The 72089-nt window shown below is 45.8% G+C and overlaps 1 pseudogene across 1 annotated transcript; it reads left to right on the forward strand.

Moving 5' to 3' along the window:
- The first annotated feature begins 16247 nt into the window (after positions 1 to 16247).
- LOC309841315 (conserved oligomeric Golgi complex subunit 2 pseudogene) lies at positions 16248 to 23209 on the forward strand (annotated as a pseudogene). The gene is made up of 5 exons: positions 16248 to 16325; positions 17963 to 18067; positions 20322 to 20430; positions 21246 to 21425; positions 23078 to 23209. The product of its transcript is annotated as a conserved oligomeric Golgi complex subunit 2 pseudogene (transcript).
- Positions 23210 to 72089: the final 48880 nt, after the last annotated feature.

The raw sequence follows: 72089 nt of genomic DNA on the forward strand, positions 1-72089 counted from the left end.
TTGCACAGCCAGTGGCTAGAATACCTACCCCATCATACCCTGTGCTAGAAGGCCACTAGAACCATTTCAACTATGTTAGTTTTTCTTGGAAGCCAACAAGTGTTTGCCCAGTTAAGAGCGCGGTAAGTAACAATCAGTCACGTTATGTTATAATGATTGTCGATATCTTTAAAAGCCTTGTCAAGTTCCTTTTTGAGTAACCCTCACCCCACCCTTAGAGAAATTTATCTGTGGTTCACCTCTTTGAAGTACCTCATTGTTGTTCCACATTGACCATAGCCGAAAAACAAACAAACAAACAAAAAGCTTTTTATTAACAAAGTGTTCAGAAGGGGGCGCCACTGTAAACAATGAGAGTTTTCGCTGCCGGGACAATTTTGTTGCAGAAACAGCTGAAAGCAATCAGGTCAGACAGAGCCAAGGGCTGGAGGGATTTTTAAAATGACAAAAACCGAACCAAATCTAACCAAAACAAAAATCAAAACCAATGGCCAAGATTTCAAGTTTGCTACTAAAGGTATGACATTCTCCTAAGACATGCGAGTGACTTGATCACTTTATTTATATATTTATATTTGAAGAAGAAGGAACTATTTGATGCAGCAAATCCACGTTGGTTAAAAATTACCAGATATGGGGGCTCCTGGGTGGCTCAGTGGTTTAGGCCTCTGCCTTCGGCTCAGGTCATGATTTCAGGGTCCTGGAATGGAGCCCCACATCGGGCTCTCTGCTCAGCGGGGAGCCTGCTTCCCCCCTCTCTCTCTGCCTCCCTCTCTACCTACTTGTGATCTGTCTGTCAAATGGGTAAATAAGATCTTTAAATAAAGAATTACTAGATGTGAAATACATTGAGGGTATGGGAAGGAAAATGATTTCACCTGATCGGACTAGGAAGTGGTTGAAGCCTGAATTAAAGTGCCACAAAAAGAGTAGAGACCTGGGAAATATATGGGGTAAAAATGCCTAGAAAAACAGCAATAATAACTGGCTGCTCTTTATTGATCCAGATCCTGCGGTAGGCAAAGAAGAGCTGGTTTTAGCCAGAGGATGATCTCCGTTTGTCTTCATGATCTGGCATTTCCTGCAAGCCAGGCATGGGGCTCTGCACTAGAGCTGCAAATGCTGGGGGCCCTCATTGTCCCTTTTCTCTTCTCAGGGGGACAACGGGCATGTCCATGGTGCAGTGTGACAGGCTTTACCACAGGGAGATAATAGACTGCCAAGGGTAGGTGGGAGCTGGGAAAAGCCACTTAGGAACAGATTTTCAAGGGAGGTGATAGACAAGGGCAAAGCGAAGAATGAGGATGAGTGTGTCAAGTTTCAGAGTGCCAGGAGGCAGCACAGTGCATTCGGGAAACTACAGCAAGTTCATGACAACAGACAGCTGATCTGGCAGTGTCACCTGTGGATGGAGGCTGAGCCCCGGGGTTAACACTGGGGGTGAGATCGTTTGTATACTATGGCGAGGAGGTTAGTTACTACACTGTGGGGGCACAGGGAGCTACCGGAGGATTTCAAATATCAGAATCGTAACCATAATAGAGTATTTCATTGCATCCTAGCTTTCATCAAGTGTAAGATGCACTGTAGTTTATGTTCGACTAAGAAAGAGAAATGCTGTCAGTTAAAGTAGGATATGTCATCAAGTGCAAGGTGAGTGCCACCTTAAGAGATATTAAAATGGGGGGGGGCAAATCTTAGAACAAGTAAATTGTGGTAGTAGAGTAATTAAGAAAGATCTAACACTTGGATCAACTAAAGAAGTGATTATTGCTTACCATGTGCCCCAAACTATATTAAGTCCTAGAACAAGAGACGTGCTCATCTTGAAGCCTTGCAGCTGTTAGACCCAAGGTACAGAGGGCAGTAGCCAACGACCAGCAGGCTCCAAGTGCCATGTGCAGACTCTAAGAGCAACTGCCTTTGAAAGAGAAAACGGTTGACAGTGGGCTTTCTGAGGTAGAGAATTACTAGCTGGGAAAGTAGTAAAATTGACACAGAATCGGAATTGATGCCCCTACATGACAGAGTTGGTGAAACTTCCCTTCTCAGAGATCTTGAGGCACCTCAGAAATGAATTTTTCATTTTGGACAGAACATTCAGGATAAATATGATCTGTTTGAATTCCTGGTTTCTCATTAGGACAGTTTCTTAGGCTTCACTGGCAGAAGAAAAGGGTTTTGATAATCCAGGGTAAATCCTGACAAAAGCAAAGCACGGTATCTATGAAAAACTAACCCCTCAGAGGAGAACAACAGATAAAGGGCCAGGCCTACCTGACCCTGCAGGATAGGTAAGGTTAGTCTGGCAACAGGGGTATTTGGGAACTGCCCATCTCCTGCTAGAAGAGCTAGAGAAGACCCCTTCCGGAGAGACCACCAAGAGAGGAGAGCAGTAGGTGCTAATGATGAAGAATATTTTAATCAGGGGCGCCTGGGTGGCTCAGTGGATTAAGCCTCTGCCTTCGGCTCGGGCCATGATCTCAGTGTCCTGGGATTGAGCCCCGCATCGGGCTCTTTGCTCAGCAGGAGCCTGCTTTTCTATCTCTCTCTGCCTGACTCTCCGCCTACTTGTGATTTCTCTCTCTGTCAAATAAATACAGAAAATCTTAAAAAAAAAAAAAAAGAATATTTTAATCAGCAGAGATGGTCAAAATGACAAAGTTCCATGATCAGAGTAAACATATGGGATTTAAAAATAAAAAATAAAAAAATTTTTTTGAAAGGACTTTTCTTTAAAGGAATTTAAACAAAAGACCTTTTTAAGAGACAGTTGGCTGTTTAAACCCAAAGTACAACTCACTGAGAGAATCGCCGCATTATTTATTGGGGTAGAAAGGACCTGGAATGTAGAAAGACCCATTCTGCAGAGGAAAAAATAGAATCACTAACAGGCCTCATGCCTTGCACAGCCAGTGGCTAGAATACCTACCCCATCATACCCTGTGCTAGAAGGCCACTAGAACCATTTCAACTATGTTAGTTTTTCTTGGAAGCCAACAAGTGTTTGCCCAGTTAAGAGCGCGGTAAGTAACAATCAGTCACGTTATGTTATAATGATTGTCGATATCTTTAAAAGCCTTGTCAAGTTCCTTTTTGAGTAACCCTCACCCCACCCTTAGAGAAATTTATCTGTGGTTCACCTCTTTGAAGTACCTCATTGTTGTTCCACATTTACCATAGCCGAAAAACAAACAAACAAACAAAAAGCTTTTTATTAACAAAGTGTTCAGAAGGGGGCGCCACTGTAAACAATGAGAGTTTTCGCTGCCCGGACAATTTTGTTGCAGAAACAGCTGAAAGCAATCAGGTCAGACAGAGCCAAGGGCTGGAGGGATTTTTAAAATGACAAAAACCGAACCAAATCTAACCAAAACAAAAATCAAAACCAATGGCCAAGATTTCAAGTTTGCTACTAAAGGTATGACATTCTCCTAAGACATGCGAGTGACTTGATCACTTTATTTATATATTTATATTTGAAGAAGAAGGAACTATTTGATGCAGCAAATCCACGTTGGTTAAAAATTACCAGATATGGGGGCTCCTGGGTGGCTCAGTGGTTTAGGCCTCTGCCTTCGGCTCAGGTCATGATTTCAGGGTCCTGGAATGGAGCCCCACATCGGGCTCTCTGCTCAGCGGGGAGCCTGCTTCCCCCCTCTCTCTCTGCCTCCCTCTCTACCTACTTGTGATCTGTCTGTCAAATGGGTAAATAAGATCTTTAAATAAAGAATTACTAGATGTGAAATACATTGAGGGTATGGGAAGGAAAATGATTTCACCTGATCGGACTAGGAAGTGGTTGAAGCCTGAATTAAAGTGCCACAAAAAGAGTAGAGACCTGGGAAATATATGGGGTAAAAATGCCTAGAAAAACAGCAATAATAACTGGCTGCTCTTTAATGATCCAGATCCTGCGGTAGGCAAAGAAGAGCTGGTTTTAGCCAGAGGATGATCTCCGTTTGTCTTCATGATCTGGCATTTCCTGCAAGCCAGGCATGGGGCTCTGCACTAGAGCTGCAAATGCTGGGGGCCCTCATTGTCCCTTTTCTCTTCTCAGGGGGACAACGGGCATGTCCATGGTGCAGTGTGACAGGCTTTACCACAGGGAGATAATAGACTGCCAAGGGTAGGTGGGAGCTGGGAAAAGCCACTTAGGAACAGATTTTCAAGGGAGGTGATAGACAAGGGCAAAGCGAAGAATGAGGATGAGTGTGTCAAGTTTCAGAGTGCCAGGAGGCAGCACAGTGCATTCGGGAAACTACAGCAAGTTCATGACAACAGACAGCTGATCTGGCAGTGTCACCTGTGGATGGAGGCTGAGCCCCGGGGTTAACACTGGGGGTGAGATCGTTTGTATACTATGGCGAGGAGGTTAGTTACTACACTGTGGGGGCACAGGGAGCTACCGGAGGATTTCAAATATCAGAATCGTAACCATAATAGAGTATTTCATTGCATCCTAGCTTTCATCAAGTGTAAGATGCACTATAGTTTATGTTCGACTAAGAAAGAGAAATGCTGTCAGTTAAAGTAGGATATGTCATCAAGTGCAAGGTGAGTGCCACCTTAGGAGATATTAAAATGGGGGGGGGGGCAAATCTTAGAACAAGTAAATTGTGGTAGTAGAGTAATTAAGAAAGATCTAACACTTGGATCAACTAAAGAAGTGATTATTGCTTACCATGTGCCCCAAACTATATTAAGTCCTAGAACAAGAGACGTGCTCATCTTGAAGCCTTGCAGCTGTTAGACCCAAGGTACAGAGGGCAGTAGCCAACGACCAGCAGGCTCCAAGTGCCATGTGCAGACTCTAAGAGCAACTGCCTTTGAAAGAGAAAACGGTTGACAGTGGGCTTTCTGAGGTAGAGAATTACTAGCTGGGAAAGTAGTAAAATTGACACAGAATCGGAATTGATGCCCCTACATGACAGAGTTGGTGAAACTTCCCTTCTCAGAGATCTTGAGGCACCTCAGAAATGAATTTTTCATTTTGGACAGAACATTCAGGATAAATATGATCTGTTTGAATTCCTGGTTTCTCATTAGGACAGTTTCTTAGGCTTCACTGGCAGAAGAAAAGGGTTTTGATAATCCAGGGTAAATCCTGACAAAAGCAAAGCACGGTATCTATGAAAAACTAACCCCTCAGAGGAGAACAACAGATAAAGGGCCAGGCCTACCTGACCCTGCAGGATAGGTAAGGTTAGTCTGGCAACAGGGGTATTTGGGAACTGCCCATCTCCTGCTAGAAGAGCTAGAGAAGACCCCTTCCGGAGAGACCACCAAGAGAGGAGAGCAGTAGGTGCTAATGATGAAGAATATTTTAATCAGGGGCGCCTGGGTGGCTCAGTGGATTAAGCCTCTGCCTTCGGCTCGGGCCATGATCTCAGTGTCCTGGGATTGAGCCCCGCATCGGGCTCTTTGCTCAGCAGGAGCCTGCTTTTCTATCTCTCTCTGCCTGACTCTCGGCCTACTTGTGATTTCTCTCTCTGTCAAATAAATACAGAAAATCTTAAAAAAAAAAAAAAAAGAATATTTTAATCAGCAGAGATGGTCAAAATGACAAAGTTCCATGATCAGAGTAAACATATGGGATTTAAAAATAAAAAATAAAAAAATTTTTTTGAAAGGACTTTTCTTTAAAGGAATTTAAACAAAAGACCTTTTTAAGAGACAGTTGGCTGTTTAAACCCAAAGTACAACTCACTGAGAGAATCGCCGCATTATTTATTGGGGTAGAAAGGACCTGGAATGTAGAAAGACCCATTCTGCAGAGGAAAAAATAGAATCACTAACAGGCCTCATGCCTTGCACAGCCAGTGGCTAGAATACCTACCCCATCATACCCTGTGCTAGAAGGCCACTAGAACCATTTCAACTATGTTAGTTTTTCTTGGAAGCCAACAAGTGTTTGCCCAGTTAAGAGCGCGGTAAGTAACAATCAGTCACGTTATGTTATAATGATTGTCGATATCTTTAAAAGCCTTGTCAAGTTCCTTTTTGAGTAACCCTCACCCCACCCTTAGAGAAATTTATCTGTGGTTCACCTCTTTGAAGTACCTCATTGTTGTTCCACATTTACCATAGCCGAAAAACAAACAAACAAACAAAAAGCTTTTTATTAACAAAGTGTTCAGAAGGGGGCGCCACTGTAAACAATGAGAGTTTTCGCTGCCGGGACAATTTTGTTGCAGAAACAGCTGAAAGCAATCAGGTCAGACAGAGCCAAGGGCTGGAGGGATTTTTAAAATGACAAAAACCGAACCAAATCTAACCAAAACAAAAATCAAAACCAATGGCCAAGATTTCAAGTTTGCTACTAAAGGTATGACATTCTCCTAAGACATGCGAGTGACTTGATCACTTTATTTATATATTTATATTTGAAGAAGAAGGAACTATTTGATGCAGCAAATCCACGTTGGTTAAAAATTACCAGATATGGGGGCTCCTGGGTGGCTCAGTGGTTTAGGCCTCTGCCTTCGGCTCAGGTCATGATTTCAGGGTCCTGGAATGGAGCCCCACATCGGGCTCTCTGCTCAGCGGGGAGCCTGCTTCCCCCCTCTCTCTCTGCCTCCCTCTCTACCTACTTGTGATCTGTCTGTCAAATGGGTAAATAAGATCTTTAAATAAAGAATTACTAGATGTGAAATACATTGAGGGTATGGGAAGGAAAATGATTTCACCTGATCGGACTAGGAAGTGGTTGAAGCCTGAATTAAAGTGCCACAAAAAGAGTAGAGACCTGGGAAATATATGGGGTAAAAATGCCTAGAAAAACAGCAATAATAACTGGCTGCTCTTTATTGATCCAGATCCTGCGGTAGGCAAAGAAGAGCTGGTTTTAGCCAGAGGATGATCTCCGTTTGTCTTCATGATCTGGCATTTCCTGCAAGCCAGGCATGGGGCTCTGCACTAGAGCTGCAAATGCTGGGGGCCCTCATTGTCCCTTTTCTCTTCTCAGGGGGACAACGGGCATGTCCATGGTGCAGTGTGACAGGCTTTACCACAGGGAGATAATAGACTGCCAAGGGTAGGTGGGAGCTGGGAAAAGCCACTTAGGAACAGATTTTCAAGGGAGGTGATAGACAAGGGCAAAGCGAAGAATGAGGATGAGTGTGTCAAGTTTCAGAGTGCCAGGAGGCAGCACAGTGCATTCGGGAAACTACAGCAAGTTCATGACAACCGACAGCTGATCTGGCAGCATCACCTGGGGATGGAGGCTGAGCCCCGGGGTTAACACTGGGGGTGAGAAGGTTTGTATACTATGGCGAGGAGGTGAGGTACTACACTGTGGGGGCACAGGGAGCTACCGGAGGATTTGAAATATCAGAATCGTAACCATAATAGAGTATTTCATTGCATCCTAGCTTTCATCAAGTGTAAGATGCACTATAGTTTATGTTCGACTAAGAAAGAGAAATGCTGTCAGTTAAAGTAGGATATGTCATCAAGTGCAAGGTGAGTGCCACCTTAAGAGATATTAAAATGGGGGGTGGGGACAAATCTTAGTACAAGTAAATTGTGGTAGTAGAATAATTAAGAAAGATCCAACACTTGGATCAACTAAAGAAGTGATTATTGCTTAGCATGTGCCCCAAACTATATTAAGTCCTAGAACAAGAGACGTGCTCATCTTGAAGCCTTGCAGCTGTTAGACCCAAGGTACAGAGGGCAGTAGCCAACGACCAGCAGGCTCCAAGTGCCATGTGCAGACTCTAAGAGCAACTGCCTTTGAAAGAGAAAACGGTTGACAGTGGGCTTTCTGAGGTAGAGAATTACTAGCTGGGAAAGTAGTAAAATTGACACAGAATCGGAATTGATGCCCCTACATGACAGAGTTGGTGAAACTTCCCTTCTCAGAGATCTTGAGGCACCTCAGAAATGAATTTTTCATTTTGGACAGAACATTCAGGATAAATATGATCTGTTTGAATTCCTGGTTTCTCATTAGGACAGTTTCTTAGGCTTCACTGGCAGAAGAAAAGGGTTTTGATAATCCAGGGTAAATCCTGACAAAAGCAAAGCACGGTATCTATGAAAAACTAACCCCTCAGAGGAGAACAACAGATAAAGGGCCAGGCCTACCTGACCCTGCAGGATAGGTAAGGTTAGTCTGGCAACAGGGGTATTTGGGAACTGCCCATCTCCTGCTAGAAGAGCTAGAGAAGACCCCTTCTGGAGAGACCACCAAGAGAGGAGAGCAGTAGGTGCTAATGATGAAGAATATTTTAATCAGGGGCGCCTGGGTGGCTCAGTGGATTAAGCCTCTGCCTTCGGCTCGGGCCATGATCTCAGTGTCCTGGGATTGAGCCCCGCATCGGGCTCTTTGCTCAGCAGGAGCCTGCTTTTCTATCTCTCTCTGCCTGACTCTCCGCCTACTTGTGATTTCTCTCTCTGTCAAATAAATACAGAAAATCTTAAAAAAAAAAAAGAATATTTTAATCAGCAGAGATGGTCAAAATGACAAAGTTCCATGATCAGAGTAAACATATGGGATTTAAAAATAAAAAATAAAAAAATTTTTTTGAAAGGACTTTTCTTTAAAGGAATTTAAACAAAAGACCTTTTTAAGAGACAGTTGGCTGTTTAAACCCAAAGTACAACTCACTGAGAGAATCGCCGCATTATTTATTGGGGTAGAAAGGACCTGGAATGTAGAAAGACCCATTCTGCAGAGGAAAAAATAGAATCACTAACAGGCCTCATGCCTTGCACAGCCAGTGGCTAGAATACCTACCCCATCATACCCTGTGCTAGAAGGCCACTAGAACCATTTCAACTATGTTAGTTTTTCTTGGAAGCCAACAAGTGTTTGCCCAGTTAAGAGCGCGGTAAGTAACAATCAGTCACGTTATGTTATAATGATTGTCGATATCTTTAAAAGCCTTGTCAAGTTCCTTTTTGAGTAACCCTCACCCCACCCTTAGAGAAATTTATCTGTGGTTCACCTCTTTGAAGTACCTCATTGTTGTTCCACATTTACCATAGCCGAAAAACAAACAAACAAACAAAAAGCTTTTTATTAACAAAGTGTTCAGAAGGGGGCGCCACTGTAAACAATGAGAGTTTTCGCTGCCGGGACAATATTGTTGCAGAAACAGCTGAAAGCAATCAGGTCAGACAGAGCCAAGGGCTGGAGGGATTTTTAAAATGACAAAAACCGAACCAAATCTAACCAAAACAAAAATCAAAACCAATGGCCAAGATTTCAAGTTTGCTACTAAAGGTATGACATTCTCCTAAGACATGCGAGTGACTTGATCACTTTATTTATATATTTATATTTGAAGAAGAAGGAACTATTTGATGCAGCAAATCCACGTTGGTTAAAAATTACCAGATATGGGGGCTCCTGGGTGGCTCAGTGGTTTAGGCCTCTGCCTTCGGCTCAGGTCATGATTTCAGGGTCCTGGAATGGAGCCCCACATCGGGCTCTCTGCTCAGCGGGGAGCCTGCTTCCCCCCTCTCTCTCTGCCTCCCTCTCTACCTACTTGTGATCTGTCTGTCAAATGGGTAAATAAGATCTTTAAATAAAGAATTACTAGATGTGAAATACATCGAGGGTATGGGAAGGAAAATGATTTCACCTGATCGGACTAGGAAGTGGTTGAAGCCTGAATTAAAGTGCCACAAAAAGAGTAGAGACCTGGGAAATATATGGGGTAAAAATGCCTAGAAAAACAGCAATAATAACTGGCTGCTCTTTATTGATCCAGATCCTGCGGTAGGCAAAGAAGAGCTGGTTTTAGCCAGAGGATGATCTCCGTTTGTCTTCATGATCTGGCATTTCCTGCAAGCCAGGCATGGGGCTCTGCACTAGAGCTGCAAATGCTGGGGGCCCTCATTGTCCCTTTTCTCTTCTCAGGGGGACAACGGGCATGTCCATGGTGCAGTGTGACAGGCTTTACCACAGGGAGATAATAGACTGCCAAGGGTAGGTGGGAGCTGGGAAAAGCCACTTAGGAACAGATTTTCAAGGGAGGTGATAGACAAGGGCAAAGCGAAGAATGAGGATGAGTGTGTCAAGTTTCAGAGTGCCAGGAGGCAGCACAGTGCATTCGGGAAACTACAGCAAGTTCATGACAACAGACATCTGATCTGGCAGTGTCACCTGTGGATGGAGGCTGAGCCCCGGGGTTAACACTGGGGGTGAGATCGTTTGTATACTATGGCGAGGAGGTTAGTTACTACACTGTGGGGGCACAGGGAGCTACCGGAGGATTTCAAATATCAGAATCGTAACCATAATAGAGTATTTCATTGCATCCTAGCTTTCATCAAGTGTAAGATGCACTATAGTTTATGTTCGACTAAGAAAGAGAAATGCTGTCAGTTAAAGTAGGATATGTCATCAAGTGCAAGGTGAGTGCCACCTTAAGAGATATTAAAATGGGGTTGGGGGGACAAATCTTAGAACAAGTAAATTGTGGTAGTAGAATAATTAAGAATGATCCAACACTTGGATCAACTAAAGAAGTGATTATTGCTTACCATGTGCCCCAAACTATATTAAGTCCTAGAACAAAAGACGTGCTCATCTTGAAGCCTTGCAGCTGTTAGACCCAAGGTACAGAGGGCAGTAGCCAACGACCAGCAGGCCCCAAGTGCCATGTGCAGACTCTAAGAGCAACTGCCTTTGAAAGAGAAAACGGTTGAGAGTGGGCTATCTGAGGTAGAGAATTACTAGCTGGGAAAGTAGTAAAATTGACACAGAATCGGAATTGATGCCCCTACATGACAGAGTTGGTGAAACTTCCCTTCTCAGAGATCTTGAGGCACCTCAGAAATGAATTTTTCATTTTGGACAGAACATTCAGGATAAATATGATCTGTTTGAATTCCTGGTTTCTCATTAGGACAGTTTCTTAGGCTTCACTGGCAGAAGAAAAGGGTTTTGATAATCCAGGGTAAATCCTGACAAAAGCAAAGCACGGTATCTATGAAAACCTAACCCCTCAGAGGAGAACAACAGATAAAGGGCCAGGCCTACCTGACCCTGCAGGATAGGTAAGGTTAGTCTGGCAACAGGGGTATTTGGGAACTGCCCATCTCCTGCTAGAAGAGCTAGAGGAGACCCCTTCCGGAGAGACCACAAGAGTGGAGAGCAGTAGGTGCTAATGATGAAGAATATTTTAATCAGGGGCGCCTGGGAGGCTCAGTGGATTAAGCCTCTGCCTTCGGCTCGGGCCATGATCTCAGTGTCCTGGGATTGAGCCCCGCATCGGGCTCTTTGCTCAGCAGGAGCCTGCTTTTCTATCTCTCTCTGCCTGACTCTCCGCCTACTTGTGATTTCTCTCTCTGTTAAATAAATACAGAAAATCTTTAAAAAAAAAAAGAATATTTTAATCAGCAGAGATGGTCAAAATGACAAAGTTCCATGATCAGAGTAAACATATGGAATTTAAAAATAGAAAATAAAAAAATTTTTTTGAAAGGACTTTTCTTTAAAGGAATTTAAACAAAAGACCTTTTTAAGAGACAGTTGGCTGTTTAAACCCAAAGTACAACTCACTGAGAGAATCGCCGCATTATTTATCGGGGTAGAAAGGACCTGGAATGTAGAAAGACCCATTCTGCAGAGGAAAAAATAGAATCACTAACAGGCCTCATGCCTTGCACAGCCAGTGGCTAGAATACCTACCCCATCATACCCTGTGCTAGAAGGCCACTAGAACCATCTCAACTATGTTAGTTTTTCTTGGAAGCCAACAAGTGTTTGCCCAGTTAAGAGCGCGGTAACAATCAGTCAAGTTATGTTATAATGATTGTCGATATCTTTAAAAGCCTTGTCAAGTTCCTTTTTGAGTAAACCTCACCCCACCCTTAGAGAAATTTATCTGTGGTTCACCTCTTTGAAGTACCTCATTGTTGTTCCACATTTACCATAGCCGAAAAACAAACAAACAAAAAAAAAGCTTTTTATTAACAAAGTGTTCAGAAGGGGGCGCCACTGTAAACAATGAGAGTTTTCGCTGCCCGGACAATTTTGTTGCAGAAACAGCTGAAAGCAATCAGGTCAGACAGAGCCAAGGGCTGGAGGGATTTTTAAAATGACAAAAACCGAACCAAATCTAACCAAAACAAAAATCAAAACCAATGGCCAAGATTTCAAGTTTGCTACTAAAGGTATGACATTCTCCTAAGACATGCGAGTGACTTGATCACTTTATTTATATATTTATATTTGAAGAAGAAGGAACTATTTGATGCAGCAAATCCACGTTGGTTAAAATTACCAGATATGGGGGCTCCTGGGTGGCTCAGTGGTTTAGGCCTCTGCCTTCGGCTCAGGTCATGATTTCAGGGTCCTGGAATGGAGCCCCACATCGGGCTCTCTGCTCAGCGGGGAGCCTGCTTCCCCCCTCTCTCTCTGCCTCCCTCTCTACCTACTTGTGATCTGTCTGTCAAATGGGTAAATAAGATCTTTAAATAAAGAATTACTAGATGTGAAATACATCGATGGTATGGGAAGGAAAATGATTTCACCTGATCGGACTAGGAAGTGGTTGAAGCCTGAATTAAAGTGCCACAAAAAGAGTAGAGACCTGGGAAATATATGGGGTAAAAATCCCTAGAAAAACAGCAATAATAACTGGCTGCTCTTTATTGATCCAGATCCTGCGGTAGGCAAAGAAGAGCTGGTTTTAGCCAGAGGATGATCTCCGTTTGTCTTCATGATCTGGCATTTCCTGCAAGCCAGGCATGGGGCTCTGCACTAGAGCTGCAAATGCTGGGGGCCCTCATTGTCCCTTTTCTCTTCTCAGGGGGACAATGGTCATGTCCATGGTGCAGTGTGACAGGCTTTACCACAGGGAGATAATAGACTGCCAAGGGTAGGTGGGAGCTGGGAAAAGCCACTTAGGAACAGATTTTCAAGGGAGGTGATAGACAAGGGCAAAGCGAAGAATGAGGATGAGTGTGTCAAGTTTCAGAGTGCCAGGAGGCAGCACAGTGCATTCGGGAAACTACAGCAAGTTCATGACAACCGACAGCTGATCTGGCAGCATCACCTGGGGATGGAGGCTGAGCCCCGGGGTTAACACTGGGGGTGAGAAGGTTTGTATACTATGGCGAGGAGGTGAGGTACTACACTGTGGGGGCACAGGGAGCTACCGGAGGATTTCAAATATCAGAATCGTAACCATAATAGAGTATTTCATTGCATCCTAGCTTTCATCAAGTGTAAGATGCACTATAGTTTATGTTCGACTAAGAAAGAGAAATGCTGTCAGTTAAAGTAGGATATGTCATCAAGTGCAAGGTGAGTGCCACCTTAAGAGATATTAAAATGGGGGGGGGGACCAATCTTAGAACAAGTAAATTGTGGTAGTAGAATAATTAAGAATGATCCAACACTTGGATCAACTAAAGAAGTGATTATTGCTTACCATGTGCCCCAAACTATATTAAGTCCTAGAACAAGAGACGTGCTCATTTTGATGCCCTTTAGCTGTTAGACCCAAGGTACAGAGGGCAGTAGCCAACGACCAGCAGGCTCCAAGTGCCATGTGCAGACTCTAAGAGCAACTGCCTTTGAAAGAGAAAACGGTTGACAGTGGGCTTTCTGAGGTAGAGAATTACTAGCTGGGAAAGTAGTAAAATTGACACAGAATCGGAATTGATGCTCCTACATGACAGAGTTGGTGAAACTTTTCTTCTCAGAGATCTTGAGGCACCTCAGAAATGAATTTTTCATTTTGGACAGAACATTCAGGATAAGTATGATCTGTTTGAGTTCCTGGTTCTCTCATTAGGACTGTTTCTTAGGCTTCACTGGCACAAGGAAAGGGTTTTGATAATCCAGGGTAAATCCTGACAAAAGCAAAGCACAGTTTCTATGAAATACTAACCACTCAGAGGAGAGCAACATATAAAGGGCCAGGCCTACCTGACCCTGCAGGATAGGTAAGGTTAGTCTGGCAACAGTGGTACAGGGGAAGTGCCCCTTTAGGTTGGCATGGACAAAGCCCTCAATCAACTTTCTGTGCCTTTGCGACAGTTATGAGAAGTTCTGGTAAGTCCCCAATTAATGAAAACAGTCTGCTCTGACGCCTGTTGTCCTCTTCGGCTTTTCTCTAAGAATTCTTTTCATCTGTTAGTTTGGTGGTACTGGTGGTTGTATTTTAACGGTTCATGGTTATAATATTCACCTTCAGAAGTGTTGTAAATGATTTTGTTTTTGCATATGCTAAAAACCTAAAAAAACATGTTCGAATTGAAGAAGACCTATTCTCAGAGTAGACAACCTTAAAATGTCAGGGGAGAGGAAGCATATTTCCAAATTCAACTTATTAATGCCACTTTGGTCATATGTAAGTGGTTTCTAACTTACGAATGACTTGTATTTTAACAGTTTGTAATCTTGTAAAGATCCCCCCCCACCGCATGTAAGCTACGTGTGGTTAGGTTCCTGGGCTGATCTACAAAAACTGTGTAATCCCTAATGGAACTGAAGGATAATATAAATAAAATGTAATACTTAATAAATGTTACATTTGCATGTTCTCTCAGAAAAATCTCTGTTGTGCGAATGGGACTCCCCACCTCTAAGCCATTGGGAATAGGAACTCCACCTGGGTGAACAGTGGTGGGGCAGTTGTGGCATCACTTCTAACAGAAAACTGTGCTGCCCTGTCTCCCCTCCGGCCCCCCCCCCCCCCGTCTGTGTCTGGTGCCCTGACTTACGGCCTCTGTCCATTCTGATGCCCTGTCGTAAACTTGTCAAAAACAACACCATCCTTCCTTGTGTGTCTCCTCTAGCTTGAGTGGCCTCTTGCGTCCCTCCCCTAAGACAGTGCCTGCATCCTAGAGAGAATATAAAGAGAACATAATTTAAGGGAAGACACAGTACATGGTTAGAACCACAAAAAATGCGAAGTAATGGAAATATCAGTGCTGAGAAGCCTAGGGGAGGGGCAGGCAGGAAAGAGTTCGTGAAACAGGTAAAAATCTTGAGTTGTGCCTTGAGGTAGCCAATACTTTCCATGGTTTATGTCTCATTTGAATTTTACAAAATCTTGTTAAAGATACTTTTCCTTGGAATGGAAGGGATTTTCATGGTCCGCTGTTGGATTCCACACCAGCCGCTGTGGGGCTCTCCCACTGCCTCCTTGGTGTGCCTCTTCCTCCCGGGGCCTCATAGTGGTGTTGTTTCCCAAGCCTAGCCTTCCTTTGGCCTCCCACTCTTCTCTCGAACCCCCTCCCTGGAGGCAGATTTGCTCTACTCACACAGGCTCCCGTCCCACCTCACCCCCTGCCATCACCATATACCCTCCCTTTTCCATGGCCTGTTTTTATGGCCACTTTGGTCCTTCTCAGCCACAGGCCTGACCTGCCTTTCTGGTCCCAACTCTGAAGCTGTTCTGTGAGATTCTCAGATCACTGAGGGATACGACTATATCTGTCTTCATTGCATCCCTGTAGGCTGCCACAATACTGACGTCCAGGAGGTGTTTCATAATGTTGATGGAGTGAATTAATTCACCTTCCTGTGGAATTTTTGTGATCTGCCTACTTCATTCTAGTTGTTTCTGTTAACCTTTGTTTTGGCCCTAATTCCTAATTATCTCTTTATTCATTAGCTTCTGGACATGTTTCTCTACCTCTGTGCTCTGCCTTTTTCTGGTCTTCTGTTCTTCATTCTTGATTCCTGGTATTTCCATACCCACATTTCATCATCATGCATCAGTGCTTTGACATTCTTTCGTTCCCCAAAATATGCAGAATCTAAAGACTTCATCTCAGTGAAGTTGGCCCTCCATTCCTATTTCTGCTTCTCTCCAGAAGGAAGCCTGCAGTGCACATGGCTGTGTGCCTGTCTGACCCTGCCCCTGAGTGTGTGTGCACTTACATCTGCTCCCCATCCCCTCACCACCTCGGCAGCTGTGTACACATGGCTTTCAGAGTCCGATTCGAGCCCCGTCGCATTTCCAGACTCTCCTGTACTTTGCTTCATATTATCTGTTCTCCATTCTAAGCCCCCTCATCCCCATAACTTTCACTGTATATGTCATTCTTCTTCTAGCCATGCGACCCTGCCTTCGTGTCATTATGCCCCCAGGTCATGAGTCCCCTCAACAGTAACTGTGTCTGGTATATCATGTTTTTTTTTTTTTTGTCAATATCTGCATAGTACTGGTGCACAGGTATTAATTTCTGTGGAATTGAATGAGATGTAGGAAATTGATAATGTGACAAAACAATGTCTGTAATACATTTTCTTTATTATTCTTTTAAAGAGTCTCAGGTCATCAGTCAGTGAAGGAATTCGGGCAGTAGATGAACGAATGTGTAAACAAGAGGACATAAGGAAGAAAAAGGTACCCTCCAGTAGTTTCTTATGCTGCATGCCAGTTGAAGCCCTCTCCTCTTGTCTCCGCGAACTTGTCAGCACTATTCAGCTTTTTTTCTTTTTTTTTTTTTAATTTAGCTTTTTTTCAAAGCTCTCACGCATGTGCATTTTATGCATTATGTCACGTTATCTACCTGAAATAAGAAGACAGAATTTCAGAGGTACCCACACGATCTCAAGATCACCCACTTTTTCCAGAACAAGAAACAGTGATAACTGTTGTCAGTGCAGCGCTTGACAGTTAATGACTGTATAAATTGTCAGCGGCCCTGTAAAGAAAATAGGCCTATATTAGAGACTAGGGGAGAAGTGGGCTTTCCAAAGCAAACTCAGGATTCTGCCGTAGGTTTGCTGTTATTTTCTGATCCTGTGTTCTTTATGTTCTGGTGTTCACTTTAATTTTTTCAATTCCCAGTAGTTAGCATGCGGTGTTGGCTTAGTTTCAGGTGTGTGAGACAGGCAATGGCTCTGTACATCTGAGGGCTCACCCCGGGAGTGTGCCCCTTAGTGCTATCTCCAGTTCCAAGTGTCCCCGATATCATTCATGAGCATAACGATGTAGGGGCACAGCGGGCATTGGAAGTCTGGGCTTCTGACTCTCGCCTGCTGCTCTGTACAATGTTTTCTATGTGTATTATTAGCATATTTGTTAAAATCTCAGTGGGGAGAAGCCTGTTTGAGGGACCTTCTGTTTAATTCGCCTCTGGATCTCCTCACAGCTTTTGTCCAAAGAATGCTTGTCGTGCGCTTCCAGACAAAACAGTAAGCTTTGTGAGAGCAGGGTGTATTTCTTGCTTTATTTTCTCGTGCCCCCCCCACCCCCCGTTGGAATGAATATCGAGCTCCCAGGGGTGTTCATTATTATCATTATTTATTGAATGGATGACTTTGTATTTTTTTGTTCTTTAAGGATGAGAGTTTTCATAATGTCGCTCAACCTCTTTGATAATATTTGTAGTGTAAAAGGTCTTTAATGATTTGGTGCTTGGGCATATAGGTATATGCACATGTAAACTGAGAGGGCCAGTACAATCGGAAGCCAAAGTTAAAACATGAATAAAGGGCCATAAGAAAACAAATGGAGGGGCGCCTGGTGGCTCAGTTGGTTAAACGTCCGACTCTTGATTTTGGCTCAGGTCATGATCTCAGGATCATGAGATTGAGCCCCGCATTGAGCTCTGTGCTCAGCAGGATGTCTGCTCAAGATTCTCTCTCTCCCTCTGCCCCTCCCCTGCACGCGCACATGCAGTCTCTCTCTCTCTCAAATAAACAAATCTTTTTTAAGAAAATAGGAAAGAAATGCCCATAGAAAGATTCAGGATGGGGAAAAAAAGAAATAAGAGTATAGAATATGAGAAAGCAAAGTCTAGGGTTTTTTTTTTCCTCTATAAACTTGCAATAGAATATGGAAGTATGCTTATTCTAGAACTAAGATTTGCATTCTTGAGAATTCTGTGTTTCATAGAAATATTCAAAATATAGCATGCCCTATATATTTGAAGTTAACTTTTGGTCTTATATTTTCCTGCATTTAGCATGGGAAATAAAGATGATTAAGAGTAAAGATGGTGACGTTTTTTGTTTGCTTAATTTTTATTTTTATAGATGTGTGTGTTGAGGCTTATACAAGTTATTTGATCAGTGGAAAAGATTGAAAAAAATCTTAAATTCACAAAGTTCGAAAGAAACCTCTGCACTAGAAGCAAGCAGGTAAGCATTTTTTTTTAACTAAGTAGCACATAAATTAATACTTCACATCCAATCTAATTAGGCGGGGACGGCTTAGTTAGAATTCATTTCTGAACAAGAAGAAAATCCAGGTTTGTGGCTAGAATGTAGCTCCAGGAGAGTGGAGAGCATGAAATGGTAAAATCTATAACACGTTCCTATAAACGCTTTGGTTATAGACCACAGTTCCAACACGTCATTATGCTTGCAGTGTAAAAGTATATTTGGAATAACCTTCCCTGAGGACTAGCAAAGTCCTGTTGATCTTTAAGGCATACCTACCATTCATCTTGGTTTTTCTCCATCTCATTTTTTTTCCTAGACATGCCCAGAGTATTACCATTGATGTATTTTGCACCAGCATTATATTATTATGAAACAGTATAGGACATATCCAGTTGAAATTTACAAACAGGAAAGGAAAAACTTATGAAATAGGAAAAAGATGATGGCTCTCTTTGTTACACTGTGATTGTCTTGTTCCCTTCCTGGTGTGAATTTTCAATCATCCAGGGTAGATGAGTGACTCAGAAAATGAGTAGTTAGGTCCTGTCAGCACTGTGAGACGCACAGTGGTGCAGTGGGAGTAGCCGGGGCTGGTCCTACACATACCAGCTGGGCTGCCTGCGTCAAGGTCGCCTGGTGCCCTGAGTGCTCTGTTGTGTGACGCTAACAGTCCCTCCCCTTGCAGGCGGAGTTAGGTTTCTAAATTTTAGGAATTAAGGTTTTAGATTTGGAAGGAACTTGAGAGACCATATGCTCCGCATGTCTCATGATGGAGATTAAGAACGGACACATCCCAAAGGAAGCGATTCTCTGGTCCTAGGTCTCTGTCCCCTTTCACATCAAGGCATTCAACTAAGTGGTCAGCCTCCACTGTGCTTGTGGCTCTAGCTCATTGCACTCGTGCTTCTGCCCCGTTCGTCCACACTTAGCAGACAGTCTGCACGCGGCCCTTCTGCAGCCCGTGTGTCTCCAGCGGCTCTGCTTCACTGCGGCCCTTGGCAGCGCCTGCAGCCCCTCCAGCCATGTCCACGTTCGGCCCCTGGGGAGCTGGCCCTCCAGTGTTCTTCCCGTCTTTGCTGTTGCTGCTGTGCTCATCGGATAGAAACACCTCAGTGAGCTCTGTGTCTACAATCCTGTCCCTTTGCAACACTGTCCTTGATAAACAGACATTGTGCACTTTCTTGCTCAGAATTACCTTGGAGGACTTTTTTCTCCAGAAGAGCAGCTCTGAGCTCTAGAGTCAGGAAAGCCAGAGCAGCGTCAGTGCACAGTAAATCCATCATGCTCTGCCAGGCCCAGAAATGCAGAGAAAAGGATAAATAGGAAATGCACATGGGATCAGTCAGTAGAGGTTGGGATTAGGCTTCTGCATTGGTCGTGCCAAGTGCTTGCCTTCCCTCCACACCAGTTCTGATGCTCTGGGATGGGGCACACCATGGCAGGTCTCCAGCGATTTTGGGTTTTCTTACAGTGTGTTTCCTTACTACCTGACTGCCCATCCTCAGATGTGGGATGCCTCATAGAGCCCAGCAGGGGCTTTGGGGCCTTTGTTGTGTGTTTTTTTTTCTTTCACTGTTCGACTTCCTTTTGAATGGGGTTGACGCTTTCTAATGTGGGGGGCAAGAGGGAAGTGTATCCAGTCCACTTGATGGCAGATGCACTGTGAGTGATTTCTCACCAGCTCCCGGAGCACCGAGCTTGCTCTTTCTGCCGTTGGGTAAATTTAAACTTGGAGTCCGCTGCTCTGAGCGATTTCCCAGGTTGCTGCTAGGCGGTCAGTTTTAGTTGATTGAGGAGACAGCAGTAGTTGGTACTGGGGAGGTACTTGGGAGGGAGAATGAGGCAGGCAGAGAAGAAGAGGGGGCTTTGGGTATGAACGGTAGGACAGGGCAAGAGAGAGGAGGGGGTTAGAGAATGGGAGAAGAAGGGAGAAGAAGGGCACAAATGGGAGAGCCCGAGGAACGTGGAGGAATCATGCAGTTGTACCCACACTGACCTAAAATAGCTCCATCCCCTTGCCTGGGCCCTGTGGCCCGGGCCAGGCTGCGTCGGTGGCTTCTACGACCTCCCCGCTCCTCACCCCTTGCACTGGGGCCTGCTGCACAGACAGTTTGTCATGAAAATTGATGGCGTTCAGGTGCAGGTGCCTGAGCGCTGTAAGGCATGTGGGGCGGTGGGGGTGGCAGGTTTTTAACTTTGGGAATTACATTTCTCTAATTGTCTCTACTAGCCCTCTCTGGACTAGACAGATTTTGGAGAGAATTGCCACAGAATTTAACCAGTTACACTTTCATGCTGTTCAGAGCAAAGGCATGCCTCTTCTGGACAAAGTAAGACCAGCAAGTGTTGGTTTCGATTTTCAATTTGCTGTTTGCGAATTTCCTGGATGATTTTGGTTTGACCTAGCATTGCCCCTGATAATTGCTACTCTACAGGATTTTGAAGCTAGCTTTGAATTCTTTTTTTTTTCAGTGTCTCCTGCTTGGGACCCTGCTTCCATTATGTCACACTAGATAGATTTTGTGTAAAGACACAAGCGTAGTCTCCAAACTATGCAAGTAAAATTAATTCTGAATTTCATGTAACTTGACACATCATATGATGTAGTCAGAGTTCATTTATCCAAAGCCCTTGACTGGGTTTAAATGCACGTTTGTCAGATTTACTCCGTAGCTTAAGAGGCAAATAACTTTTTGTCATTCCGTAATTGTCTGAACTTCACTTTGATGAAGCTGACTTACTTTCAAAGAAATCATAGGGAGGGGACGCCTCAGTGGCTCAGTCAGTTAAGCCACTGCCTCTGGCTTAGGTCATGATCCCAGGGTCCTGGGATTGAGTCCCACCTTGGGCTCCTTGCTTGGCAGGAAGCCTGCTTCTCTTTCTGCCTGTGTCTCCTTGTGTGCTTGTGCTCTCTCTCAACAAAAAAATAAATAAAAACCTTTAAAAAAAAAAAAGAAAGAAAGCAATCATGGGGAGAATAGATTCATTGTTATTCTCAAGGAAATGTTGGGATTTTAATCTTACATATATTCTGGTAGAATTAGAGGCTCGCTTTATATATATAACACATATGTATATAAATTATACACATATATTTGAGCTTTTAGAAACTGTGGTACCTGAACCTTCTTTCCTGGTCTCTCTGTTCTTGCAGCGTATAGCCCACATTACGGCCATGCTGCAGCAGTCCCTGGGAGGCCTGCTGCTAGAAGGGCTTCAGACTTCCAATGTGGACATCATACGGCACTGCCTCCAGACTTACGCTACAATTGACAAGACACGGGATGCAGAGGCGTTAGTCGGTCAAGTACTGGTGAAACCATACATGGATGAGGTTTGTGCCCCCATGCACCTCATTCCACAAACACAGAGCATCTAATCTGGCTTTGTTTCTTGACTGGGTGAGAGAGAGCTCAGGGCTCTTCCTTGAAGATGCTCTTAGTTCCTGATCTTCTGGTTGTAAGAAAAGGTTGGTCCCGCTTGGTGCCCATCAGCATGGCAGGAATCAGGCATGCGCTCTGGTCTCTTACAGTGATGCCATAACTCAGGGATCATCTTAATTTAGTAGGGGTGAGGGACTTGCCTAGGAAGAAGGTACGGATCAGAACATTTTCAGGTCAATTTCCATTTCCATAAGTTATACGTTAATGAAGTTGCCGAAAAGCGTGACCCCACCAAGGCGCCCGTGCCCACTGGAGGAGCTGGAAGACAGCTCTGTGCGCAGGGAAAGTCTGTGAGGGGAAGCGTCTTCGCAGAATTGATGTGGCCTAAGTCTTGAAGACCATGGGGGAGTTTGCCAGGCTAGGAAGGTGGGAGGGAGGGAATATTCAAAGATAAAGGGCTTTGAAGGGCGAGTTAGCCGGGTAGTACCTTAAGTCCAGAACTTGGTTACCCAGTGTTCTTGACCTATAAGGATACAGTAAAATACAGGGAGTCAGTGTATCCTGCCTCTGAGCGGCCGGAGTATGGGCTGCACCATGTGAGGCCGCCAGCAATCAGCAGCTTCCAACTTAGAGAGCGTCAGTTTCATCTAGTTCAAGCGGACAGAAGTCATGAAGCCAGTCTCAGCGTTTGAGGGCTTTCTTCCAGTCACCTGCCAGTGCGAGTGTTCTTTCTGTCTGGTAAGTATAAAGCTACCCACCATGACTTCAGGATGAAAGGCTTCCAGTTTTAAAACGAGACAGTATCCCAGTGATAGAAATGAAATTGAAGGATTAATTTCAGTAATCTTCTCAGCTTCATTAAGACTACTAAAAGTAAATGATCTGTCAGTTCTTTGTATGTATCCTATTATAGTTCATAGCTCTCTCTGTGGGGGTGAAAAAGATCACATTATTCTTTGTCACTAAATGAAAATATTTTAGTTATTTAATTTATGCCCTTTTCATTGAACTGAATCTAATATGCTAAATTGGGGAAGTACTTTACGTTTCCATGTCATTAAATGAACTGTGGCCACGTTTGTATTTTAAGTTTGTATGCTTGTCATTCACCTCCTGCAACTCAGCCTCACCAAAAAAAATTAAATACTAAAGCAAAATAAGATGTGTTTTCTTCCATCACTTTCCATCTCAGCCCTTTCCCTGTTCTGGAGACGGTAGAGGATAAGGCCAGGGTGAAGATGATACAGAGCTGTTGTCTGCAGATACAGTATTTTGCTTTTAAGCTCAGAAGGGAAGCAGATGAGTGTGTGTGATGTTTTAGCTTCAGGCCAGTCTCTGTCCCTCAGCCTCTGTGTCCCCCAGGGTTGGAGCAGTATTCCCAAATCCCAGGACCTAGATTTTCATGCCAATGTTACTTACCTCCTGTTTAGAAAGCATACTGAGTGGGGAGGAGGAAGGACGAAGTGCATTTTTAAGGTTTACACGATTCTTTTCTCTGTAGTGTATAGTTCATACTTCTCTTTTAGGTGCTTTAAAAACAAACAAAAACACAAACAAACAAACAAATAAATAAATAAAAATAAAACGCTCTTCCTTCTGCTAGGTGATTGTAGAGCAGATCGTTGAGTCTCATCCAGACGGCCTGAAGATCATGTATGCTAATAAGCTCCTGGAGTTCGTTCCTCACCACTGCCACCTTCTTCGAGAGGTCACAAGAGGAGCCATCTCAAGGTGACGTAAAATGCTGTGTATGCACCTGAGCTCAGTTTAGTGACCACCTGTCACCTCCTCATGTGCCGCTGATCCCTGGCTGTCCTGTCTGACCCGGGAACGTGGGAACATGTGCTCTTCCCTATTTGTTACCAGTGCTGTGAGGCAGGTGTCACTTGCCTGGGTTTACAGGGAAGGGAATGAAGAGTGGGGACGTATCTCAATGGTGACATTTGTGTGACTCCAGAGCCTCTGCTTTTCTCTTGTCTATACTGTCTCCTTAACCAGGCTCAAAATCAAAATTGGTTTCCTTCCATTATTGTGATGTCATCATCGGTCTAGAAATACCAATTCATTTTAATTCAACATGTTTTATACTGATGGCAATTAAAGTCATGAACGGTTTTCCCTCCCTCTCTTATTTCATTTCCATGGCTTTCCAGTTCTGTTTCATGAATATCCCATTACCTTCCACCATCTCCATCATCCCAGTCCAGACCTTTGTTGCCTTTTGTTCGAGGGTAGCGGGCTCTCCCCACCTGGTCTCCCAGCTCCACCTGTCCCTCTTCATTGCAGCCCTCAGCTGTCCCACCTGCCCAGAGCTCTTCAGCCTTCCTGAGTCGCTCGTGGCTTCTCATGGCCCACAGAAGAGCATCCAGTCTTCCTGGTGTAACCTGTGACCGTTGGTGCTTGAGTCCTAGTGGTTCTCCGCTGTAGAACTTTCTACTGTGGAACTTTCCCCCATACCACTATGGTTCCTGGCCAGACAGGAGCACTTGACCTTCCCTAACACACCTGGTACAGAAGATCCCTGACTTCACCTTGGTTCAGTTTATGGTTTTTTGACTTTTTATAATAGTGCAGAAGTGATATGCATTTAGTTTGGATCTTTTCCCAGGCTGGCGATCTACAGTAGGGTCCTCTTTTGTAATGCTGGGCAGGGGCAGCGAGCACAGCCCCCAGGCAAACCACGTGATCACGAGGGTCAGCAACCAACACACTTGAACCGTCCTGTTCTGGCTTTCAGTGCAGTGTTCAGTAAGTTACATGAGATACCAGACACTTTATTGTGAAATAGGCTTTGTGTTAGAGGATTTTGCCCAACTGTGCAATACTGTAAGTGTTCTCAAGACATTTAAGTTTGGCGGGGCTAAGCTCTGATGTTCAGTCGCTTAGGTGTTTTCCATGCATTTTCAACTAAAGAGATTTCCAGCTGAACAATGGGTTTATTAGAAGCCGAGGCCGTCATAAGCTGAGGAACATCTGTCTATACTGTGCGCCTCTGTGTTTTCCTTCATTGCTTCCTGTCTCTTATTCCTTTGTCTTTCTGTTGATCTGTCACTCCACATGAAGCTCCAGTCAAATACAACTTCTTTTTTTTTAGGTTATTTATTTATTTACTTATTAGAGAAAGCATAAGCAGAGGGGGAGGCAAAGAGTGAAGCAGGCTCCCCACTGAGCAGGGAGCCCGATGTGGAACTCAATCCCAGGACCCTGAGATCATAACCTGAGCCACCCAAGCGCCCCCAGGCTATGGTTATTTCAAGAAAAAGTCCTATTTGTGAATTCTTCATCTAGTGAAGATGAATTAAAATCAGAAAGTCAACTCTGCCACCTTTAAAAACCCAGGAACAGAAAAAAATTCCACGAGCAGATATAACCCTATCCACAATAAATCACTTTCAATCCAGTCCTGAAAACTAATACAGAGTAGGAAGAAAGCATTACAGAAAAATTTTGTTTTCATTAATCAAGCTGGAAAATAACGGGCCTTCCATGAATGCCCTTTAGGAAGGCAGTTCTTATAGTTTTATGTTGATAGAAACTCACATTACATTTGAAATGCATGTTAAAACCATGACTGTAGATTAACTACCACTTTCAGTCGTCAGAAGATGAAAAATGGTCAAGAGTCACCCAAACTGAATCCTGGTTCCTCCTGGAAAATGTGTTCCTAAATATTTTCCCCCTGAACTACTGTGCTCTTTCTGTATCTTACACAGCAGACACTGCGATGCACAAACACATCCAGAAGGCCTTTGAGGGCTGACAGCCTGCTGGAACAATGAGGAATTCACCTGGGTTTCTGCCTTTCTGCCGGGCCCAGAAAGTTCTGGGTAACCCAGGTGACGTGTCATGAGAATACATGTGTAGCTCACACCATATGTATTATCTCCTCAGGGTAGACACCAAAATCCATGTTCCTATATGAAAATCCGAGATGCATACAGAAATCAAGAGTGATTCTGTCATCTTGAAAGAAAAACACACTGTTGCGCTGCCACATGCCTCGTTTCTCCTTGAGTGACTGCAGGAAGTAGCGATTGCAGTCAGAAATCTCAGAAAGAAAAATTAGAGTAAGGGCAACACCTGAAGTTTATTCCTGAAAATACTTGGAGAACGACTGTGACCAATAAACCAGGGCTTAGTTCATGAGACTGTCAATGAGCTTATAACATCCCATGTCCTGTTCAAACCCTCATGTCTGGGAGATGGAGGGACGTCTTCATCTTCAAGAGCTACTATTAGGGAAAAAGGTGGAGACAATACTGACTGAGTCCCTACTTCAGCAGGAGAGCCAAAAACACCTTGCCCCTCCATAATCCCAAATGAAAATAAACATCTCGGGGCGCCTGGGTGGTTTAAGCTTCTGCCTTTGGCTGGGATCAAGCCCCACGTCGGGTTCTTTGCTCAGCGGGGAGCCCACTTCCCTCCTTCTCTCTCTGCCTGCCTCTCTGCCTACTTGTAATCTCTGCCTGTCAAATAAATAAAATAAATAAAATCTTTAAAAAAGAAGAGAAAAGAAACATCTCATTTTACTAGTGTGCAGCAGTGACTATGCAGGAGAAATTATTATTATTTTATTATTAGATGACATATTATTATTATTATTATTATTATTGTACTATATTGTTAACCTTTTGAATTCGGACACCTAAAATTTTTAATAAAATATAAAGGCCTTTTTTTTTTTAAGATTTTATTTATTTGAAAGACAGAGATCACAAGTAGGCAGAGAGGCAGGCAGAGAGGGGGAAGCAGGCTCCCCACTGAACAGAGAATCCGATGCAGGACTTGATCCCAGGACCCTGGGATCATGACCTGGGCTGAAGGCAAGAGGCTTTAGCCCACTGAGCCACCCAGGCGCCCCCTGAAGGCTTTTTTTTTTTTTTTAAGATTTTACCTATTTATTTGACAGAGAGATCACAAGTAGGCAGAGAGGCAGGCAGAGAGAGAGAGAGGAGGAAGCAGGCTCCCTGCTGAGCAAAGAGCCCGACATGGGACTTGATCCCAGGACCCTGAGATCATGACCTGAGCCGAAGGCAGCGGCTTAACCCACTGAGCCACCCAGGCGCCCCATGAAGGCTTTTTTTAAAGAACAAAAACTTCAGACTATATCTTTATCCTATCAGTTCCCACTACAACTGGCTTCTGTCTTGGCCAACATTTAGCCATTCAGATAAAGTCCGTATTTAGTGCTTCGTGTGTATGCATGTGTAAAATAAGCGGACAGTCATAAATCTTTAAGATTGTGTATAATAACCGTGAAATAAGGATTCTTGATACACAAGGTCTCGTCTGGGGAAAACAGCTGGAGAACAGTATGCAGTTTTCAAATGACGAAGGGGAAATACGCATTCGGTTATGAGAAAGGGAAGGAGAACAAGACCAAATATTAATAAAAGGGAAAAAAGCTTTTTCTGCCATCTTTCCGTGCCGCAGTAACAGTGTGAACAAATGTCCCACAGATGCCCTCAAGAACATTAACACTGCTGAAAGGGGGGGCGAAGGTCAGGTTCTTAGGAGGCCCTGCACCAAAGTCATCGTCCCGTTTCCTCACTGGGATGACGAAGCATGAGTACATTGGCAAATTTGAAATTATTGATGACCACAGAGCTGGGAAAACTGCTGTGAACCTCACGGGCAAGTTAAACAAGTGTGGCATGACCAGCCCTAGACTTGTATAACTGAAAGATCTAGAAAAGTGGCAGAATATTTCCATCCCCTCAGTTTGGTTTCACTGCATGGAAAAATTCTTCTGGCATCATGCACCATGAAGAAGGAAGAATCCAGGCAGGAGGGAAAATCCTGGGATTCCTTTTTCCTAGAAATATAATATACATGGCACGTGAAATGCCTCAATGGGGAAAAAAAAGGAAAATAAATTACAGTCAACTAATGTTTGACAATACTCCCAAACAATTCAATGGGGGTAAGAACAGTATTTTACTCCCAAGCAGCCACATGCAAATAATGAAACAGGAGTCCTGCCTCACACCATACAGAGAAAATAACCCCAAATGCATCAAAGACATAAGTGTAAGCATTAAAATGATAAAGTTCGGGATGCCTGGGTAGCTCAGTTGGTTGGACGGCTGCCTTCTGCTCAGGTTATGATCCCAGAGACCCCAGATTGAGTCCTGCATCAGGCTCCAAGCTCCACAGAGCTTGCTTCTCCCTCTGACCTTCTCCTCGCTCATGCTCTCTCTCATTGTCTCTTTCTCAAATAAATAAAATCTTTTAAAAAATAAAAATAAAGTAAAATGATAAAGTTTTCAGAAGAAAACACAAAGGTAAATGTTAGTGGTCTTGAATCTAACAACGGCTCCTCAGCCAAACACCAAAGTACAAGCAACTTAAAAAAAATAATAAACAAATAAATGGGACTCAACCAAAATATCCCAGTTTTGTGCTTCCAAGGACCCCATTGACAAAGTCAAAAGACAAGCCACTAAATGGGAGAAAATATTTGCAGGTCATATATAAGGAAAATGCATGCAGACTGTGTGAAGAATTCTTTTTTTTTTTTTTTAGATTTTTTTTTATATTTATTTGAAAGAGAGAAATCACAAGTAGATGGAGAGGCAGGCAGAGAGAGAGAGAGGGAAGCAGGCTCCCTGCTGAGCAGAGAGCCCGATGCGGGCCTCAATCCCAGGACCCTGAGATCATGACCCGAGCCGAAGGCAGCGGCTTAACCCACTGAGCCACCCAGGCACCCAAGAATTCTTACAACTCAAATAAAAAGACAACCAAGTTAAGAAATGAGCAAAGAGGGGCGCCTGGGTGGCTCAGCGGGTTAAGCTGCTGCCTTCCGCTCAGGTCTTGAACTCAGAGTCCTGGGATCGAGCCCCGTGCTTTCTGCTCAGCAGGGAGCCTGCTTCTTCCTCTCTCTCTGCCTGCCTCTCTGCCTGCTTGTGATCTCTCTCAATAAATCTCTCTGAAATAAATAAATAAAATCTCTTAAAAAATGAGCAAAGAACTTGAATATACATTTCTCTAATATTCAAATGTATACATTAATATATAAATGTATATATAAATATATTTTACATGATCATATATTTATATAAACATATTTATGTAAATATATTTACATTCTTAAATATGTATTTAAATATAAATAAAATATGAAATATATAATATATATTTAAAGATACATATAAGGTATATATAAAATATATGGGACAATAAGCACGTGTAAATATGCTCAACATCACTAATCATTCGGGAAATGCAAATCAAAACCATGGTGAGATACCACCTCCCACCCACGTGGATGGCTACTATCAAAAACCCCAAAAGCAGGTGTTGGAAGGATGTGAAGAGCTGGAACCTGTAAATTGCTGGTGGGCTTGGAAAATGGCACAGCCACATTAGAAATGGTTTAGTAGCTCCTCAAAATGCAGAACACAGAGTTGCCATATGACACACCAATATCACTCCTGTGTATAGAGCCAAGAAAAAAACTATGCCCACACAAAAACTTGTGCATGAAGGTTTAGGGTTTATTCGTAATAGCGAAAAGGTGAGAACAACCCTGATGTTCATCAACTGATGAAGAGATAAATAAAATGTGATCCATCCAGCCTGTGGAATATTATTCAGCCTTGAAAAGGAATAGAATTTTGATATGTGCCACGACACAGAGGAGCCTTGAAAACATTCTGCTGATTGAGAGAAGTCAGTCACAGAAGACCACGTATTGCATAATTTGATTTATATGGAATTTCCAGAATAGCTAAATCTACAGAGACCGAAAGTAGATTAGCGGTTGCCTAAGACTGGTGGTGATGGCTAAAGTTTTCTTTTGAGGATGATGAAAATGTGTAGGTAGTTCAGTATAGTATAGTTAAATATAGTGAAAGCCATTAAATTGTCCACATTAGATGGTGAGTGGTATGGCCTGTGAATTATATCTCAATTAAGCTGTCATCGAAAAATGCAAAGAACTTCTCTATTTATCAAGTACAAAAAGAATGAACTTGATTAAAAACATCAAAAATGGGGAAAATAAAAACAAAATAAGATGGGAGGAATAAAATTATGACTGTTTATCATTAATTTAAATGTGTACAGACTGACTTTTTCTATTAAAGCGCCTATCAGGAGGTTACAGATCCACGCTGTTCAAGAAACATACTTAAAATGCAAAAGGGATTGAGAATGTATCAGGTGAGGAGATACCATGCAAAAGAGAAAGCCGGAATGGCAAAATTCATCGCAGACAAGTTGGGTCTAAAGTTATAGGTACTAAGATGAAGAGGGACATTTTTAAAGGCAGAGTTTGGAAAGAAGGTGTAAAAGGTATAAGCAGGTATACATCTAACAACATAATACCTGAAGACTCTAAAAATGCAATAACAAGGTAAAATTTTAGCTTTTCAAATGGGAGTATCTACTAGAAGGAGGGAAAAACAAGGACACACAGAAAATAGACATCCTGGGGCGCCTGGGTGGCTCAGTGGGTTAAAGCCTCTGCCTTTGGCTCAGGTCATGATCCCAGGGTCCTAGGATCGAGCCCCACATTGGTCTCTCTGCTCCGCGGGGAGCCTGCTTCCTCCTCTCTCTCACTCTCTGCCTGCCTCTCTGCCTACTTGTGATCTCTGTCTGTCAAATAAATAAATAAATAAAATCTTAAAAAAAAAAAAGAAAATAGACATCCTTATTTCCCTCGGAAAACATTTCTTTCTTACACCTAAGGAAAGCCATATTTGTAAAGATTAATTGCATACTAGGCAACAAAGTAAACCTTTACAAGCCTTCCAAATTAAAGATTTAAAGAACAGTTCTTTGATCACAATCCAGTAGAATCAGAATTAGATAACCTGGTAACAAAAAATTGAAACTACATACAAGTTAAGAAATACAGTCTTCAGTCAAAGAAGAAATCATAAGACGACTGAAGAAAATCTTGAAAGCAATGGAAAGGAGACTATTTCATACCAAAACTTACAGAAGACACCAGAAGTTATACTCTAAGGAGACTTTAGTGTCAAATGTCTTCAATTTCAAACATTTTTTTAAATAAAAGAAAGTACTCATTTAAACCCATCAGAAAAGGGCAGCTCAATCCAAAGAAAGGAAGTAGTTATAATAAAGATAAATTTTTAAACTAATAAAAAATATCAGGGGCAAATAAACTCAAAGTTGTTTCTATGAAAGACTAATGAAATAATAATAAAAACAACTTCACATGCCCTATTAAGGATAAGAGAGGGGGAAGATGGGGTGTGGGAGGAGGTGGGGAGAGGGAAGGGGAATGGGGAAAGGGGGGTTTCAGGGAGGAGGGGACAGAGAGAGGGAGAGAGTTGCAAAACAGATAAGAATTGGGAACAGAGATATAAAAGCAAATGCATAATATAAAAGAATCACTAAACTGCAAGGCACTTTATACTAATCAATTTGATAACCTAAAAGAAACGATGATTTCCTAGGAAAACAAAATCATCCAAATGATTCAAGAATGAAAAATTAAGAAGATGAGTTCCAAGATCAGACAGGTTTGCAGCTGGATAACTGTCATTCTACTGTTAAATGGCAACAGGCAATTAAACAATAATAAGTCAATTCACTTGATGAAGCTGAGCACAATTTTAATACCCAAACCTGAGAGGGAGGAACGGGGAAGCTATTAACAAATCTGGCTTAGGACAGATTAGTTAACAGAAACTGAACTAATGTTAGCAAATAACAGAAGTCAGGCATCTATCAAAGGACTATATCCTGAGACCAACTTGGATTCATTCCAGGAAAATAAAGGGAGCTCAAGACCAGAAAATCAATAAGATTTACCTCATCACTAAATTAACTGTGAAAAAACTCTTAAGACCATAGCAATAAATGCATTTGATAAAAAAATAAAGGCACCTGATAAAAGGTGAGCAACCATTCTTTATAAAAATGAAGATAAAAACAGAAGGACGTTATGCAGGAGGGATTATTAACTGGGAAGCACTAGATCAAGAGGTAGATAAAATGAGCCCATATTTGTTAAACAGTGACAGAGCCCCATGCGTGCGTGGATAGAGGCGAATGAGCTCATGGATGAGCACCAGGCTGTCAACAGGTATTATAGGGACAAAGGCAGCGGTGAGGAGAGGAGAGTCTTAACAACAGGGAAGAAGGTAAAAGGAGGATTGCAGTTAAAAATTGTGCATGATACAAACACATGCAAATAAGACCGGATATTTTCCGGTATATAGTTTTTTAAAACCCTGCACACATTACTGGAACTGCCAACTCTTGCTTTCAGCTCCGCAGCCCTCGCGTGCTTTCCCAGTACCAGGATGCAGGGGTAGATCCTCCGTTGGTGACATCCTATGTCATTGTACTCCTAAAGGGACAGTTGAAACAGCGCAGGGGCTTGAGGTCGGAACTTAGGCATCGCTGCGCCCACCCCAGCTCCCTGCTCGCCCAGCCCCCACTCTGAAGCGGCGGGCACTTGGAGCTGTTAAGAAGCAGGGATCTGAGCAGTTCTCTGGTTTCCTCTGGAGCCATCTGCATCCATCATATTTCCCACAGCTCTCCCCGAGTGTTGGTGCTGGCTCCCCCCGAGTATTCCTTTAACTCCAGGCATACCCTTCTTATGACAGCACCTAGTACTCCCCGTCACAGTGCTCTGTCTGTCACATGCATCCATTGATCAACTTTGTGCTGGTTGAGGGCTGGAGCCCCCTCCTGTTAACTTCTCAAGTCCGTTTCTAATGCAGCAGCACCTGGCACTTAAGCACCCTGTCAGTACCTGCCAAATAAATGAAATGTACTCAAAACATAGTATGAAGTCTGCGTTCTGAAACTCCTTTAGGGAGCTGTTTGCTATCATTTTCCCAGGCAATTAAAAAAATTTCCAGCCTTGCTGCCAACAACCTGAAGGGGTAAAGGAATGCCGGGATGCCCCATGGGACATGTCACTCTGGATGGTCCTTCAGCAGCAGGGACTTAGATAGCGCTCTTCCAAACCCAGCAGGATGGTGGAATGGGTACGTGGCTGAGTGCCTCCTGGGTCTGACCCTGTGTGACGCCACCCGGTGCCTGCAGCTGCCCTCTGGAAGGTGTTGCTTTTGCGGCAGAGCCAGAGGGCACCAAGCATGTGTCTGTCTCCAAAGTCCTGGGCACCACATCACAATGCCTTCCTGAGAAGCAGAATCAAGGACAGTTGCTGATCTTCATTCCTTCCCACCAAAGGTATCTCATACACATCTTTGGAAGTTGGAGCCAGGGGGTGCCTGGGTGGCTCAGTCGGTTAAGTGTCTGCCTTCAGCTCAGGTCATGATCCCAGGGTCCTGGGATCGAGTCCCACACATTTGCCTCCCTGCTCAGCGGGGAGCCTGCTTCCCCTTCTCCCTCTGCCATTCCCCCCACTTGTGCTTTCTGGCTCTCTGTGTGTCAAATAAGTGAATAAAATTTTTTTAAAAAGTTTGGGCCATACTCTTTAGCCATTCTACTTTCCCTGGGGTAATTTGCCACCTCCCTGAATTTACCTGAATCTTTCCCAAAATCTACTTATCTTCCAGCCTTCTTGACCATAATGAGTCTATAAATTTTCAATAGACAGTGTGAACTTACACTTGCTAATATTTACATAACATGCACCTCTTTCGATTTCAAAGAAAAGCTTTGCACTGCAATGGTCTCTAATCTCCAATTAGGTTCTGTTCCGGGATCCCACTGGAATTCTACGCGCCTGTCCCCTAAGATCCCATAAATTGTCGTCCAGTTTCCCAGCCAGCCAAGGAAAGCACATGGGAAATCTTGCTGAAGTATGAGTAAGAGCCAACGAAAGGGAACATATTTATCTGCCTCGAAAGCTGGGACCTGAGGAAAGCAAGTTTCATTACAGACAAATCAGGAAGGAGGTGCAGATTGCTTTTTATGTCACTCTGGAGTGGAGGTCTGCCATTGATCATTAAGGCCATTTCCTGCAATGCACTCACCAAAGTGATACTCACTTCGGAGTGGAGAAAACAGGAAATGGCCAAGGGGAGCTCTGCTTACACTTTACACTCTCAGCATTTATTTGTATTATTTTCTTTATAGGGCAGTATAGAGACTTGAGACCACATTGAAAAAGCAAAGCTTGTCATCCTGTGGCCTTGGGTCAAGAATAGAGATAGTGCTGCTCATGTCAGTTTCAACCTCCAGTGGCCAAGGGTTTGATCTGATGCTCTTTCAAGTTTTCACCATAGCCTTTCTCAAGCTCAATGGCCAATAATCCCACAGGAGGAGATTTTAGGGCCCTCTCAAACTTCTGTTTTGCTATCTCTCCCCAGCCTGCTTCCTCTGCAAAAGTCACCACTTTGCCTGTGCATCTACCACCTCTTAGAGCCTTTGGAATCAGCCACGAATTGCAGTGCTGATTCCTTCCATGACCACATATTGTTTACAGGAAAACTCTTCTTCGTTATGCCTTGCCAGTCAGAGTGACGGTTTCATCCGCAACCTGGACCAGGTTCGGGAGTGTTCTACACATAAATGTGAGCAAATGTCTTCTGTATTGAGAGACATGTACAATCTGTAAATGGAATCTATTGAAAAACCAGTACATAGGGTACACTTATGTCCTGACCCAGCTGGAAGGAGGCAATTCATTTCTATCTTTCAGAAAATTGGTGTAACACATTGATTTTCATAACAAAGAAAGCAGTTTTGTGTCCTCTACCAAAAGACTGTCATAGTAAGCAATAAATTGCCTCTTTGGGGTGAACAAATTAATAAGATATTTTCTAAATTTCAAAATAACAAAGACAGAACGATGTCTGTAATGCTAAGTGCATCCCCTTAGTGGCAGGGCACTGTGTCATGGACCACCTGAGCAATGACACATGGCGGCCGGTAGTCTGATTTGTACATCAATTCACCTGGCAACCTGTTAAAAGAAAGTCTTGCACATGACAAGCTTTCAATAAGACACTGACAAGATGGCCAGGAAGCCCCCTTAGCTGGCTTTTTCAGGTGTCCAGACATCTAGTCAACCTACCTCACCAACTCATCACCATGCTTACTGGAGTAAACCCAATCTCTTCCTTCCCCCCTGGAGATGGGAGAAGAGCCACTCACACGTTTGTATGGAATTCTCATTCCCCCTCGCTCTGTCCCCACATGGCGCTGTCCGTGTAATAAATAAACAAATCTTTATGTCACCCGGAAGTTCCTGGGTCACAACTCGGACAATTTTGGGTCACTACAGCCTTTTGTTTTTCTCTCCACCTTAAGCCTTCTGGGCGACCAACAACTATCTAAAACTCATGTTGCTGCCATATGCTGTTGTTCTGCTTCATCTTCCCAGTAAAGTTCAGTATTTTTCCCTAAAGTTTGGTTTATCAGTATCTCCAGCGTCTATCTCCAGCTAGGGTCATGATCCCAGGTCCTGGGATCAAGTCCCACTCTGGACTTCCTGCTCTGTGGGAAGCCTGCTTCTGTCTCTGCCTCCCATCTCTTATGAATAAATAAAGAAAATCTTTAAAAAAATTAAAAAAACCATTTCTATCTTCCCACTTTTAAAGATTAATTCTAGGAATTATTGCTATAAATCGAGTGTCCTATTTCTTTCTTAAAAAGTCTTCTCCAGGGCACCTGGGTGTCTCAGTTGATTAAATGTCTGACTCAAAATTTTGGCTCAAGTCATGATCTCAGGGTCATGGGATTGAGCCCTTAGTGAGGCCTCTGTGCTCAATGGGGAGTCTGCTTCTCTCCTTTTTCCTTTGCCCCACCCCCCCTACTCACATGTGCACACACGTGTTGTCTCTCTCTCTCTCAATAAATAAATAAACAAATCTTTAAAAAGTCTTCTCCAAAGGGAGTTTGACAAATAGTCCAGTAAGGGGCTGGAAGAAAATATTATAAGTTTTATTCATATTTCATGTCATCCATTTAACTGTTTAGCTTTTGCATGCCTTTTATAATAATTTAGTAGAGCAGTAGAGTTTATAATTTATCAAAAATTTGCTTAAATTTGTGCTATGTCCGCAAATATTTTTTGTATGTATGTATGTATGTATGTATGTATGTATGTATGTATGTATTTATTTTTGTGAAAGAGAGGTGCACAGTAATAAAAGGAGATCACTGCTCCAGGGACCCAGATATTTCCCCAAGTCCTATTTCCTTCCATTCCCTCTGGGCTTCATTAGACCCCCTTAACACCAATCTTGTCCCTAAAACACGCCCTCTGCAGCACCAAGTTCAAATGCTTAACTCGGGCCATCACTGCAGGCTGTACCGGGATGACCTTAGGGAAAAGGGTGGTGGGTCTCACGGGTTAGCTGTGTCACCTCCATGAACAGTCCTTTGTTCTGAACAGCTAGTGCAGCCCACGTTTGCAATCACAGGCTCTGGCACCAGAGTGGGCGTAGATCCCAGCTGGCCCCTCAGTAGCAATATGGCTTTGGGAAAGTTGTGTCATTTCTGGCCCAGACTTAAGGCTCATCCATAACGTGGAGGAGAAGACAGTGTGACCCTCAGTGGGCTGTTGAAAGGATCACGAGATGGTTCGACTCAGGTGCTCCGAGGTAGCCAGCACACAGTAGGCCCACAGTAGAACAAAAAGTTGTTCTATTGATCTTATAGTTACTATTACTCCTACTAACAAAACTAACTGATCATTTGAGATGATTTTCAAGCGAAGTGTCTTCGCCTGGATTTCTAAGATTCACCTACTTCAAAATGAATTCTGCTCTACTGTGAAAAACGAGCTAACCAGCAGGTTTCTTCTGCATCTTTTCTGAACTTTTTAGGAGCCTCTCTAGAGAAAGGTTCTAAAGGAAGGCAAAGTGCAGAAATACTCTTGCTTCAAAGGATGTGTAGGAAATGATTAATTTTGCCAAAAAACAGTGCCTTGAACATAAAAGATGTTTGACGAAGCTCACTGTAGACAGTGTATCCCTCCAGGATTCATAAGTTGAAAACTCAATGTCCAAAGGGACATAACTAGGAGATGGGGTCCTTGGGAGATGTTTAGGTCATGAGGGTGGAGTCCTCATGGGCGAGATTAGTGTCTCCATAAGAGAGACCCCACAGAGATCCCTCGCCTCCTCCACCTTGGAGGTTATAGGGAGAAGATGGTCATCTGTGACCCAGGAAGTGGGCACTTGAACAGACACGGAATCTTCCAGGGTCTTGGTCGTAGACTTCCCAGCTTCCAGAACTGAGAGAAATAAGTATGTCTTTAAAGCACCTAGTTTATGGTGCTCTTGTTACATCAGCCCAAACTAAGGTAAAGCTTGTCTCTTATACTGAAAAATAACACAAATGTTAACAACAATTTAAAAAAGGAACATTGTGGCCAATGACATGTAAGGAACATCATCTCTCCTCTACAGAGCCAAGAGCTTAATTAGTTTCGGGCAACTCAGTAGAGTATGATTAAACCAAAGAGCAGCAAGATGTCTAAATGCTCAAGTCCTCTGCCTCCTACTTTTCTGCCAAAACAAAAGAAAAGCCCTAGGCTGGTTTTGGTTACCACCAAGCACAAAACAGCCAAATTCCAAATTAAAAAGCTCTGGGGTTTAATTGTGGATGTATGGAATTACATAGAAGCTCTCTTTGATCATTCCAAAGGATGTTTCCCTCAAAGGTTACAAATACATCTCAGCCTACCAACCATCTCAGGCCTACCACAAAAATTATATATATACACTTTTAGCATTTTAAAATGTGTCTATATTTCAGTTTCGGATCCAGTTTTGACTATTGTTATGGGCTTAGTTGGATGCCCCCAGATTCCTACGTTGACGTCCTAACAACCAGCATCTCAGAATGTGGCAGTATTCAGAGACAGGATTTTTAAAGAGGTGATAAAGGGAAAACGAGCTCACTGGGGGTGGGCACCAAGCCAACAGGACTGGTGTGCTTACAGGAAGAAGAGATTAGGACACAGACAGTACAGACTGAAGGACAATCGTTTGAAGACAGAGTGGAGAACACAGCTATCTGCAAGCCAAGGAGAGACGTTTGAAGAATCAAACCCTACTGCCACCTTGATCTTGGACTTCCAGCGCCCAGAACCATCAGAAAATAAATTGTATGTTGCCTAAGCCACCCGGCTGTTATTTTGTTTACGACAGCCCATGACTCAGAAATTTGAGGACCTCCCCACCAGACTTTATCCTGAAGTTCTGTTTCAGCTTCAGGGGCTTGTGTAATACTACTGTATCAAGGAGGGAGGCTCCTGCCATTCCCTGCACTGGGTCATTGAGACACTGCACAGCTGTCCCCAGGGCTGGCTACATAATTTACAAGCCCCATGCAAAATGAAGATATAGGGCCCTTTGGGCAAAAACAGGGAGGAAGTGTTTGTTAAAGGTACTAAAATAGAAAGCTCATTTCCTCCACCATCTGTCTTCTGAAGGGGCATGGCTGCTGTTTTCTATTTGCATTTAATGTCATTCCAAGCAAATAAAAATTTTATAATGTGATTATGGGCATGATTTATGCCATTCATCTTCGCAGGGTGCAATGTCAGTGTTAAATAATTCACGCAGGGAATTCCACAGCTGGGGCACACCCACGTGCCCTCTTCTTATCAGAACCGTAGAAATCCTGCACAAGACCAGCTCTGCCATCTTTACCTCACCTGGGGACTCACACCTGTTCCACCAACCCTGCTGCCCTCGGCTTCCTGATGATTACGGAACTTGACAGGATCAGGAGCCAGGGGCTGCCTTTCTTTCCCTTCCCTCCTAAGTCACCACTTCCAAGGCTTGGCTAACACAGGGAGGTGACATGAGTGAGAAAGGACAAGACAGGGTTCTGGGCTGCTCACAAGAGGCCACCGCCTCCTGCCGGTGCTCAGAGCAAGCTCTGGTCTGTAGGGAAGGCGAGCTCCGGTTGACTCGGTCATAGACATCACGTGGTCAGTGAGTCTCGTTGACCACCACTCACGAAGTGTCCATTTCCATGCTGTGCTCACCGGGCAGGGCGAGCAGTACATGCAAATGAGCAGTACAGGCAAGGAATGGTGGATACCCACAGTGGGCTGTCCCCTCCACTATGTACGTGCTCCACTATCCCACCTGTTATGCCCCAATAATGGGTCCATGATTAAAAGAGCGAGACTGATACAAAGCGAAGGTCAAACAAAGCTTTATTTTGCACCAAGCATCAAGAATCAAACTGACCAGCCAGGGCCGCTTTTCTTACAGAGAAGTCAACCCCTCTCTCCTTTACAGACTAGCTTTTAAGGACATAGGCCATGCGGTTGGGCCTGGTCATGCACAGGTGGCCAATGAAATTGTAACACACAGAGAAAGCTGCACAGTGATGCTAGGTGACCAATTGAATTACAACTTACCTTTTAGTAGATATTTGACCTAGCCTATCACCTTGGTTAGGATTTTCGCCCAAAAGACTCACAAAGGGCGGGACCCATACTCCTTGGTAGCTAGGGAGACAGTATGCAGCCCTCCACTGATCAGATGTCTTACCTGGCCTGACCCACCCTTGTATTTGGGCTTTGTTACCTGAGGTTGATTTCCGGGACTTGTTTTTAAGTAAGTCCCCTGGGAGAGGGGGAGCAGGGACAGCTTAAGGGTTAAACAACAAGGTTATTGTGTAACCTCAATGGAAGCCTCTGGCTAAAATATAAAAATATAAAGTAGGTCCTTACACCACCCACTTCGCTCAAAAAACACAAAGTCAAAAATAAAACTGAGTAATTCCTAGACATTGAGAGAGAAGCACACTGACTTCACCTTAGAACCCTTCTGAGGGCGGTGCTTGGCAGGGTAGGGGGGTGTGAGGGGGTTGGGGGTGGATAATGGGACCTCTGAGGGTGTGGCCAAAGGTCAGGGCCATTTGGGAAGGGGCTTTCTGGGGGAGGGGCCCTTCTGGGAGCAAAGCCCTGGGTGGGGGCATTCCCTCTGGGGGCAGGGCTGGGAGCAACCCCAGAAACCTGGCCCACAGAGAAGCTGGTCCTTTCTCTCCCTCTGCCCCCTTTCCCCAGGGACCCCTCGGCTTTGGAGACTAAAGTCAAAATTAAAGCCATATGTCTAAATGGTTCATACTGTGGTTGGGTAGTGTTTTTAACATATTAATTGACTGGTTTTTCTCAGTATTTGTCAAACCTTAACCAACTCAAGGCTTTCTCTTAAGCAGCAGCGCAAGGCAGGCCGTTCAGTTGGGTCAAGCTGTTTGGTGATTCTTTGTAAAAACCCACCCTCTTGCGCTGCTCAGGAGGGCAGTGTTGCATCCTAGGATAAACATAAATATATATCAAATGTGTTTACAAGTTATATTTATATGTATACATTCAATTCTCTGTTTACATATATATGTATAAAATAAAAATAAAAATATTGTTTAAAAGGCTGTTTTCCAGGGTGCCTGGTGGCTCGGTGGGTTAAAGCCTCTGCCTTCAGCTCAGGTCATGATCCCAGGGTCCTGGGATGGAGCCCCTCATTGGGCTCTCTGCTCAGCGGGGAGCCTGCTTCTCCCTCTCTCTCTGCCTGCTTCTCTGCCTACTTGTGATCTCTGTCGGTCAAATTAATAAATAAAATCTTTTTAAAAAATGCTGTTTTGCAGGGAACCTGGGTGGCTCAGTCCTTAAAGCGTCGTTTTTCCACTCAGATCATAATCTTAGGGTCTTGGGATGGAGGCCCACATTGGGCTCCCTGCTCAACAGGAAGACTTCCTCTCCCTCTCCCACTCCCCTGCTTGTATTCCTGCTCTGTCTCTCTGTCAAATAAATAATTTTTTAAAAAGAAATACTTTATTAAAAAAATATATGTAAAATGCTATTTTGCCCTCTATCCTGGTAAGATTGAACACATTCCTAACAAGAGATCTTTCTTGACTCCGTGATAAAAATTTAACAGTGTCTTAATGAATCCTCACAACATCCGCCTCCCCAACCCTTCTCAGATGTTACAATTAAGGTTCAGTGAAGTCCAAACACTGGGCCTGAGGTAATATATCCAGTATGTGGCCTCTTGGCATAGTCTAGCAGCCCAAATTGGGGGCGAGGGTGTTTGAGTGTCGTTGGCCAGGATGAAAAAGCTGAAAGATGAAAAGAAGGGTAGTCTTGATTTTTGTCCCCAAAAAAGAAGAATTAGAAAGAAAGAGACCTGTCGCCCAAAGGAGGAGGCTCCCCACTGATCCCGGCTGGGCAGGAGTCAGAGCAGAAGGAAAACTTCCATCACCAAGGAGAATGGGCTTCTCCTTCATACAAAAGCATAGGATCCCTCTCACCTGATATGTTTCTGTCCCATAGTCATCCCCCTGTGCCTGCCCCATAATAGCATTCACAGGAAATGGCTGAGAGATACATTCAACTTGCAGAATTATAGCAAATAAAGTAATCTTTGACCCATCCTGGGAGCTTCTGATTACTGGGAGGGGCCAAGCCATCCTAGGGCAAGTGCACTCATTTCAAGAACCAGTAAAATGACTCAAAGAGTATCATAAGAGCTAGTGATCATGACTGGTCCAGAAATATTTCTGGGAGTCCCTTTTAACATCCCTCCCATCATTTCTTCTCATCTCCAAGGGAATGGTACTTAGGTATTCTGAAAGAAATATGCATGACTAGTAAACTGTGTGTGACCCCTGCCGCCTAATTCATCCCTCACCAGCCATTAACACTGATGGTTTGAAGGATGGCTACTCCCCTGGCAGGGCAAGAGCTGAAGCAGAACGTATGGGGCGAGGCGGCTCTTCCCCCTGGATATAAATAATTAAACCCAGTAGCCACCCTTCCTGCCTGGCCACTGTCATTTAGGTATGGCTGATTATCCCTAAATGGGAATGAGATGGGGGCGGGGGTGGGGGAGGGAAGCAGGTGATGGTCAAAAAAACTACAGTAACTGCCACTGAGGGTCCAACCTGGCATTAGACTGAGCTCAAGTCCTGATTCCATCATATACGAGCTGTATGAACTTGGAAAACTGAATTCAACTCTCGAAGCATCTGCTTTGCCCCCCCCTTGGAGTGAGAATAGTCAGTAGTATTGACTTCACAGGGCTTGTTAGGAGGATTAAATTAGATACTGTTCATTTAGCACAGTTCCTGGCCTATAGAAGGCACACACAAAAGTTGATTATCGTTTTTATGGACCTCCAACTTTAAGCCTTCTATAAAGAACCAAATGATATCTCTGAAAAATACCAACTGCCTACAAGGTTGTAGGGAAAGTGGTATCTATGTTGACCTGATTAGAAAAAAGTGGAAAATCTCTCTTGTTTAAGCCTTGTTGAAAATTTTCTAAACTCTGTCCACTCTTCTGCTTTAGTAATTAGAACAAACGTTGGAGACTCGTGATTTTCTGATAATTGAGTTGCTCGTTGTAACGCAGGGCAATTCGACATTAGTGTTTATTTAAAAAATTACCGCAAATGAAGATAAATGGTGAGACGTGCACTAAATTTGATGAAAATCCTGACGTGAGTGTTTCTTCTTGGGATTCTCTCTCTCTCTTTTTTCTCCTATGATCTGAGAGCGGATTACATTCTACTTGGGTGATGGCTCAGGTCAAATGTGTGGTTTTGCAGGTGCCTAGCCTTTCACAGACAATCTTGGAAGAACCATCATTGTCTCTGTAAGAAAACGGAGGGAAAGATGTGATTTTAACACTCAGCCTACAACAGTTCAACAATCTACCAATGTGAATTTAGAAACGCTGAGCAAGTCCCCCTTCTAGTAACGAATATCTCTCCCGTTTTCTTATAATAGCTGAGTTTCTACAACTGAGCAATCTACTCTTTTGTGTAAAACAGCTTCCCAGGATTGTTTCTCCTTTAAACGCAAGTGAACTTTGGGGATGGCACTCAGATCCCTTTCTTTTACTGGACAACTGTGGAGCAGGGGTTGGGTGTGCTTCAAGAGGGAAAATATCCACAAGGGGACAGAAAAAGGACATAAATGTACAAAATCCCATTTTCCAAGAATGTAAAAAGCTAACTTCCAGGGGAGCCTGGGTAGCTCAATTGTTAAGCATCTGCTCTTTGGCTCAGGTCATGATCCCAGGGGCCTGAGAATCCAGCCCCGCATCGGGCTCCCTTCTCAGAGGAAAAACCTGCTTCTCCCTCTCCCAATGCTTGTATTCCCTATCTCATTGTGTCTCTGTCAAATAAATAAATAAAATCTTAAAAAAAATGCGAACTTCCAATATTTTTTTTTTCCTTTGCTCTAAATATCTCAATGTTCACTTGTTGAAAGCAATTGATTGAAGCCCTGGGAAGAAGTGGTAGATTGAAGCACTCATCAGAGTTGTTTGTGCTGCTTTGCAGGGGTCTGGCTGCACTAAATTATTTCAAGAAGTATTAATTATCTAAGTCACTCAGAAGAATCCATTTACCTATTTCATTTTCTTTTTTTGAAGAGAATCTTTTTTTTTTTAAGATTTTATTTATTTGTCAGAGAGAGAGAGGGAGCAAGAGCGAGCCCAGGGAGACAGAGTGGCAGGCAGAGACTGAGGGAGAAGCAGGCTCCCTGCCGAGCAAGGAGCCTGATGTGGGACTTGATCCCAGGACGCTGGGATCATGGCCTGAGTGGAAGGCAGCTGCTTAACCAACTGAGCCATCCATGCGTCCCCCTATTTCATTTTCTGTGGTTCTTGATCCTTACCCCAAATTCTCACAGGCCTCCGCAGCTGGCACAGAGTCCACTCCCATAACTATAATCCCTGTCCCATACTCTCACCTCCATCATACATCATACATACCTGATAAAACCCCACCCTGGTAAAAACCCAACCTTCTGTCCACCCTATGTCTGCCCCTGGCAGCTGAAGGTGGTTGGTGAGAAAAGCAACAATGCTGGAAGCTTTCACATTAAATTCTTTTTTTTTTAAGATTTTATTTATTTATTTGACAGAGAGAGATCACAGTAGGAGAGAGGAAGGGAAGAGATCACAAAAAGAGGAAGGGAAGCAGGCCCCCTGCTGAGCAGAGAGCCCAATGTGGGACTCGATCCCAGGACCCTGAGATCATGACCTGAGCCGAAGGCAGCGGCTTAACCCACTGAGCCTACCAGGCGCCCCTTTCACATTAAATTCTCAGCCACAAATCCAAGTATGTTTCTCTGACCGACAGAATCTCCATTCTTCTCGTGAAATATTTTGACTATTTCACATCTTCTTTCCTCCAACCTTAAGCCAGGGCTTCTCAACACTGGCCACACTTTTGAATCACCTGGAAGACTTTAAAACACAGGAGTGCCCACCTCCAAAGGACCTGATCTAATTGGTGTAGAACCAATTAGATTAATATCCAATTAGGGTCTGGATATAAGTGTGCTTTTAAAATTCTCCCAGTGATTCTAATGTACAGCCATTTTGTTCAGAGTGAGAATTGAACACCTTCCATCAGATACAGCTGATGACCGACCATTCTGATGACTTCACTGAGAAAAGTAAATTGAGGGCACCTGGGTGGCTTCAGCTCAGATCCTGGTCTCAGGGTCTCGGGCTCTCGCATCAGGCTCTCTGCTCAGCAGGAAACCTGCTTCTCCCTCTCCCTCTGCCTGCCTCTCTGCCTACTTGTGATCTCTCTCTCTCTCTCTTTCTCTCTGTGTCAAATAAATAAATGAATAAATTATTTTAAAAAAAGAATGAAAAACAAACTGGGTGGGTGTCTAGGTGGCTAAGTGGTTAAGCGTGTGAATCTTGGCTCAGGTCATGAGCTCAGGGTTATGGAGTCAATCCCCACGTCAGGCTCCATGGTCAGCGGGGAATCTGATTGAGATTCTCTCCCTCTCCTTCTGTCTCTTCCCCCTGCATGTGTGTGCTCCTGCTCTCTCTCTCTCTCTCTCAAATAAATCTTGAAAAGAAAAATCGGTAAGGAAAGAAGACCCACAGAATCCCACTAAGTTTACCTGGGTGGAACCCTTACTCCAATCCCTTCTGAGTGAGGACAAGCCCCTCCACTTGGGGTTTCTTCTCATTTCCCTGATCTCTGAGTATGAATGTGCTCCAGGACCCAACCTCAGACTTCTCCTCTGTCTACACTGAGTCCTTGGTGACTGTCCCTCTTCTACCATCTATCTCCTGATGACTCCACATCTCCACCTCCAGTCCAGACCTGGATTTTGAGCTTTCTTCCACTGCCTGCTTTCCAGATCTACCTAGATGAGTTAAACCCAACATGTTCAAAACCAAGCTCTTATTCTTCTCGAGCTCTGCTGGTCTTGCAATAGCTCAAACAGGAAACTGTAGAGTCATTCTTGATTCATCTCTTTCTTTCACTGCCCATGTTTAATTCTTTGGTAGAATCTGTGGATTCTATCTTCAAAATATATTCTAAATCTGACCAGTTCTCCACATTTCAGTTACTCCCACTGTGGTCCAAAACACCGTCTTCTATGAGTTATTGTAATAGTCTCCTATCTGGTCTTCTGGATTCCATCTTTGCTCTGTTCTAGTTTATTTTCCACTCAGCAGTTAAAGCAATCCGTTTAAGACAAAAGTCAGACCTTGTTATTTCTCTGCTCTAAGATCTCCAATGGCTCCCCAATTCACTCAATACAAAATTCAGTCTTACAAAATTTAACACTCAACTTCCTTCTCAATTCATCTCCTACCTCTTCACTCAGCTGTCTCTGCCTCCGCTCACCAGCCTCCTTAGTGTTTAACAGAGTACAGCAAGTGCGTGCCTTTCTTGGGGCGTTGCACTTGTTTCCTCTTCTTAAATGTACCCGTCTTGTTCTCTGAATCCACTCAAGGATCTGCCAATGTCTTCTTATCAGAGTAATCTCCCCTAACTGCACACACAGCCAGCACCAGCACCATCACAATCAACATAGTTTCTGTCCCTCTCTACTTTTGACTTCTTATCAACAGCTGACATATTATATATTTATTTATTTACTGTCTGTTCTCTCTCTTCTATTTGAATGCATGTGCTATAAAAATGGTATTTGTGGGTTTTTTTCCTTATTTATTCTGTGTTCAGAAGAGGATTTGATACATAATACTCAGTACATAATTGTTGAACGAATGAATGAATGAATGAATGAATCAATGGAAATATCAGGTTATCTCAATCATAAGAGAGATTTCTCTCAAGCATTTTCTATAGTATTGCCCTATTTCATTCTCTGCATCTCTGGGTTGATTAGTAGATAAAATCATCATGTAAAATCAGTTTGAGCAAGGTTGGATCCTTAAGCTTCTATGTCACCTAGGACTCCAAATGTCACGGTGTACCATGCACATTTGCCTCCAGCCTTCTCCCCCATATTTTGGTCATGGTTCAGCAGCTGTGGCATCGTTCAGCTTTCTTTTCCCCTCCCCTGTCTCAGTTCCAGGAGGTCCTCCTTGGCTTTGGGCCCCCTTCCTGTGGGTGATGAAGGCAATGTAGGGAGAAGCAGCAGCTTCCCTGACTCACCCCTGCTTTCTCCATTCATACTGATCCAGTAACGCATAGCCTGTGCAGTACAGGGCTGACCAGGTCAGTCTCTGCCACCTTAGGACCTCATTTTTGTTCCCTGCGGCAGCTTGGCCATTTGCAAAATCAGAAATTGTAAAAGTACAAACAGGAGACAATATGCCATATTTTATGGATTTTAAGATGCCCCTCCCCTCCCATTTTCTTTCACATCTCCAATGTCAGGAATTGTCTTATAGTTGGGGCTGAGCAGGTGGAAGTCCCTATAAAGTTACCACAGCTTGACCCTGTGCCATGTGGTTACTGCTCCTAGGGCACAACTGATCATCTACATCCCTTGGCATGCCAAGCCACAGGCCTTTTGAGGACCATTTAAAGAAAGAAAATAAACTGGTTATTATATGAAAATCTCAGATAAGGAAAAAAAAAAAAAGAAAAAAGAAAAAGAGAAACCCTACCAGCATCAAACCAAGCAGAATGGATGACCTCAGAATACTTTTATAAGAAGTGTAGCATGCAAAACAATCTTGAGAAAGGAAAACAAAGCTGGAGGTATCAGTTTCTTGGATTTCAAGATATACTACAACGTTATAGTAATCAAAACAGTAGGGTACTGGGAGAAAATATACGCATAAATCAACGGAAACAGGATAGAGAGCCCAGAAATAAATCCACAATTATATGGTCAATTAATCTTTGACAAAGGAGGCAAGTATATGTAACAGAAGAAAGTCTCCTCAAAAACAGTGTTGGGAAAACTGGAGAGCCATTTGCAAAAGAATGAAACTAGACCACATTCTTTTACCATACACATAAAGAAACTCAAAATGGATCAAAGATCTAAATGTGAAGTGTGAGGTGTGCCTGTCTTGCTCAGCCTTTACAGCATGTGACTCTTATTCTTGAGGCTGTGAGTTTAGGTCCCACATTCAGTGTAAAGCTTACTTAAAAAAAAATTAAATGAATAAATGAGAGCCCTGAAACCATAAAACTCCTAAAAGACAATAAGCAGTAATCACTTGGAGATTGGTTTTAGCAACATTATTTGTGGGTATGTCTGCTTAGGCAAGGGAAACAAGAACAAAAATAAATTATTAAGACTACAACAAAATAAAAAGCTTTTGCACAGTAAGGGAAACCCGCAACAAAACCAAAAGGGAACCTACAGAATGGGAGAAGACAGTGGTGAATGATAAATAAAATAAAGAATTAATAACCAAAATATGTAAAGAACACACACACACACACACACACACACACACCAAACCCCCAAAAAACCCAAACCCCAACATATAATCCAATTGAAAAATGGGCAGAGGACTTAATAGACATTTTTCCAAAAAATACATACAGACACCCAATAGACATGTGAAAAGATGCTCAATATCACTCATCATCAGGAAAATAAAATCAAAACCACAGGGAGATCTATCACCTTATACTTGTCAGAATGGCTAGTATTAAAAAGACAAGAAAGAACAAGTGTTGGCCAGGATGTGGAGAAAAAGGAACCTCTGTACATTTTTAGTGGGAATGTAAATTGGTGCAACAACTGTGGAAAACAGTATGGAGGTTCCTCAAAAAATTAAAAATAGATTTACCATATGCTTTAGTAATTCTAGTACTTGATATTTACCCAAAGGAAATAAAAACACTTGATTCAAAAAGATATATGCCCTCCTAGGTTTTCTGCAGCACTATTTATAATAGCCAGTATATGGAAGCAGTTCAGGTGTTTATCAGTAGATGAATGGGTAAAGATATGGTGTATATAGATATATAATGGAATATTATCCAGCTATAAAAAAGAATGAGATCTTGCTATTTGTGACAATATGGCTGGATCTAGAAGGTATTAGGTTAAGAGAAATAAGTCAGACCGAGAAAGGCAAATACCATATGATTTCACTTCCTTTTTTTTTCTTTTTAAGATTTTATTTATTTATTTGAAAGAGAGAGAGATCACAAGTAGGCAGAGAGACAGGCAGAGAGGCAGGTGAAGCAGGGTCCCCACCGAGCAGAGAGCCCGACTCGGGGCTCGATTCCAGGAACATGGTATCATGACCTGAGCCAAAGGCAGAGGCTTTAACCCACTAAGCCACCCAGGGGCCCCTGTAATTTCACGTCTATATGGAATATAAAAAAAGAAACAAGTGAACAGACAAAAAAAAACAAAACAAAAATAGACTCTTAAATACAAAGAACAAACTGGTGGTTATGGGAGGGAAGGTGGATGGGGGATGAGTGAAATAGGTGAAGGGGATTAAGAGGTACAAATTTCCTGTTATAAAATAAATAAAATAATTTCCTGTTCTCATCTGGAGATGAAAAGTACAGCATTGGGAATACAGCCAATGATATTATAATAAGTTTATATGGTGACGTGATGATATACTTACTGTGGTGATCACTGAGTAATGTATAGAATTGTCAAATTACTATGTTGTACACCTGAAACTAATTTAACATTGAATGTCAGGTATATGTCTAATAATAATTTTTTAAGTGCAGCATGACAAAAGCTCTGGGTGGCTCAGAGGAACATATTGTGAGAAAAATCTGGGCACTGAAATCTCTCAGTTAGAAAGTAAATAAAAGTAGTGAGATTCTTAATGTGAGGTTTGGAAAAACGTTAACCAAAAATTTTAACTTTTATTTTATGTATGCATTAAGGCCATATGTAATAAAAATCTGTCTAAATACTTACCAAAGAGCTTTTTGAATACATTTAAATTAAAATATTAATGAAAAGAAAACATTGTATCATAGTTTGAATGGTAGCATTTTTTGTTTCTTATTAAACTATACCAGGAAAGGAGGCCAAGACTCAATGAAATATGGCTATTATCCCCAGTTTCACAAGAGCATGAACCTCTCTGGCTTAACAAAGCCTAAGGAATCTACTACACAAATGGGTTGTTCTTACTACCCTGGAGACTTTTGTGCAGACTATGAACCAAAAGCTCAATATTAATTATAATTAATCTTAAAATTAATTATATTACAAAGTTGTATTATTTGGAAGATGTGTTTAAATGACTCAAAGTTAAAAGATCTCAGTATAATGCTGGTTCTATAATTATCCTGTCAGAAAACATTACTTGTAAAACTTAATGATGTAGAACCATAATCATAGCATCGAGTAGGAGGTTGCCAAGCAGATGGGAAAGTTTTTTGGTTTTTGTTTTCCAGTTGTTTTCTTCCCTTTCCTCCCCTCCTTTCACAAGGAGAATCAGCCACCTGTTTTTAAAGGCTGAAGTATTTTTACTGTTCTTGGTCGGAAACATTTGTTTAAACAAAGTAGCACTTGGTTGCTAAACCCTTGATTCTAAATGGACATAGCCATCTCATTTTTGTTGGGCCAGGGTTTGGATAACAATTTGATTTCCCAGTCTGTTTCTTTTGTGACCATATAATCCTTTCCCAGTGTTGCATGCTCTGTGAGCTACAAGCACTTGAGAGCTCAGAAGCACAAAGACTCTAAGGTTTCTTTGGGATTAGCACCATACAAATGCAGATTTGGCACAATGGAAGACTGATTCCATCCTTGTAACTGTTACTGCTCTACTTCCTGCTTCCTCTGGGTAGCAAAGCTAGCCACTGTTTTTAAAATACTTACTTTAGCTGCTGACTTTTTCATTGGCTGCCTGGAGAAGAGGAGTTCTTGCCTATGTATTTCAGTGTTTTGATCCCTTTCAATTATTTTTTAAAATATATGTCATTAAATTTTACAGGAGTATTACAGAATTCCTAATTGCAGAATTTGAACTTGAGCTACGCAATCTTACTTTTCGTCTTTAATCTATGTGTCAATGACCTTTTTAAGTCTGATTACCTGTATGAACTCTCTTCAGAATCTTTCCCTGGTTAACACAGTATAGAGAAGTGCTGGAAACCAGTTCTTTTCTGTGACACAATTCTTCCAACGGAGTTGAAATGCTTTGCAAACAATTTCACGTATATCAGCCAATTCATATACAAAGCAATGTCATGTGAATCCTTTCCTTTTTATATATCATCTTTCAGTGATGATCAGGAATTCATGCTGGTACAGAGACTCTGGTTTGGGAGGAGGAAACAGGGGCTTGCGAGGGGAGGCCGAGAGCAGAAGCTGCTCACCTGCTGTTAGAACGACCTTAGCTGGTGGTACCAACATCTTCACCCTTTATGCATCTGCATCCTTTATGCATGAAATAGCAATATGCCTTTCCCTGTCGTGTAATCCTTATTTAGTTAATACCCAGTAGGATTTGCAAGCCCTTCACATCTCTGTGGATTTATTTTATTTCAGAGTGCAAGTGACTTTATGGCCCAATTACCATCATTGTGACTTATTGCATTATTGTGGGAGGGAGAGAGGAGCAAGAAACGCCTGATCACGTGTATCGTCATCAATGGAATGAGTGCCACGCACTCCTGGCCAAGGCAGAGGGATGGATGAAACCTTTCTGATCTATTGTTTATCAGAACACTGAAGCCTGGGTGATTGTGCCGTACTTTAACAGACAAGTGTGTCAAATGTATGGGTGAAGATGTTGCAGTGGTGGTGTTAGAGTAATTAATATTTGGAAGGTAATGAATATTTTGACTTTAAAGATGTCAAAGGTCAAAGACGGAAGGAATGACTAAGATCGGATGTTGACCCCCTCAAATTACAGGGGTATTGAAGCGAGACTGAGTCACCACCTGACCCCAGGAATGAACCAGCGAGGAGGGCTCCTTATTAGAGCAAGGCTCCCGGAAGCCAGATAGCCCTTGTGCTTGCAAGAGCTCAAGGTACAGCCGGCTGTGGAGCACCGAAGCAGCAGCAGCCACAGCAGCCACGGGAATCGTGACCCTCAGGCCCGGCGCCTACCTGGAATTTCCGCAGCGCCTGGTTCAGAATCACCGGGGCGGACAGCTCCCCGCCGCCGCCGGCGCCGACTGCGGAAGGGGACCGAGAGCGCGGGCTTCACGCTCCGTGAGCCGGCTGGGGCGGCGGGAAGACCGGCTGCGTCCCCCCCAACCCCCGACACCCACTCGGTTCCTCCCTTCCCCCTGCGGGGCCGCGCGGGGCCTGAGGGTGGCCGTCCCGGGCCACACGTCCCGCAGGCGAGGAAGCCACCGGCCGCCCTCCCCCCTACCGCCACCGCCGCCGCAGCTGCTCTCCTTGCCCCCGCTCGGCCAAGGGGTGTGGGGCGTGCCCCGCGCGGGCCCCGCCCCGGCCTGCTCCCCATTGGCCGGCGGGCGGGCCGGATGTGCGAGGAGGCGGGGCCGTCTCTGGCGGCTCGCGCCCGGGAAGGTAGGCCAGGGAGCGCGGGGTGCGGAGGGAGGGCGCGCGGGGACGCAGCCGGCGCGGAGGAGACGCAGCGGCGGCACCTGGGCCCGGCCGCAGCCCCTGCCTCCCGCCCTCGCGCCCTGCGTCCCTCCGCGGCCTGCAGCCTGCGGCGCCCGAGCTCCGAGGGCGCTTCCGAGGGCGCTGGGCCCGAGGCGGCCAAGATGGCGGGCCGGCCGGGCGTGGGGCGGCAGGCGCTGTGCTGCGGGCTGCGCTGGTGGGGGGCGGCGGGCCGCGGCGCGGGCCCGGTGCCCGGCGCGTGCGGCTGGGAGGCGCTCTGGGGGGCGGGCGCGCGGGCGGCGGCCGGGGCCAGGGCCCAGGTCGGCGGGAGCGCGCGGAGGAGGGCGCCGGCACTGCTCGAGGCGGCCCTAGCGCGCCACGAGAGCCTGCACATCTGGGACGAAGTGTTCTGCGAGTCCGGCCCGGACAGCGGCGGGAGCGCCTTCTACAGCACGTCCGCCGCCTCGCGCTCCACGTCCGCCGCCTCGCGCTCCTCCTCCGCCGCCTCCTCGGATGCCAAACACAAGGGCCCCGGCCCCCTGCTGCCTCCCGACGTCCCCGAAGGGCAGGAGTCCGACGAGGACGAGGCCAGCGCGAGTTGGAGTGCCACGCTGCGGGACCGCCCGCCCCCGCGCTTCGTGGACACTGGCGGTAAGGCGCGGCCCGCGGGTGCGGGGGCTGCCTGGGGAGGCGTGAGCGCGGGGCTGGGAGAACTCCAGATGCTCCGTGCGCGGGCCGGCTGCTTGAGGGCGGCTTTTCGGTCAGCACACAGATGGGGCCCTGGCAGCGGGGATTTGAAGTGCCAGAATCTGGTTGCGTGGTGGTGGTTGGTGGGGGCCGCTCCGACTTCTTCGCGGATGGAGAGGATGAGGCGGAGGCCAGGTGGCACCCTGCCACTGGCAAGGACCCAAGGGGAGGGCCTTCCCTCCCTTGCTGGGAGTGTCCAACCCAGTCACACCTGTGGGGTTGTTGTTAGGGGTGCGTTTGAGTTAGGTTCCTAAAGTCCGATGCAGCTTGTGTGTGTGTGTGTGTGTGTGTGTGTGTGTGTGTGTCTGTGTCTGTTTGTTGAGGGTGGGGGGTACGTAAATCGTTTTGTGTGGATGGCCCCAGAGCAGCGTTACCCAGGTGCCAGGGGTGGGGCAGCCAGCCTTTGGAGGGAGGCCTAGTGCGAGCCGGGACGTCTTCACTGGCTCGTGTTTTCTCCAGTGAATCTGACCAACTTTGTCCATCCCTTTCAGGATCACTTGCTGAGAGCAGAGAAGAGTGAGAGGACCAGTTATCAGCGTTAAGCTGTCTTCTCTCGCTCCAGAAGGCACTTGTGTGTTCTGCTTACCGACACGGTCATGGTCAAGCCCCTGATATCTGGAGGTCGCAGGCCTGCTGGTGGTTGTGGCTGCTTGAAATCCTCCTTTACTGCCTACTTTTTGGGAAGGTAATTCTGACACGTCTCTGCTTAGCCTGCAGAAGCTCTGCGGCCTCTGCCCTCTGGGAGAGGTGGAGACCAGCCAGCAGTCCCACCTGTCCCCTGATGCTTTCTGTTCCTTGCTCGACAGCCTACTGTGGCAGGCCCTTGTTTCTGCACACCATTTTCTTGTGTTGAAGAGTGTGCAACCAGTGTTGTGGAGGACCAGGGAGTGGCCATACTGGACCCAATGCCGCTCTCTCTGTGGCTCTCCATGATTGTTGTTCAACCATAAGAGGGCAGGCCAAAGGGAACCCTGGCTGGTGCCTGGGCTAGGATCTGGACCTTGTGCCACAGCCTGCTGGTAGGCTGATTGGGTTGGCTGGACTCTCTCAGCAGGGAGTGGTCTGCAGACCTCCCACAGACAGGCTGCAGTGTGGACACCCTGAGCTACAGCTGGGCTCTAGGGTCCGAGTCAACTGTGCTGTGTTTTGGAATGGGTGAATTTAACATATTCTCATTTAGGCTTCAGTTCAGAGTTTGGGAATTTTGAAAGTCACATCACCCTGCATAATCCTTTTAAAGCCCATACATTTCCCAGAATGTCATAAGGGTTTCCAGCCCCAGATGGCTGTTTTCCATTCAATTAGCTCTTTAAGAATTGTACGTACCCAGAGCTCTGGTTTGGCAGACTTGATGCTGTGAGTGCTGTGATCCAGTTTTTGATCTTGGAACATGAGAGACATGTCCTCTTGTTTCCCTCCCTCTCTGGGGAAAATAGGGGAATCGTGTTAGCTTAAGCCTGGTTATGACTAAGAGCCCATGAGTGTTGGTCTGAGAAGGATGAGAGCACCTAAATACATTTTCAAGCAATATTATGTTTCTCAGTAACCTATACTTGGGAGAAATTCTGCATCAGAGCAATTTAGTCTAGCCACTGTGGCACTTAAATGGTCATGAAGTTCAGGATCATTTGTCATTTAGCATCAGGTTCAAATTCTGCTTCCTTTGGATGTGCACTGAGCTCACATCTGGACCTGAGAATCACAGGCAGGCAGGTGCTTTAACCAAAGACATTTAGTGGTTATTGGATGGTATTTATACCCAATTTTGTTTTCTGGTTTTTTGTGGAAGCTTGCTTTTAAAATCCAGCCCTAATGAAGAATTTCCTTTTCTTCTTGAAACAGTCTTTCCCTGTGGGAAATTCGGGGTGGTGGCGGAAGGGTGAGGTGGATAGTTTATTAAGCATGAGTTCAGATGGCCTGGAACAATGGGATATGATTTATGGGGCCTGGAAATAGATGCCGGGCAGAGAAAACCCTTGTGCCCCGCGGTGGGGGGAGGAGAGATGGACGGGTTTGGTAAGAGTGAGAGCTGCACCCTGGGCAGTCTGAGAGCAGAGAGGCTCAGGCTCTGAGGTTTATTAAAGTGTCAAATGTAACCCCACTTTAGGAAGGCAGCTTGGGCCTGTCTTCCATCTTTGTTCCCTGGTTCACTGACAGACGTCAGCGGGCCGGTGGGGTAGGAAAGGGTGGCAAACAGGATGGTGGCATTTGGATCTGTGATCAACCCTCGAATAGGAAAATCTGTAGCAGAAATGGCTGTTGCTGCTAGAAGCAGATGAGGAAAGCAAAGGACTTAGGGAACAGGTTTCATGCCTGCCTTCTGCTGCAAAAGCGTGTGTGTGTGTGTGTGTGTGTGTAGATAAGTGAATGTGTATGTGTGCATAGGTGTCTTACACATAAATATGTATTGCTTGTGCTGGATTGGGCTGGTTGGGGATTTTGGTTTTGGTTTTAAATTAGAGATCACAGGTGCTGTCTAGGAGTCCCGCTGATGCCCTAGAGTCCCTGCGCCGGAGAGAGGCATCGGCACTGGGCACCCCTGAGCTTGGATCTGCATCTGGAGTGCAGTAGGGAGGCACCTGGTGCCCAGCCGAGGGGAGGAGGGCAGGGAGGCAGAGGTGTTTCTGTGGTTCAGGTTGAGACTAGTCCACGAACAGCTCTTCTAGTCTTCCAGTCTTCCCAGATTCTTCCTTCTGTTCTGTCCACACATTTAGCTTCCTGGATCAGGCGCTCCAGAAGTGCAGCCAGCAGATAGGAGTGGAGGTACCCTCTCCCTCTCCCCCTTCCCTCTCCTCCCTGGCTTCTGGTTGTGCCTAGAGATATGGGCCCCCTTGAGGTGATTTAAATACAAAGACCATGCTTGCCCTGCTGCCTCTTAAACCCTGTCTGAAGGGAGGGTCAGCTTGGAAGCTGGAGATGCGTGCTGGGACCCCAGGGTCCAGAACCTTCTCCTGATCAGTCTTACAGCTCTCCCTCTAAAATAACCCCTTCAAGCTGTCAGCCTCACCTGCCCACTGTGTAAATAACTGACACAGCAGCACAGCAGGCGGGCTCACTCCTTGGAAGCAGCACGAAATTCAGGACGCGCTGGTTTCTGGGCTTCTGCCCTTCTCATTTCCCATTCTGAGCAGTCTTGTGACTCGTTTCCTCTGAGGAGGCAAAGGAACAGGCAGATTCCCAGATGCTCAGGGGCTCCTCTGTGTTTGGCTTTGTCGGTGGTTCCTTTGCCGTGGCTGGCTGCATTCTGAGCTGTTTGCTTTTTCTCTTAGAGGCTGGACATCCTAAGAGTTTTTTTTTTTTTTCTGTGTACCCTGTCAGCAACCCTCGGTAATCATTCAGCAGGGAGGTGTGACCTTGAGAAGCTGAAGACGACCGTAGGCCTTAGGAAATTAACACGGTTAAATGTTTTATCTTAGGGTTTGTTGTTGGTTTACTCGGCTTAAAGTCTTTTTTGACTGAGAAGTAAGAGGAGAAACATCTTAAAGCTAGAGTTAAATGTATATGCTTGTAATGGGTTTGTGAGCTGAGGTACCTGAGCCCTCATCATTGGTGTCCACGGTGAGCCACTGCTCCCAGCTTTAGCTCTGTATGGCATTCGGTGGCTCCGGGAGGAGCTGGGCGTCTGGGCAAGCGACAGGGTACGCCTTATGCAGTGCTCCCTAATAGTCAGCCACGTGCCCCTACCACACAGAATTCAGAGAAGGGAGCTTCCTGGAGGGAGGTGGTGTTCAGGCTGTGGGCATGACGGTGACCACAACCAGCGGGCCCCGGTCATAGTGTTTCGTTTCATAATCACGCCAAACCTTTGCGAGTACTCCGAGAGAGCTGCGATCACCTCCACTTCACAGAGAAACATGGTTTCATCTGAGGCGATGAGATTACCTGGGGAAGTGGTAGCCTTCTCTCGAGGGAGACTTGATTAATCAGGGAAGGTTGTGCCTTTTTAGTTTTTTTTTTCTTTACAGCATCTGAAAACTTTTGCTGTCAGAAATACTTTTGTATTTTTACAGGGAATTGCTTTACAGGGTCTTTTTCTCAGGGTGTACGCAGTTCAGTGAGATCTAATGCATGTATGGATTTGGATTTGTGTAACCAATCTGCACAGTCGGATAAGAGACAGGAAATCTGCAATGTTATCTCTTTATTTAATCTGTCTCAGCCACTGTGATGAGCGTCGATAGAGCGCTTCTGCAGGCAGCAGGGCTCTGAATCCATGAGGAATCTGGAGTTGTGTGGGGTCTGGTACTCAGTTTTATTTTATTTATTTAAAGATTTTATTTATTTTATTTGACAGATAGAGATCACAAGTAGGCAGAGAGGCAGGCAGAGAGAGGGACGAGGAAGCAGACTCCCTGCTGAGCAGAGAGCCCGATGCGGGGCTGGATCCCAGGACCCTGAGATCATGACCTGAGCCGAAGGCAGAGGCTTTAACCCACTGAACCACCCAGGCGCCCCTGGTACTCAGTTTTAGAGTTGAAAACTCACCTTTATTTTTAAGAAGTGTGATTGTGTATTTTTTCTTATTAATAAGTAATATATGTACATTTTAGGGGAAAATGATAAAATTTTAAGAAATCCCATAACCCCTCATGACCTTAGCTAATCATAGTTAATCATATTGAGTATATTCTTCATATATCTTAGGTGTCAGCTTGTTGGGTGACCTGCTCTTTAATTGTAATTAATATATTGTAGTCGTTTTCCATTTACATTTTTAAATGTCGATTTTAATGAGTCCGCGGTATCACACAGTTTCCTCTGGGTCCGTGTTGTTGCTGCCTCCCTCTTGTATTTGTTCTGCTGTGATAAATACTCTTGAAACCTAAGTCTGTGTGCACATCTGTAGCACAATCCTTAGCAGAAAATGACCAAAGCAGAATTGAATCAAGGACCCACTGTAAGGTTTTTGGTGTCTGTGGTGAAATAGGTCTCCATAAACATATCTACAATGCTCCTGCCGGCTGTGCACCGAAATCCTTAGAAAGTCATGCTCGGAGGACCTGCTCCAGTGTGTGAATCCTGCCCGCCGGGGCTCTTGGAGGACTGTTGCCTTTGGTAAAGCTTGCTGAGGTGTAATACACACACACAGCACATGAGTCCTAGCATGCGGCACGCTGTGTGTAACTACTACCCAGATGAGGATCAGGAACATTCTGAGCACACCAGAGGTTCCCTCCTGCTCCTTCCCAGTCAGTCACTCCCTGCCCCCTGCTTCTCTTCCATCACCAGCGATCAAGTTTGCCTGTTACCTTGCTCTGGTGGTTCGGTTCCTCAGGACATCTGTGGATTCCTTCTTGTTGTCGCGTATGTGGCATCTTAAATTTCGTTATCGTCTGTTGTCTTTCATCACGTAGGTACTGTAGTCGGTTATCCGTTCTCCTGTTAATGGTCTTTTACATGGCATCCAGTTTGGGGCTTCCGAGGATAAGCTGCTTTAGACATTCTTGTGGTTTTGATGGACAGATACATTTCCCTTGATCATGTAAAGCTAGGAAAAGGTTTTCCAGGTCCTAGATTAGATGCGGGTCTCCCCTGTCGACCTCGTGGACTGGGTGATGTTTTGCTGAGACCTGTCTTGTGCATGGCCAGATGTTGGCCACCTCCAATTTGGCCTCTCCCCACCAAATGCCCAGTGGCGCCCTTTCCTCCAATTACATCAACCAAACGTTTCTCCAGGCATTGCCATATGTCCCCTGGGGAGCCAAATCACCTGCAGCTGAGAACAACTGCTTAATTTTTTTCAAATTTATTTTAAAATTTATTTTTTGAAAACATTTTATGTATTTATTTGAGAGGGAGGGGAGAAGCAGAGGGAGAGGGAGAAGCCAACTCCCTGTTGAGTAGGGATCCCGGTGCAGGCCTGGATCCCAGGACCTTAGGATCATGACCTGAGCCGAAGGCAGATGGTTCACAGACTGAATCCCCTGGTGCTCTGAGAACCCCTGCTTCAGTACATGCTGCCACACTGTGTTCCAGTTCATCCAGCTGCCAGCGATGTGCGGGGCATGCCATGTGTTAATTCAGCAACATACTGAACCCTGCTGGGATAAAATGATGAGTGAGACCTGTCTCCTGGGGTCCAGCAGGAGAGACAAAGTAAAGACAAGGAGAAAGAGCCTCTGGGAAGCAGTGGGATCAACGTTAACAGGGATTTATATGGAATTCTGGGGAGGGTCACCTGGTCCAGCGGGGTTGGGGAGGAGGTGGCCCCCTGAGCTGCTTCTGGAAGCAGAGATAATGATTACTCAGGTGAAGAGGAAGGAACAGGGCATCTCCAACTCGGGCAAAGGCCAGGAGGAGAGAGAAGGTATGCCACTCTGCCCAGGGGCGAACCCACCCTTTTCCTACCCTGAGCATCCCGACCCGAGGCCTTATATACGAAAATGTCCTGAAACGCGACATGATGTCCTTGTTACCACAGCACAAGAAACTGTAGCTGGGATCCAAGGTCCCATGTTCAGGTGCAGATACAGATGTTTCCGGCGTTTCCTGGCGCCCACAGGGAGGGGAATGTGGTCGGCTCGGTGAGATCTATGAACTTAGGATGGAATCTCTGGAGAAGCCCTGAGCTCTGCCCTCGAAAGAAGGAAGAGGGAAAGGGAAAAACTCAACTTCTGTTGGCGGAAAGAGGCACGGTGTTGTCTCGGGGTGGGAGGGATGTCGTACTAAAAGGATAACAGGCTCTGAAAACACCCTGTAATGTGACGATGATGTTCCGCCCTGACTGGCACGTGGTGCAGAGAGCCCCTCTCCCCTTTTTGAGTTTCAGAAAAAACTTATTACAAAAGTAGGAACCCCGGGCAATAGTTAGCTGTGTGTTTAATAAGCCACTTTACTAAAAAGTTTAGAACTGCAAATCTTGACACTCTCACTGCGACAGACTCACTCCTTGGCCAGGATATTGGAAACTTCATCTGCTTCCATTTCCAGCTTCTAGGCTCGTGGACACCCCCACCCCATCCCCATGTCTTCTGTGGAAGAGGAGCGATCTTTTACAAGTATAAGCTAATCTGATGATTCCCCGCTTAAACCTTCATGTAGCTTCTGGCTGAAACCAAAGGGAATTCCAGAGTCCTTCGCAAGGCCTCCAATGCCGACAGCTGCTCCGCAGCCTTCCTTTCCAGTGTCCCCTTAGTCCCCTGTCCTGCTGTCTGCACATAATCTATTCATTTCCGCCTTCATGCCTATGGGGCCCATACCTGGAATGTTCTTCATGGCAGGCTCTGCTTGTTAGTTTGATCTTGATTCAGATGTCACTGCCTTACCCCATCCCTCTTTGCTGCCACATTTGCTAATATGTTTCCTTTGTGGGATGAGATGCTGGATGTCTTGGTCACAGTTAGGACACGGTGAGTCCTCTATGTTTGTTGAGTAAAGGAACTAACAGAAGACCAGATGAACACACAGCTAGATTGTTAAAAATGAGGATGGAATGAGCACCAATGGAGAAATGTCTAAACGTTTTCTACATCCCAAATAGTGGAAGAGAGGTTGGACCACTCTTGAGGGAACGGATTCCCTACTAGGAAGGCAGCGAAGCAAGTCTGGGATGTGTTTTACAGGTTTTCTGTCCTGCATAGAAAACTGAACTTGGCCTCGGAGGAACTCTACAATCTTGGGCTTCTGAGGCCTCCCCACTTCCTAAGAGCTAGAGACCCCCAGACAGGAGCCTATTAGAAATCTGAAGGGAAGCCAGCCTCTTGTACCCTTTTATCTGTTTAACAAGTGCTTGTGTGTCCTGTACTATGTGCATATCGTGTTCTAAGAACTTCGTTTTTTTTTAAAGATTTTATTTATATATTTGAGAGAGAGAGAGAGAGGGCAGGAAGTGAAGAGGGAGGGAGAGGGACATGCAGACTCCTCGCTGAGCAAGGAGCCTGACACGGCCCTCTCCCAGGACCATGAGATCATGACCTAAGCTGAAGTCAGATGCTTACCCACTGAGCCACCCAGGTGCCTCTAAACACTTTGTAACGTGTGTGCTCCTCAAAACAATCTTGTGATGTATTGTTATCCTCATTTTTAGTATAAGGAAATTGAGTCACCGATTGGTCAAGTGATCTCAGGTGAAAGAGTTCCTTTGATTAGGGCTCGAGGAAACCCCATCCTTACGGCGTGAATGTGGAACACAGTATATCTGTTCAGATCTGCTACTTAATGGTATTTCCCTTGTGAGGGGCCCTTGAAGGCCAGTGTCATTCTCCAGATCTGTCTGACCTGCTGCCTCTCTTCCTGGTGGCAGCACCTCATTACTGAGCACTCTTTGTCGTGAGACGGGGCCGCTGCCTGGATTCAGCGCGGTGGAAAACGAGCCCAAGGGTGGGCTCCACTCTCAGGCCTGGCCGCGGGGAGGCCCTTGGGAGCCACACGTCAGGGATGTTGGGGGCTGGCAGGCAAAACGACCTCGTATCGAAATCACCATTTGGAGAAAAGCTGCTCCTGCATCAGCCACAGCTCTCAGGGATTAAAGGCTTGTCGGCCAGAAATGAACTTCTTCCCCCGTTGGTTCTTGGTACGTTTGGTGGGGGGTGTTAGAGGAGCCGGGTTTGCAGACACAGATGCTGAAGAAAAGCGGATTCCTCCAGGGAAGTGGATTCAGAGCAGTAGGGCCCACGCGGCATTGCTGCGTGGGGACTCCTGAGGGGCTACGACGGAAGACAACCCAGAGGATAAAAATCGATTCCCTGTCTCCTTGCTGCGACATTCCCACGGTGATTTTGGGAGCGGACACGGAAGGGTGCTGGGAAGCCACGTGCATCCTGCGCTCTGGAGTTGGGTGCTGAACCGCACGTCAGTGGTTTGAGGCTGTAGACGGTTTGGAAGGGGCTAGGGGGTCAGTTTATGGCTGGAGAGGACCTGGGGCAGGAGGCCTGGGCTGTGCGTGGGCTCCCCCTGTGACTTTGCACCAAGGGGCTCCTTCCCAGGGTTCTGAAGGTCAGGAAAGATGTGCGGGGAAGCCCAGAGCTGCTGGCTCATTCTGGGGAGCTTTATCTTTCTTCCTTTAAACTCCCTCTGTCCCGTGTGGCCAAAATGCACATGATGGCTTTTGTGCTACTTAGGAGATTTTCAGACCTTTGCAGCAACCAGGAACCTTAAAGAGGGCAAACCCAGGGTACCTATATGAGGCAGGGGAAAGCAGGCGCTGTCTTTGAAGTTGGGAGTGGGAGGGCCCCAGAGCCCCCCACCCCAGGGTGCTTCCACACCCCATCCCGCTCAGTTCCTCATACTCTAATGTGAAGGACCTTTGGCTGGGACCTGGGTCAGGAGGGGAGAGAGGCCTCTGAGAGGCACCCAGTCCTTTTCTGAGATGGTGAAGAGGACACTGATAAGTCAATGAGATTCTGGTGTTTCAAAGCCACCCAAAAGTGTCTATGGCAAAGTGATTAAAAATTGAATTATTTTGGGGCTTCCTGGGTGCCTCAGTTGGTTAAGCATCTGCCTTCGTTCAGGTCATGGTCTCAGGGTCCTGGGATCGAGCCCCAAATAGGGCTTCCTGCTCAGTGGGAGAGTCTGCTTGTCCCTCTGCATATGTGCTCTGTCTCAACAAATCACAATTTTTTTTAAATTTTAAAGATTTTTATTTTATTATTTTGGATGGAACTGGAATGGGAGGACACCTGTTTCCTTCTTTAGGAAACTGTTACAAAAAGAAGATCATGGATTGGGAGAGAGGATGATTTTCTAGGAAGAAAAAAGGTAAATAAGTGTAATTGCCTAAAAGTGGTGACAGTCTTGCTTGTAGATGTTCCTCCTGCATTTTGGGAAGTTGGAGAATCCGTAATACTTTCAATTAAAGTTTTCCTGAGAATCCCCAGCTGACTTTGGGGGTGGGGGGCATTGTCCTTTGTGAAGATTTTGAGCTTCTGTGAGTGAGCAGACCTCCACTCCAGAGTGACATAAAAAGCAATCTGCACCTCCTTCCTGATTTGTCTGTAATGAAACTTGCTTTCCTCAGGTCCCAGCATTCGAGGCAGATAAATATGTTCCCTTTCGTTGGCTCTTACTCATACTTCAGCAAGATTTCCCATGTGCTTTCCTTGGCTGGCTGGGAAACTGGACCACAATTTATGGGATCTTAGGGGACAGGCGCATAGAATTCCAGTGGGATCCCAGAACAGAAACTAATTGGAGATTAGAGACCATTGTGGTGTGAAGCTTTTCTTTGAGATCGAAAGAAGTGCATGTTATGCAAATATTAGCAAGTGTAAGTTCACACTATTGAAAATTTATAGACTCATTATGGTCTCGAAGGCAGGAAGCTAAGTAGATTTTGGGAAAGATGCAGGTAAATTCAGGGAGGTGGCAAATTTCCCCAGGGAAAGTAGAATGGCTAAAGAGTATGGCCCACACTTTTTTTTTTAAAGATTTTATTTATTTGCCAGAGATAGAGAGAGAGAGTACACACAAGCAGGCAGAGAGGCAGGCAGAGGCAGCGAGAGAAGCAGGCTTTCCGCCGAGCAAGGAGCCCGATGTGGAACTCGATCCCAGGACCTTGGAATCATGACCCGAGCCGAAGGCAGCGGCTTAACCAACTGAGCCACCCAGGCATCCCTGGCCCAAACTTTTTTTTTTTTTTTTTTAAGATTTTATCTATTTATTTGACAGAGAAAAATCACAAGTAGATGGAGAGGCAGTCAGAGAGAGAGAGAGAGGGAAGCAGGCTCCCTCCCGAGCAGAGAGCCCGATGCGGGACTCGATCCCAGGACCCTGAGATCATGACCTGAGCTGAAGGCAGCGGCTTAACCCACTGAGCCACCCAGGCGCCCCCGGCCCAAACTTTTTAAAAAGATTTTATTCACTTATTTGACACACAGAGAGCCAGAAAGCACAAGTTGGGGGAATGGCAGAGGGAGAAGGAGAAGCAGGCTCAGGGGAGCTGAGCAGGGAGGCAAATGTGTGGGACTCCATCCCAGGAGCCTGGGATCATGACCTGAGCTGAAGAAAGACACTTAACCAACTGAGCCACCCAGGCGCCCCCCGGCTCCAACTTCCAATTATGGTGTATGAGATACCTTTGGTAGGAAGGAATGAAGATCAGCAACTGTCCTTGATTCTGCTTCTCAGGAAGGCATTGTGATGTGGTGCCCAGGACTTTGGAGACACACACATGCTTGGTGCCCTCCGGCTCTGCCACTAAAGCAACACCTTCCAGAGGGCAGCTGCAGGCACCGGGTGGCGTCACACAGGGTCAGACCCGGGAGGCACTCAGCCATGTACCCCTTCCACCATCCTGCTGGGGTTAAAAAAATTACCTATATATATAAAAAAAAAAAAGGACCAGAATAGTGGGAATGAATGAAAGATAAAAGTTTCCTATGTAGTAGTGGTAGTTCTCTTGTAGTACTTTTTCTCTCTCTCTCTCTCTCTCTTTTTTTTTTTTCTTTCTTGGTTTGTTTTCTGGGGAAGGGGCCTGCCATGTGGGTTTTCAGTCAATGATGTTCCCTGACTTAAGTCCTACCGCCCCCCTCAAGGGGGTGGGCTCTGAGGAAACTTTTTTTTTTTTTCAGGCTTTTGTTCTCTGGCGGTTTTTTGTTTGTTCACGTTTTTTTTCTCACTTTGACCGCTTTTGATGGTTTTTGTAGTTTTAGAGGAAAACAAACCGCACCCTGATCTCCCTCTCAGAGAGAAGCCTCAGTCTGGCTGCAGAGCCCAAATAAGTTCCCCCTTGGCCGCTGGCAGAGCAGGTTCCAAGTCGCTGTCCCTGGGGATGGAGGATCTTTTGCTTGTACCCAAAAGCACGGCAGCAGCAGCTTTGGGCACCTCTAGACCGCTAGAGAGGTTCCAAGCAGCAATCGCACACTGAGATTTTCCCGCTGGCCCGGGCTGGGAGTGCCCGGTCTTTCTGGGTCTAAGAGCGCCCACCTTACATGCACCAATTTCAGGGAAGGCAGAGGTTCGCGCGCGGGTCTCAGGCTCTGAGAATGAGGCACAGGTCCGAGAGCACCAGGCTGGGCCTTCGCGCACCTCTCTGGGGCGAGAGTTTGATGCAGGCTCTGAAACAAGGGTGTTTATCAAAGGGCACCGGCTGGGCCTTTATACCTCTTTCAGGGGAGTATCTCAGGCTCTATAGCAGGACTCTTGCATTCTGCCACCTGGTGTGGCTCCCATTCCCTCACAGGAAGCGGACCCCATGCATTCTCCTTGCACTGGCAGCTTAGGGACCAAGAGCTGGTTTCTCTGCCGCACTCTCTCTGACTCAGTGCCAAGGGAGGCTGTCCTGGGACCAGGGACTTAAGCCCTTGTCCCTAGCCGCCCCGATTCCCACAATTTCCCCAGAGATGCTTTGCTCTTTTGGAGTGCTTTCAACCAGTCTCCGAGTTAATGCTGGTCCCCAGACGCAGGGCACTCTCGCTTGTATTGGGGTATTAATTTCCAACTGTTTGCCTCTGGTAGCTCCCTCCCCCTTTTGTTTATCTTCTGATATCAGTTCACAGTTCCCACTCCGCTTTACCTGCCCACTGGCTTCTTCTCCCCCTGTAGAGATCCACACATGTATAATTTTGATCTCAGGCTGATTTCATGGGTGATTGGAGTTCATGGGTGATTGGTAGGTAATCAGCTCATTTTGGGGTACAAGTTGAAAAGACGCCTTCTAATTCCGCGCCATTTTGTCCCCCCTCTTAACTTTTTTTTTTTTTTTTTTTTGATAGCACAAGTAGAGGGAGAGGATGAAAGAGAAGCAGGATCTTCACTGAGCAGGGAGCCAGATGCAGGGCTGGATCCCAGGACCCTGGACAGATGCTGCACTGAGGGAGCCACCCAGACACCCTTTTAGACCTAGGATGCAGGTAGGAGAAGCAAGCCAGGGGTTTCTTGGCCCAACACTAATGACCATGGCTCAGACAAATCCATCTTCCACTTCAGGCTTCCAGATACTCTGCGAAGGAGACATTCCCCTTCCTGTCCCTGAATGCTCTGCCAGTTCAAGGCAGATCCATGTTTCTGAGGGTTCCTCTTTGGTCATTCTGTCAGGGACAGCCAAGAGGGCTCCAAGCCTGTGTGGACCCCAGGCCTGGGGATCCCAGCCCTGAACTCTTTGCTCTGCCTTTGATGACCCCAGAATAGATCAATTCAGCAACTGTCAATCCATGCCAGGCCAGGGAACAAACACAGCAGTACACAAGATCAACTCGCCTTGGTCCCAGGAGCCTGGATTCCCCAAGGAGGGCTTCACCTGGTCTCTGAAGGGGATTCCAGGGGTTCCAAGATGGCCATGGGTGGAGCCCACCAGGTAGAGAGGCCCCTGGAGAGTGTCCACTGGCACTGAGCAGACGGAAGATCCCCTCAGGCCTTCCCTCGTGGCTCCACTGTGCCCTGGGGAGAGAAAAGGGCCAGCCACACCGCACCGGGGCCGCAGCTCGGCCACCCAGGAGCAGCAGCGGGCCTAGCCTGGAGCTCAAGCAGCGGCAGGGAGCGGCAGGGAAGCCAGGACTGGGCAGGGCCTGGGGTCCTGGAGTCAGCAGAAGAGCAGCGGGAAACAGCAGGGGGCGCAGCCAGCCCCCTCACCGGACAGGACAGAACAGGAGGCTGGGCGAGGGCGCGCGGGCCTGCAGAGAGGCCTGCACTGCTGTTTGCCGCCCCCCACCCGCCACAGCTCGCCCGCACCTGCCTGCCCCGCCCACCGCCTTCTGTGGGCCCAGCAAACTCACTGCGCAAGTAGCGCCTCCCGGGAAGGCAGGGGTTCTGGGCTGGCTGGGCAAGGCTCAGGGGAGTGCATCGGTGCCCCGCTGACTCAGGTACTGAGGGGCTGGGGAGGGGTAGGGGCGCTAGGCAGAGAGGGAGACTGGGGCCCTGCTGCCCGCTGCCACCTGCTGCTTCGTCCAAGGGAGCGGGAGGGGGGCCTGGCGGACAGGCTCCTGGCGGCCTGGTGCTCCTACGCCCCATAGCCCTTGCCCCACAGCCCTCGCTCTACTTCTCGGTATCCAGGGAACCCGTGGGGCCCTACTGACATCAAGGGGCCCAGCACCACTGGGCTCGTCTGGACCCCGGAGAGACGCCTGTGCTGACAGGCTTCTTTTCCAGAACTTGATGGAAAATTTTGTCCCTCAGAATCGCCGGGCTCCCCAGCCTGAGAGGCGCTGGCTCAGCCCGCGCAGCCTGGGCCCCACTGGGCCCCCTCCACCTCAAGTGCCTTTTACCCAGGAGCCCCAGGATACCAGTTTTTTCTGGCCCATGGACCCCTTTCCCCCACCCCCACCCCCACACCTCTACTTTGGGCCTGCAACCACCCTGGGATCACTTCCATCTCCGGCCCCCTACCCCTTGTTGGTGGTCCTTGTCCACCTCCAGGCATGACCCCTGGCCCCTCTCACCGCTGGAGTTACTGAAACCCTTCCACTTGGGGGCCACTGGCATCTGTGATCCCAGACTCCCGGGACTCCCCTCCACCTTGGAGCTCCCTACCCTGTTTCCTCTAGGAACTGCTGTGCCTAGAGCACCGAAACCCCACATTCTCAAGCCAGCTGTCTTTGGGCCAAGGACTCAGGTATCCTCAGGGACCCTCCTTTCCAGGGCACATACTCCTCTCTGTGCAGGAGAGACCAGAGAGAGCAGGCTTGGGGATCCTTCACTCCAGCTGGATGGAGGGGCAGAAGCTGGGGTGTGTGTGAGGGGGTGCTGACAGGTGGCCTCCCTGGGTAAGGAGCTTCCAGGAGGAAACTTCAGAATGAGGCTATGATGTGGAAGCCTCAGGAAGCACTGGCTGCACAGACTCCAGGCTCCTGGCTTGGGCAGTGGGCATTTAGTGGCCAGAGCCCTACAGGACCAACCCTGTCCAAACCCACCCCACCATGGCCGGCTTTTTTGTCTTTAATTTGCACAGCAACCTTTTCTCCAGTATGAAATTGAAAGCTTTGCTTTGGAAAGTTTTGTGTCCAGGAGGCTCCTGGGCATCCACTTACTTTATTTCCGGAGGCTAGTTGAGGAGGGTGGAGTCTTTGGGACCTTAAAAGCAGGTCTCCTGATCCTTCCTGACTTCCTTTTTTTTTTTTTTTTTTGATTTATTTATTTGAGAGAGAGAGATAAAGAGCACACCACAGAACACATGCAGGCACAGGTGAATGGGCCAGGTGAATGGACCTGTGCCAAAACAAAGAGTCAGATGCTCAACCAGCTGCAACCACCACCCCCCATCCACCTTTTACAGATGGGTTACATCTACACACTGTTAGGCGCTTTGCCTGGACCCGGCTAGTCTTACAGCAGTCCTAGGACACTGTCTCTTGCCCAGTGTCTCTGGTCAGTACCAACCCATGCCTCAAGTGTGGGAATGACTTCTTCCTGACTCCTTTTTTTTTTTTTTAAGATTTTTTATTTTATTTTATTTATTTGACAGAGAGAGATCACAAGTAGGCAGAGAGGCAGGCGGAGAGAGAGAGAGGAGGAAGCAGGCTCGCTGCTGAGCAGAGAGCCTGATGCGGGACTCGATCCCAGGACCCTGAGATCATGACCTGAGCCGAAGGCAGCGGCTTAACCCACTGAGCCACCCAGGCGCCCTTCCTGACTCCTTTTTAACTCCCTGTCCAGCCTGGGTTGCCCACCCCCCTCCAGGCTGTCCTAGTTGTATATATTGGATCTCTGTAGATAGTGGGCACCATCAGATCCTCACCTGTCGTGGCCGGCGCAACAAATCAACCAGGAACATGAGGGTAAGAGGATGAAGAAAAGAACTCGAGAAGCAGAGAGATGGGGGACAGGAGGAGCACTGAGGAGGATGTCCAACAGTGCTAAGTTTATTCAAAGCCTTAAGGCCATATATATAGTGACATTACATCTGTGTTTAGTTAAGCAACTATGGTTCCTCATGACGCCAAATGGCTGATTCCAGTACAAATACAGCAAACCTGAAAGTAAATTATGGGTTGTACTAAGGCAGCAAGGACCAGCAACGAACTTTTTAGCCCAACCGAATTGTTCTCATTTGTTTAGTAAGCGTGTGGGAAGTCACGTAGGCGAGCGCACAACACATAGCACAGACTCTTGCCCAGTGCTACTGAACTTTTCCCGTCCTAAACCTTTTGTTAGGTTATTTGGACTTTAAAGGAGGCACAAGTCAGGGTCTGGTTTGGTTCTCGTCTCAAGCCTTATTGCGGCCTCCCACACTCACCGAAATGAGAACATGGCTCAGGGTTATGGAGTGAATATACCCTTTAGGAAACATTAAAGGACATAGCATAACTGGTCCGGGGTCACCCAGCCTGTGAGGGGCATGGGTGAGATTCAGACTGCACTGGGTGCCACAGCCATTTTCAGCTCACCTTAGTGTCCAACCTGGTCCCAGAAGGTTCCTGCTCAGGACTTTGCTTTGTGCTGAGCTGGGCTTGCTTCCTGCCTTTGAAGCCATTTTCACAGTGTATCCCCAGCCCACCTTCTCACATTGAGCATCAGTGCTGCCTTGGCTGGCCTCTGTTGATCGTGCCATTCCTCTCAATCCCTCTGTCACTCCTCCGGCCCACTGTCCTACTGCCCTCTGTCCGGTGGGCCAAGTTCTGAGTTTCTTACCTGCACTTCCTCTTAACTGTGCTCTGTTGAAATCCTCTCTAACAGGGAAGACCTGCTTATCAGAGCAGCTTGATTTGGAATCCATCTCCCCTGGAGGTCAGAGCTTCTGACCATCATGTCCCCAGCCTCAGCACTGGGGATGCCTGCCCAGCCTATTCTGGGTGCTCGTGGAGCTCTGGGATCTTGGAGAAGATTTGCCATGAAAATAAGCATTTATACATAACACGGAAGAGAAGATTTGAGGAAATTGAGTGAGTGTCATCTGGTAATGTTTGTGTTAGGATGGTTCTGAATTTCTGGGCCCTGAGTTACCAAGAACCCTAGGTTGCCCAGCTGGAAGGACCTCAGATAGATCAGCTGGGCTCCTCACCTCATTTTACAGATGGGAAGTTGAGGCCCAGAGCTTAGTGCCACAGAGCAGGAGTGAGGAGAGATGTTAGTGACAGGAAGAAATCATAGGGTAAGCACAAAGTGGCTGAGCCTGGGCTTTGTTTATGCAAATGAGTTGCTAAAACAGTGGGCCTGAGGCTGCTGACTCTATCTAGTGGCCAGCAAGAAGTAACACTAGCCCACACCTTCTGAGGTTTAACTCATGCCAGGAATGATTCTCAATGTTTTATTTGTGGGCACCTGGGTGGCTCAGTTGTTCAGCTGAGGTTATGCTCCCAGGGTGCAGGGATCTAATCCTCACCAGGCTTCCTGCTCAGTGGGAAGCCTGCTTCTCCCTTTCACACTCCCCCTGTGTGTGTTCCCTCTCACCCTGTCTCTCTCTCTCTGTCAAATAAATAATAAAATCTTAAAACAAGAACAACAACACCAAAATGCTTTATTTGCCTTAGGAGATAGGGTCTGTTATGGCTACCATTTTAATGCATGGAAATATGGGCACAGGGGAGCTAAAGGAGTCCAAGGTCACACAGCTTGCAAGTGGAGGAGCCAAGATTTGAACCCTGGGCAGCCTGCCTCCAGAAACTGTATTATTTTTTCCCCTTGTGTATGTCATTTTTATAAACCTTTCCCTGAATTCTAACAGAGATGTGTAAACATTGTTAAGCATGCAGTTTATTGATTATCACAAAGCTTAGGTTCTGAAGCATTGCAGCAAGCTGGGGTGGGCTATGATGTCAGAACTGGTTGGAATCCAGTTTCTGGTGCTGCATGATCTTAGGTGACTTACTCAGCCTCAGTTTCTGCACTGAGTTTGGCAGCCTTGTGATGAGTAGAGCGTGTGACAGTGCCTAGCGGGTTTGGTGCCTGGCGAGTGTTTAATAAATGGTTTTCTCTTCTTAATCATGAAAATTCTAAGTTGTGTTGGTTTTGTTAAGCAGTCCGAATACCTTCCTCATCGGTCAGTTGCCGGTCAGTTGCCTGTCAGTCGCCTTGTAGGTACTTGTGATGAGTCAATTTGGTAAGTCACTATATATAGCTGAAATATTTGGGGGTAGTTGGGGGACACCCCCCCCCCGCCCCCACTGCCCCTGCATTGAAAGTCTGTAATTTAAAATGTTCCACCTGTGCCTTTTTTTTTTTTTAAACATAACCACTTTGGGACAGTGAAAGTTATATGTCTTCTCCTTAGGGTTGTGATGGAGCCTTTGGGGACCTGCAACAGCTTACTTCCAGTTTCTGTCTGGCATACTGATGGGCCAGAACTTATTTTAACAACATTCCATCACATTCCAGGCACCTGGAAGGAGGAATATGTTGAACTTCTCGGAAGTTATTTTTTGGAACTGTTTTTATCCTGAGGAATAACCCATTTAAAAATTGAATGACCTTTATGGTTGACTTTTCCACTCTACATAATGCAAACTGAAAAACTCATTGTTTTCAGCTGCTTCTGCAGCAGTGGGAAGAGCAAGCCTGTGGGAGTCCTCCCCCGGTTGGCCCCAGCACAGAGCTGCATCATTCTACACACCCCTCATGCCTTGTCTCCTTGTCTGTGAGGTGGTAATGATGGTGCAGGGAGCTCCAGGGGTTGTCGTGAAGGTTACAGAGATGGGGGGTGTAAACTTTGAACAGTGTGCCCCACATAAAATGCAGATCTGGTGAGCAGAGGCAGCTGCTCACATTAATTGTTGATGCCAAGGCACTGCAGTTCCACAACAGCCTATGCCTTTCTTTCCTGGGTCCTTTTTGTCTCAGCCACCACCTTAGAGAAAGTGACTCAGCAAGGCTGGTGCTTGTGGAGCCCTCTACATATCCAGCTAATTCACACGGGCGATGCCCTGGAGATAAGGGGCTTTTCCTGGGTGGTAGGACCCCATTTCAGAGGCTTAACTAGCCGCTTTCTCCTAACTGGTCCTGTCCTCCAGGGTCAAGTTGAAGGCCTGCCAGGAGACTGGTGGTCTCACCAGAGTTTTCCACTGGAAGCATGAAGGACCCCATGGGGCCTCGTGCAGAATGACATGGGTGTTGGGGGGAGAACAGAGGGGACATCGCCTGTACCATCATGGGCAGGTCACTATATCTGGCTCACGCCGGCTTTCTTCCCATCTGGGAAATGGCAGAAGACCATGCTTTTTCACAGGAGGGATGAGGGTTTAGGGAGGTATTTGATGACTGTGTTGGGGCTGCATGAGTAACAGAGTTGACGGAGGGGCCTTGGAGTCACAGACTTGGGTTCAGGCCCCTGCTGCTGCCACATAAAAGTAGATCACTTGGGTAAGCCATGGACCTCAGTGTCCTCCTCTGTGCACTGTGGATAATACCTAGCATGTAGGTCTGTGAGGGGTACAAAATACAAGGCCATATTAGGAGCTTAGAGCAGAGCCTGGTACTCACTAGACTGTAGTTTTATGGAGATACTCTGGCATCACTGGTGTTGCAGACCTGGTCCTACCCTCTGGAAACTTTGGCTGTGTGACAGATGGCTTATGAGGCCGTGGCTGACAGAAAGAAGCGGTGTCTGTCTTTTCTTAAGATTAAGGGTACAGAGGGGTGCCTGGTGGCTCAGTCGTTGAGGCATCCAACTCTTGGTTTCAGCTAAGGTCATGATCTCAGGGTGGTGGGATTGAGCCCTGAGGTGTGCTCTGCTCTCAGTGTAGAATCTGCTGGAGGTTCTATCTCCCTGTATTTGTGTGTGTGTGCTCTCTCTGTATCTCTCTCTCTCTGTCTATCTCTTCCTAAAATAAATGAAGCTGTAAAAATAAATAAATACATACATGCATAAGTTAATTAATTATGGGTACAGAAATCAGTGATGGAGCTGGGCTGATGGGACACTTGGCAGCAAAGACAGGTGCACCCTGCTTGAAGGCTCGGGGGTAGCTGCGGTGTCACCAGTGGTGATGGGGGTGTGAGGAAGTTGCCTCATGCAGCATCCAGAGAGGAACTTAGATGGGGGGGGGGGTTCCAGGGAGTAAATGCCCATGGGTAGGAAGCATCTTCAGATGAATGTCAGAGGGTGTCCTCATGGATGGGGAGGCACCCTTTCTCCCTGAAGCTGCCCACGAGTGGAGGTGTGCCTGCTGGGGACATAACTAAATCATTGGGGTTTAGCCTCCTAAGCTGTTAATTTATGAAGATGTGGCCAAGACCTTGTCTCACTGCTTTTTAAAGAGAAGTAAATTAAACTGTTGTTTGGGATGGTGTTGTCTTCCAAAGGCTCATTCAGAGTCAGTGGCAGAGCTGCTGTGGGCTTTCCAACTTGTCTTGAAAGCCTGGTCCAGGCAAGGGTGAGGGATATTCCCATCTCTTGGGGTCTCTTGCCCTCTCTGTTTATGGCAGAACGTGGTTTTGTGACTGGT

This window comes from Mustela nivalis (genome assembly GCF_964662115.1).
Source record: "Mustela nivalis genome assembly, chromosome: 9".
In the NCBI taxonomy this organism is placed as follows: domain Eukaryota; kingdom Metazoa; phylum Chordata; class Mammalia; order Carnivora; family Mustelidae; genus Mustela; species Mustela nivalis.